Raw genomic sequence first — 72,089 nt, forward strand, 5'->3', positions numbered from 1 at the left:
CATTCCAGCTCCCTGATATCACTGCTTTTAGGAAAAGAAATTTCAATAATAAATCAGCAGGAGCATATCTATAAATTCAGCAGAAGAGACAGATTAGAGAACCTTGGTACCAGTTCAATTTTCCAGTCATATTCAACTACATGTTTCTACCAGGACAGGGAAGGGATATTGAAAATGGTTTCATTAAGAGTCTGTGTTTATGTATTTAAATAGTGCAGTTTTTCAGAAGGCACAGTCCAATAGTGGCAGCCAGCCAGTGATCGTTTGTTAAAACTGTTCAAGGGTTTGAGAGCAACAATCATTTATCTGAAGGAAGATTGCAAACTGCATTTTTATACTTCTCCAGGCTCCTAATGGCGTGGAAATAGAGAGTTTCACTTTTGCTCCATCCAAGGTATATAATAGCATTAATGATCACCTTCATTGCTTTGTTACATCTGCTTCTACCGGTGTTCAACTAATACCTCCTGACCAAGAACAGCAATTCCAGGCAAAAGTAGATTTACTAAGTGCTTTCACTATCAGACAGGTATATTTTGGTTATATTCATAAAATATTCAAAATGAAACCACAATATCTGCTAAAGTCTTAGGAAGATAGTTTATGAAAATATTTGCATGATAACATCAAGAAAATACTCATGACTGAGAGGTTGTTTGCAGGGAGTGATGCTGCCAGATGTAAGTGGACTGTGTATTGAAGGAAAGTGATTCCCCTGCTAATAAAACCAGTTATGTTGTGAAGTCCCAGAGCAGAGAAGAAATCACCAAACCTGAAGTCTCTTAAAGGAATATGCTTGGAAAACAAAAATTAAAAAGAAAAAAAAAAAAGCTTTGCTTTGGGTAAAATTTTATATTCTTGAAGTCTAAAACACACATCATCTTTTTTATACACACACAGATAACACTTATATATTGATCAGCTGGTGGTGCAAGTAACTTCCTGTAAATCAGGCAGCCAAGCACTTGTTATTAGGTAACTTGAGCATTTTAAAAAAACTAACTCAATCCATAATTTTAGTAATCTGAATAAAAAAACTTGCAGGCTATTTCCATCAGAAGGGGAAGATGAAGTTGTGGTCTCTGGATGCAAACAGCTCTTGATCTACAGTAGCACTGTGAGCAATGCAGAGAGGTGGCATTTGGGGCCAGAAATGGAAAGCTCTGCTACTTCCAAGGTTGGATTTTTTATATGCCACTAACACATTTCTGCAGGAGCCAAATTCAGCTTTATCCCACGTCACAAATCCTGCTGTCATAATTCCTACATCAGCCATATCTCCTCTATTTTTGTTGAGACTTAACTGAGTGCATTGAAAGGTCAAGGAATTTTCACCTCTAAGTGAGATATGGATTCTTGGTGGTAAAAGGGAAAAAGAGCTTAACGAGGAAAAAACCTTGCTAAGTAAGCTAAAATAAAAACCTCATTCTCTTCTGAATTAGATTAATTGATGAGATTATATTTGCAAAGGTAAGTACTGGGGCTAGGACCTGTTCTTTAATCTTCCAGAAGAATGTGATGAGTGGGTGTTAATTACCATTCTACAAGCTTCCTTCTCCTTGTAAGAGCTTGATAAGTAGAATGTTAACATTTGTTTCCCACTTATACTTTATTGTCTGCCCAGTTTCTCTGTTCTTCATTTTTTGTGATAATTTTTGAACTGCCATATTTTAGAAAAGAGAAATCTGAATGCGTTTCTCTTGTTGCCGGACAGCAGCTGAGATCAAGGCCAATATTTATTTCAGCATTATTTTATCTTATGAAATTAAATGGAACTGTATTGATAAATCTTTTTTTGATGTTACTACTTCAATTTTCAGAATTAAAATGCCTTCTTTAGTTCATATGTAGTCAATTTTTGTCACAAAAAAAAATCGGGCTGAATAAGAGAGCATACAGATAATATAGTTTTCAGCTCAACAAGGGACAAACCTCAGCTTCACAGTTTGGACCTGTTGCCAAACATCAGTGAAGAAATAGGAAAAAACTGTTTTCCCCAGACAGTGGTACTTCACCAACATAAGAGTAAACACACACGCACATGCAGCATTAGTTATCATTTTACATTTTTCAAATGTGGATAAAGTATTTAACTACAAAGTTTAATACAGATTTTTATCATCCCTTAACCAACTTTATTTCCAAATATTTACACTTAGTGAAATGCAGGGACAAAGTAATAAAATAGAATCAAATGCAAAATAGATTTAAGGTCCAGCTGGATTTCTGATGTATAAAATTATTCCACATTACAATCTCTTTTATTTTTATATTGACTAAAAAGAACAAAAAAAGCTGGGATTCATAGAGAGAATTACTTTTACTCAAGGAGAGAATGATTTCTAGAGTTGGATGCAGAAACTATTATGGACAATATAATTGGCATCCCATGCTAGAGGGGTTGGAGCCTGACGAACTTAAATGTCTCTTCCAACACAAGCCACTCTGTGATTTTATGACATAAGGATTTCAATAGCAAAGTCTTAAAGGTAAATAGACACCTAATGATAGGTTCTTGAATTTTTTGAATCATTGACTCTCTGATTTAAACCAAAACGAAGTGTTTAAATAAAAATTAGGCATTTAAATCAAAATGAGGCATTTAAATGAGCATCAGGTATACAGGATTTGATTTGTGAAACAATCTGTGCATCACCAAAGCAGAGCAGGATCCAGTCCCACTCAGGTGCAGCTGACAGCAAGGAGAGACTCCCAACCAGGGATATCCTGCTCCCCCTGCCCTTGCCTCCATCCTGCAGTCAAGAGTCCTTTCCTACATCCATCCCAGGGGGAGTAAAATCTGCTCCTGCTCTGTGGTGGGTGCCTTGCAGCGGCTCCCATTTTCAGGAAGACCTAGGAGAGGCTACTCTTAAAAGGGCTGGAGTGGAGTCAAAATGAATAATAGCTTGTGCAGCCTCCAAGCACTGCTGGAGCCACTGAGTATTAACAAACAGAATTAACATTTACAGGTTAAAGATCTGTTTGGTTGGTGGTTATTTTTCAGCATTAAACATAATTTACAGCTGGCTGATTTATGGGCATGGAGTCATTTAAGATATTAAACAGTACCAAGTAGCTGTTTCATAGCTGCTGAGCTGCTTCAAGTCCACCCAGCTCCTGTGTCATCCCTCTTAAACAAAGGGACCATTAATAAACTGCTCTGTGTAGAACAAGAAAGGACTGAGCACTGCAGCCTCATTTCAGAGGTAATAGACTTCCTAATGAGCAAATGCCACTGCAATAGTTTTAGGCTATTATTTTTAGTAATGTATGTGCCTTGCTATAGCTCTGCATGTGGTAAGCCCAGCTCAAGGAAAACATTCCATGGTTATTCACATCACAGTCCGTTTTGTGATATTTTTCTGTAAAGAGATCCAGACAAAAGCTTCCACAGGACCATGTGCTGAGGTCACAGCCAGTTATTATTTAAGAAAATATTGTTGAAATCAATGAGAACTGGTGTAGGAGTGGGAGGAGGGACCGTAGCAGTAGTCTCTCAGGGTTTCATTCCATATCTGTCTTTAAAAGAAAGATACAACTCACACTCTCTCTTAGCTCTTTGTGTGTTGCTTGAGTGGAATGATTTGGAGGGGGCAGGGAGAGAAAGAGATGCTTATATCAGGTTTGCTCATAAACCCAAAATTTTGGCAGACAGTATAGAGAACTTTGAAATTACTAAATATTTCAGGGCAATGTGGGGTAAGTACTGAGTGAACTTTAAAACACCTCCTGAGATCTGCAGGAGGATTTATGGTAGCTATTTGAAACCAAACTAAATATAGAGATTTCACATCATTCCAATCCCAAGTTAGACTATGCTGGCAGTTCAGGCTGGGTTCTCCTTTGAGCTTTCAGTTTTGTTTGAATCTGAAACTCAAAGTAAAACTCGGGAGATGCAAACATATCCAGACAGTTTCCCCCTGAAGTGCTAGCTGACTGGTGAACCAAAAACCAGTTGAACTCCAGTCTATTTAAAATCCAGCAGGGAAACACTTGGCTAAGGAGAACATTTTATTCCCTTACATACATAAAAGGTAGATAAAATGGTAGTACAGCACCAACCACACAAGAGCATATTTAGAGGACAATGAGAAAGTCTCTGCTCCATAAAATACATTTTGATAGAGTATGTCACATCAGCTCCTTGAACATCTGTACGAGCTGTGACTTCACCTGTGCACTGCTTGGGAAAAAAAGAACATGTCCAGAACCACTGCACTGTCCACCTCCCTTCCTTGTTCCTCTCCAAGATAACTCACTTTGAAAGAAATTTTGGGTGAAGGGCTTGATGACCATCTTCCTCCTGCTCTTGGCTGCCAGACCCATGACTTCCACAGTGACAGCTCAGCAATAGCAGAGACAAAAATGCTGCAACACTGCCAAAGGTCTCCTTAGAGAACAAAAATAATGTTTATAATGGAAGCCTTTCACAGGAAACTGGGAAGAGGGAACTTGAAACAAGGATGATTTCCTTGTATGGCAGGTAAGAGGAGGGGGCTCTCACCGCAGGCACGCAGAGTTAATGAGAATTAACCATGGGCAGCACAGTACTGGACTATACAAGACAGATTACGATTGGGAAGAGGGAAAGGACAGTCAAGAGCCCGTCTCACACTAGATAGAACATCTGGCCAGTGACTGTTCCATTCAGGCAAATTACCAGGTGGGTGTTCAGTGTGATTTACCATTTACAGGCTCTGCTTTGCTGCACACATACAGAATATTCACTTCTGAGCACTGACTCCTGGTGTCCTTTGCTCTGCCACCATGGTCCTGCTGGTCCCCCGAAGCAGTAGCTCCTCTAACAAAGGCTTCACATCACCCAGAAGTACTCAGATGCATTAAACAGCTAAAAAAAGTTCATTTTGTGATGTAAAGAGCTGCAGCTATAGAAATGGGCAATTTCACAGTCACCCAGAAGCAAAGAAAGGGCAGAGGAAAAAGTGACAGTAAGAGCTGGGATGAGCTAACTGAAAAAAAAGGAATATTGTGTCTCCAAAGGGAGGCAGCAGTACAATGACCATGTCAAGAGAAGGGACAGGGATGGGCAGTGTGGGATTTCTGTCAGTAATAATCAAATAATTGAATTGTTTGAGCTCAGCTTATATATTCTTGTCACTCTTCAGCCATCAGTGTAACAGAGAGGATCACACCGTTGAAACCACCTAGTCCTCCACCACCAGGTCTCAGATGGAACCTGTCTTCAGGGCTACAGCTGGAACTGCACTTCTGATGAAGGGCCTTCAGCTTAAGAACTGTTACAAGGCAAAATTCATTACTATCATAATTACCATTCCTATGTTAACAGATGGGCAGATGAGATTGTGAGAGTGTTATTTGCTCAAGGTCACACAGGAAATCTATGGCAGAACCCTGGTTTGAACACAAGTCCCCAGAGGCCAAACCAAATGCTTTAAGCTCAAAGCCATTCTTTTTTCCTCAAACAGCCCAGCTGGCACTTCATTTACAGAGTGCAGCAGGTAAGGACTGACATTCTGAGTGCTTTCAGTTGATATTATCAGCATATAGCAACAAAGATGTGCAATGGAGTGCTGGCAGCCAAAGGGATAAGTGATGATTGTAAGAGAAACTGTTTGTGTTTCTAGCCATCTGTTGGCAAATAACCCAAATTATTATTAGTTTTAGGAGTGCTGATTCTGCCATAGCTGTATTTCTGGGGTAGGGGAGTTCTCCTCTAGTAGTGGATGGCTGAGAAAAGTATTTGCTTCTGGGAGAAAACTGAAACACAAAACTTCATAAACTTCTAACTCAACCTACTGATAAAATCCAAGGGCTTTACACTCACAAGTTTCTTATTAAACATAACCATAAGATCTGGATAATAAAAAATATTACAGTGCATTAAGAGAGCAAAGGTGCAGGTGACATACACAGGATCTTAGCATGCGAAGCTTTTGCTTTCTAAGTTTTAAATCTCTCCTGCTGCAATTACTGCAAAAGAAAAACAGCTTTCATAAGCAGCATTCCTTTCTCTCCACACACAAGGTGCCTTGCTCTGTCTGACCCTCACACAAACAACAGTTTAATTCCTACCTAACCAAAGTGCCTGAGTATCCGAGCAGTGTAACAGGTACCAGCTGTGTCTCCTTATGTGCTCTGGGAAAACAACAACAGCTGCAGGAGAAGACCAGAGCACGGAGGGACTGCTGCTCAGGACACACAGGGCACAGTACCGAAGGCTCTATTGTCAGGCACACAGTGTCTTTCTCACTTGCAGCAAAAGAAGGCAGAGCAGAAGGCAGCTCCTCTCCAGAGGAGCAGGGCAGCAGTGAGGACAGTCTGTGGGGCTATCCCTACTGCTGAGTTTGGGTAGGAACTTGTAAAACAAAACTTAAAGACTAACTTTTTCTTCAGCTATCATAGGTGTCCTCTGTGGAATTAGCTGAGCATTCCCTCACACTTACATAAACTCTGCAGTCCTTTCCTGCCACTAGACAAAGGTATCCTTGACATCACACACATCTGTGAAGTTAGTGGAAAACAAATTACATATTCTGATTTATTGTCTGCTTTGGCTCAAACCAACAGGACTATGCATTAAGGGGGGAAATAACCTCCATGCTCTCTGTATATTTATAACCTTGTCATTTAAACATTTGGCAGCCTTTCAGCTGCTCCATATGGTCATTGTATTAAGCTTTACCATAAAAGGAACTAAGAAGCATAGTGGAAAGAAAGCTGATATTGTATGACTTAAAAGTCTGGCAGTAAAAATAATAATCAAGGAAAATTTTCAATAATGGTCATTTGTGGTACCTCAGGAACTTCAAAGGCCTTGTAATGAAACACTCATCCTTAAACACTGCTGGCAGACTGTCCTTATACAAGATGACTTAGAATACACACATCAAAGCTACTGTTAACCTTGTGCTTTACATAAATAGACTTTTTTTTTTGGAAGGTGACATCAGAAGGAGACAAAATTAGAATTTAGAAACTGGAAAAATTCTACACTGTTTGAGGGGTAGTATAAAATAGCAAAGAAATAAAGTCTTCTGGAAGAAAGTTTGGAAATGGGCCTGATAATTTACACTTATCAGAGTATTATGACATGGCTAGAAACAAACTAAATTTGACAACATCATACATGCACTGTTGTACTTCTGTACACATTTGCAATTGTATCAGCACCTGGCTGCAGATGGGAGGCCTCTTCTCCCAGGCTGCTATCCTTAGGCAGAATTCAAAGCAAAGCTAAGACAAATATGAAGGAAAAATAAACTCAGTTCAATCTCTCACCCTTAAGTTTGTATCAGCTTTGCAGGTTTAGAAGTATGTGGTTGTTATTTAGGAGCTGAGTCTTTGTGCTTTGAGATACAAAATATTCTCTTTACCATTAGCTAATTCTGATTTTTTTGTGTGTCACAAGGGTTTCTCTTGAAATCCAGCAATGGACCAGAGGCAGTTGAAACAACTCCCACAGCAGCATCTCCTCATAGCCCCATGGGACTTCCTGAGAACTGGGGGGCCCTCCTCTGTGGAGAACAAATCACAATTGTTTCCCCTACAAACCTTCCTACTTTCAAATTCGAATCAAAAGTACCCCAGTTATTGAACACCATCTGTGATTCCATGCAATGGAAATAATCTGTTGCCTCTTTGGAGAAACTGAGCCTGGAGTGCGACCCCAACACTGCTCACATGGCAAACGATTTGTACAGTAACTTCAACTGGGGGTGGATAGAGAGAAGGTATAATTTAATTAATAAAATGAAAATCTAAAACTCTTCTGAACTCAGGACTTTTTCCTCCTTGTGAACTCTCCAAAATGTACCACATTATTTTCTATTATTACCCAGACTGTAAGTGAAGAGTTGAAATACCGAGCTGACCTGCCACCTGGGACAGAGCTATCCAAATTCTTATACTCGATATCCAATCATTTCCTATTTCCTTGCCCTCTTGCTTGTGTCACTTGATGATCCTTTCCCCTGTACAGCTCGTCCCACATTGCAAAAGCACACAATGTAACTGAGCAGTTTTCCAAATGTAATATTTATACCATAGTCATATTTAGACAAGATCACCAGGAAACAGTCAATCAACCACCACTCACAGTCAGAGGAGAATTCACATTTTACATTAATAATAATAAAATTCTGAAGATTAATATCTACAGCAGTGGAGGGTAAATCAATAAAACTCGTGGCATATTGCAAAATCCTGTAAGCTAAGACATCCAGAAGCAGCTCTCCAGTGACTCAAGAAAATTCCAGTTCCCTTGCCATCTTCTGCCCTAGTCTATGCTTTTTAATATTAATTTCCTTGGGTGAAATGTCTAATTATCCTTCAGTATAATCTGTGCAATTCTTTTGGCTCATTCAGTGGCATGTTAACTGCAGTGATCCTTTGTGAGAAATTTCTGAATTATTAAATGATATATATGTAAAAAAAGAAATTCCCAATGGAATTCATCTGGTCTCTATTAGTCAAATAATTCATAATTTTGTTGACATTTGCACATATTTTTCCAGTGTGATTATGGGATAGTATTTAATGAACAAACTACTTTTGATTAGCAAATTAGCACCATCATCTCCTGATCATAAAATAAACCTCAAATCTACCATTCCCTATTTAGGAATCCTCAGGTAAATGTCACTGCAAGACTTTATTGTGTGATGTGTTAGAGAGTCATAGAATGTTTTGAGTTGGAAGGGACCTCCAAAGGTCATTCAGTTCAACCCCCCACCATGGGCAGGGACACCTTCCACGAGACCAGGTTGCTCAGTCTTTGATCACAAAACGTGAATAGATATTGGTGCATGTGGACATGACTCATTATTTCAAGGGAAATACTTTAAAATTAAACCAAATCCAATTTATCCCAACTTAAAACCCCAGAGCAGCAGATAAAGCAGAACTGACTGATCAGAAATATTATTAATACTTATGCATGATTCATTTTTCTTTGCCATGTCAAAACACTTTGGAGTCAATTGTTGTTTTAAATACTTGTATATTCTGAAATTCAAAGTAACTTGTCAATGAAACATGAAATTTGTCAGTACTCTCATTATCTCTGTGCTCAAAAAATTCATAAATACGTAAATACACCTTCTTGATTTTAAATGTTTATCATACTTGCTTTTTTTTGAGAATGATTTGATAGTACATTAATAATGAAAGGTAGAAAATAATCAGGATCTAAGTAAAAATGCTTAATTCAGGAGACAAACACACAAACCAGTTTTAGTAATTAATAGAAAGTCAATATCTTATCACATTATCACTGAGAGTTGCTGTCTTTCTCAACTGGCTCCAGGAAATATTTAAAAGAGATAATACACAAAATAATTCATGAGTTTGTGCTTTTTATAAAGACATGAGAATGTGACTGCATTTTCAAACTGTGCTGCCATTTGTTTTGTGGAATTAGTATGAACACTTTCCAAAAGTTGCTGTTTTTCGAACCAATGCCCTGTTCTTAATTTAAAAAAGTAATACTGAGCTACATCAGGGACAACTTTATATACATCCCTTTGATTACCTGGTATGTGGACACATTTGTATGTCATTCATAAAATCCCAAAATGTATCCAGCTTCTGCCTAAATTTTGTTGCGGGACTTTTTCATTATGGACAATCTCTGGTTGATGTATTTGACAAAACGGAGTAGGAATTGAACTGTTCCTGTGGAAAAATACAGCAACGAATAGCTTTCATAGTGCTCTTTGCACTAAATTTACTGCTGTGAAATCAGTTTACAGGGCATAATTTTGGTCATGGGTGGAACTCTACATGAGATACAAAACATGTTATTGTAGCAAGATGCAAAGTGTGATTTCCTTTCCCAAATTCTATCTTGAAATATCTGAGAAGTGACACCTACCTACAGGTATTTATATCTCCCAAACATCAGAAGTAAACATTAAAATAATATATCAACTTGTACCAGACAGCCTAAATTCTACACTCAGAAAAGTACAAAATCTTACTGCATCTGCTCCTGTGAATGATTGTTTTGGAGTGGGAGAACTCAAACTGATAAAATAAGCTGTTTATGACCACAAAGATGGAATTACGGGCATAAAACTCACTTTTAACACACCTTATAGTAAAAAAGCAAAGCTGTCACATAATGACGCGAACAGATGAGAAGGGCCACGTTGCATGTGGCATGTCTGGGCAGGTTTGGATCTCCTGAATGTGCCCACACAGCCACACCCCCCGTGCTCACAAACTGCTCTTGCCCTTCAGGCACCCCCATTTCCTCCCCACACAGCTTGGTTTGGTCTGAAAATATCTTCCAACCAGCAATGCCCATCAGTGTAAAAATGCCCATCAGCAATGCCCATCAGCTGTGAAATCCAACAGGGTTATAAAACAGAAAGACTGAGAGAGCTTTCTTTCAAAAACTGTAGTGACCATGTTTGACTATCAGTGGAAAGAAACACTGTAAAATGCATGTCTTCATTAAAAGACAATTATAAGCTGAAGATGCTGGATACACCCTTTATGCACCCCTTTAGAACCAGCAAATCTCTCTATATTGACAGGACAGAAGACTTTTCTCTGCAAGGGAAGTGAGTGTTAAAAGTGCTTGACTTTCCCACTACACAACCTGGACAAAAATAGCTTTTCCCTTGAGTTACGTCCCTGCTAATGTGGAAGTGCAACTAGAGGTTGCTAGAGTGGGGAGAAAATATTCCACCACTCATTTGTCAGCATGGCTTTGCCTTCTGTAAACAAAGATGTGGTGTCTCCTCACTCGATTATGCTGCAAAGTATTCACTAACACCTGCAGACCTTATACAAGAAACCTCTAAATTTGAAGCTGATACAGTTTAATGAGTAACACAAAATCTGAGTGCAGATCACTCTTGTACATCAGCCTCAGAACAGTAAAATTTATTCTCATAAATGAAATGTAAATGAGTGATAAATTTCCTAGAAGACTTTGAAAAAGCATTTGGGTGGTGTGAATATTCTGGGTTTTTCTATAACACTTTAAGAAAGTATTATTCATTCAAATGCCAGAGTTAAGTACCACACTCTAATTTGAATTGGAGTGGTAAAATGGACAAATGCTGGACAGTCCCAGTGCTGTGACTGCTGTGACACCACAGGCAGAGCAGAGCAGACGGTGACTGTTGTCTCTGTGATGCCTCTGCCAGCGTGCACAAACAAAATGGATGAATCTCTCCTGCTGTCTCCTCTTCCTCAAACTGGATTCACAGCAATGGCACCTGTTAGTATCTGCTTCTAAATGAACCTTATTTCTTGTGTAGTTGTTGATAACTTAAATTGCCTCTTACCCACGAGCTCTTAAATGCAATCAATATCTACTAACACCACAGACTGTTAATCAGAGAGGGGTGACATATTCTTATTTGACCTTTATCAGCAAACCCTCTTAGTGATGACACTTTACTGCTTAACCACCATTTTTTTCCAACATTATTCATCTTTGGAGAAACTGCAAGCTGAGGGAAATCAATGACATAAAGGACAGAATTTCATCCTTGAGCTCTGGATTCAGGATTGAGGATTATGCAATACAGGGCTGCAACAACTGCAGGTTTATAAGCAGTGAAACTACATTTATGTTTTTACCCAACACATCCATTGACATAGGAGCAGGTATTTCTGGTCATTCATGCCCCCATGAGGGTGGGGAGGCCCTGGCACAGGTTGCCCAGAGAACCTGTGGCTGCCCCATCCCTGGAAGTGTCCAAGGCCAGGTTGGACGGGGCTTGGAGCAACCTGAGCTGGTGGAAGGTGTCCCTGCCCATGGCAGGGGATGGGATGATATTTAAGGTCTCTTCCAACCCAAACCATTCCATGATTCTCTGATTCTCGAACTTTTGACTGACCCTTATTCCTATAACTTCAGTGTACTTCCTAAAGGCTGTCCTGACATTTATACACTTTCCACACAATTTTCTCCAACAGAAAATAAAAATGCATAGACATCCAAGAGTAGAATTTGACCATGTTTTACACAGTCTTTACATATGTAAAAAATTGTCTGTGCCTTTTATAAACACAAGAACAAAACCGCAGAATGTGATTCTACAATTGAAGTATAAGAATTTCTTTAACATTTGTCTAATTTAAAAATGATGCCATTTCAAAGTATAAGTATTTTGTAGATTCAGGGTCCAATTATTTCAGAAACAGTGTGAAATTCAGCAGTTGGGACGCATTGCTCTGCAAAGTTGTGTTTTATTCTCCATGTATAAAAGCCATAATAGGTGTACTTTCCCCTTACTTGATGATTTCAGTGTTACTGGTTGACAGAACTCCTTTGTTTTATTTATTATAATATAGCAAGTCTAAACAACATCCTACAGCTAAAGATTTATTACCTTGAATTACACTGAACAGCTGAGTATAAAACAATACGCTATATCTTACCATCCCTTACGGCCAATGTTTATATTCCAATAAAGTCTGTTCTTTAATTTTCATAGAGTTACAAAGTTGCTTCAGAACTGTAATACTTCTACTCTTTGTCTGTTGCTGGAGCAGACAGAAATATGCCCATGCAGGGTAAAGATGTTTTTTTTAATCTGAAATGAATTAATGAAATCTGAGCATCAAATTATCCCTTCATAGAGTCATAGAATGGCCTGGATTGGAAGAGATCTTAAAATTCATATCATTCCACCCCCTGACATGGGCAGGGACACCTTCCATTAGCCCAGGTTGCTCCAAGCCCCCTCCAACCTGGCCTTGGACACTTCCAGGGATCCAGGGGCAGCCACAGCTTCTCTGGGCAACCTGGGCCAGGGCCTCAACACCCTCACAGCCAGAATTCCTTCCCAGTATCCCATCTAACCCTGCCCTCTGTCCGTGGGAAGCCATTCCCCCTGTCCTGTCACTCCAGCCCTTGTCAATAGTCTCTCTCCATCTTTCCCGTAGCCCCTTCAGGCCCTGCAAGGCCACAATCAGGTCACCCCAAAGCTTCTCCAGGCTGAACAATCTCAACTCTCCCAGCCTTTCCTCCCAGCAGAGCTGCTCCATCCCTCTGATCATCTTGGTGCCTCCTCTGGGCTCAATCCAACACCTCCATGTCCTTCCTGTGCACTTCACCATGTTCTCTCAGGAACAGATTTATGACCCGAAAAAGAAGAAAATTAACCAATTCAAGAAAGAATCATACATATTGTTTGCAATTAATATTGCAAACAATATTAATTGTGCATATTCATCATATTCATATCATAATCATGCATATTCGCAAACAGCTTATACCCAATTTTGTAATGATTCACACGCTCTGCAGCTTTGCTACTGTACAAATTTACTGTTCTTCACTTCCAGTATAGCTGGAATACATTTGACTCAAATTTCATAATTTTCCAGGTCTTTAAGAAATTTTGACCTCGTTGGCAGCTCTTCTTCTTGCAAACAGCTAATTTCACCAGCTTCATGTCTTCATTAGAAGAGCAAAAACTTCCTGAGTGCTGATTGTGTCCCCCCCAGAGCAATTCGTGCTGCTGTGCCAGTGACATCCCTGCTGTTTGCACAGAGCCTTCTCAAAACTGCCACAGCTGACGGGCTGGAACAGCACCATTCGGAGCAGGAACACTCTGCACTGCCACGGCTGGGAGAGAAGAGGTTAAGTTGAGGAAATTCCAGTCTCCATCGATTCCTCGAGGACACCTGCAAGCTGCTGTGGCAGGGAGGTGTCTGCTGAATGTGCACCAGACCCTGCTCACTCTGCTGAGGGAGCCTTTGCAGCAGGTACTCATTGGTTACTACTCCGTGGCCTCAGGGACAGCTTGGACTGAGCACATTTGCACACCTCAAATCCTCCTCAGTTGGCCACCACTCAATTCATTAAAGCATGACGATTAAATTACCTGGTGTCCAATATGACGTGAATTTTACAGCAGTATCTCACGTTATGCTACGAGTTCTCTTTATTTCCACATTGAAACTCTCAAGATAATCACAGGGGAAAAATAACCAACCATATAAACAAATATTATCTTTTATAAGCATGAATGGATTGCATCCCTAAAGCTGAATTACTGTGCATCTTATTCTGGATTATTTTATGCAATTACTTCTTTGATTACCAGTGTGATAACGTTGAGGTGAGCTTTCAACCTTTCAAAATTAGACCTTTATACACAAATATATTTTGGAGAATAGTAAATGATTTAATAGTCCACACATAACAGTAGCAGTAAAAATTGTAGCAGTCCTATAATTGAGATAATGGAGAATCTGATGGAAAGACAAGATAACAAAGGAGAAATGATGCTGGAAAAATTGCTTTGCTTTGGGTCCAAATGGCAAAAGTAGCTTGAGAAGCTCAGGATTTCATGTGTAGTTAGTCTCAAAAATGAAAGATTAGAATATAATAAAAAGACATTATGTAGTACATGGTTAAAAGAAATGAAAAAAGACAGAAATATTCCACCTATACCATCATTCTTTAAAATTACTGCTATCAGGAGGCTTTCACAATTTTGGAAAACTTCCTTAAGGAACTGTTCTTCTCAAGAAGAAAAGAGACTTAAAGGGCACAATGTCCTTCATCTGGTGAGAGTAATTTGAAAGCTTATTGAGCATGCAAAAATATAAAATAGAGATGCCTGATTAGAGATGACAAATTGGATGCTGGATAACAATAATAAAATTTACTGTGGACAATATTCAACAGAGTAAATCTCTACAGTTTTCATATTAAAATGTAAAAACTCCTTTCATAACTTCTCTTAAAGTGTCCAGTTTTCTTTATCACTTTATCTTTTTTTATACAGAGGATCAGAGTTTTATAGTACTGAGGGTCAGATCTTTCTCTCTTTTCATAAATAATGCTATTATTCTGAAGAGACATTAAAAAGCAAATATACCACAAATGAGCCAATGCAAAGGCCAGTTTGGAATATTGTTTTATTTCCCTTCTGCTGAACAGTCTGAAGTTGCTTTTTGCTATCACCCAACCTTTCAGAGGTTTGACTTCAATTTGCAAACCATATAATGTCTGCTGAAAAAATAATCATCTGTGTGTTTGCTGGAGGGGCAGAGGACAAGGGAGAGATGGGAGGCATTTGCCAGGGATGGTGTCGATATTAATGGTTTGTGGTCAAACCATTAATCTGCATCCCCAATGGCATCAGCTTCCCCGAAATAAAAGCGATAAAATTTAGCGCCCATGTGAAATGATGTTGTGTTTGAGCTGCAGATGGCTGCTCCACGGCCTGAGTATGCAGATCAGCTGCTGCTCTGATCCCAGTGCTGTAGGAGGACTGGAGCAACACTCCACAGGTTACCAGGGACTATTTAACTCTGCACTTGCTGCCACTGGAACTCTGCCTGGGACCTCTGCAAATAAAGATGTTGTTCCTCAAACTCTTCCAAGCTGTCCATGCTCCCCAGACACTGTTCCACAGTGCTGGTTTGACCGGGCCCGTAAGTTTCAGCTCCCCCGGGATGTTTCCCCATTCCAGGAACAACCTGCAGTTCCTCCTATGTGTGATGACAGCAAAAAGTGCTTTCAGGGTAATACCCTTCTAACCTGAGATAACAAGAACTAACACACAGTGCAAGTTGTTCCGTGGACTTCAGGTCTCATATGGCATAAAAATGTCAGAAAGCCCTTCCTCTGCAGCTACAGTTATGCAACAATCTTACTGTGCCACCTGCTCCAGCTTGGCAAGTGTCCTGTGCTTTCTGGGGCCTGTTCTCTGTTCTTCCCGAGGGCAGCAGAGGCATCACCCCCGCGCCGTGTCACGTGTGGCTGGCAGTGCAGCGTGGGCTCTGCTCACAGCAGCAGGGCTGTCACGTTGCACTGGCGGATGGTGAAACAACAGAGTGTGAACACAACACCATCTGATGTGACCCCAGCTTTAAAGAAGTGGATCATTCTGAAAACAGCAGGAGGAAGTAAGAAATTACCCATAAAACACCACTATTTGCTGCTACCTGAAGGTTGAAGTACTGCCTGTAATGGGTATTAGTTTGCCAGAAGCACCCCTGGTTAAACACTGCAGAAACTATTGGACTACTCTTAAATCATACTCATGATCTAAACAAGCAAAAACATTCCAAGACACTTCCACATACATCAATTGAAATATTTGGCTTTTTTTCAGATATTTATTTAAACAGGCATGAAAAGGAAAAACACACAACTCCACTCTCTCACTACTGAATAAACACATTGTCTGAATTTTAAAGGTAAAGTACCTATTGTGCCTTTGGGATAATCCTATGGGATAGATGTGCTCCTTGACTCATAAACCAGGATGCATCACAGTGAAGAGTCATTTTATGGACACTGAGGTGATTCTGAGCAAAAGAAGTCAAGGTTATAATGTTGAGTATTTTTTGTGAATGAAGTCAAGCTGAGACTTTCACTCATAAACTTCACAGGCTGGTGCAGGTTATAACTGTGCTAACTCCTGCACAAGAGAACTTTATTTTGCTATTCGTGGACTAAAAATCTTACTGAAGTGCTACATGGAGTGACATTGCTCATTATCTCACCTGTTTTTACGAGTAATGAAGTAAAATTATAAAAAGCAAGTAGAAAAATACTATGCAACAAGTAAAGAAAAAAAAGCAGATGTTTTATCCACTTTTCCTTGACTCTGACCCTGCTCTAATAAACTCCCTGACTATGGTGCACGTTGCCCAGAGCTGTGGAGATGTGGCACACAGGTGTTGGATCTGCTGTGTGAGCAGTCACACGTCTTTTGTAGACATCATCCTCTGCTGCTTCGCAGTGAGGTGTTTTCAAGCCCGCTGGCACAAATGACCAAAATAAATCCTCATCCAAATCACTGGCAGCGGCAGAGGCAGTGCTGGCTCGTCCATCCTCCAAGCAAAGCAGTAAGTTTGGGTTCCCTATGGGAATCATAGGCAGCTCGTTTGGGCTGGTGCTGTTGGAGCAATGGAAACACAGTATCTGCTCATCCAGCAAGTGATTCCCAGAGCTCTCGGAGCACAGGAGAGGCTTAGGAAAAAAAGGTTTCTTAAAATTCTGTGGTTTAAAATTGCTCTCTTCACCAAGTCATGTCAAACAGAGAGACCTCAACAAACGAGGGGGCTGAGGAATCACTAACCATAGGAAGTTTAACTAAGATAAATGCTGGATTCTGCCCCTGGGATGGGGCAACCCCGGATGGACGGACAGACTGGGAATGAAAGGCTGGAGAGCAGAGCCGGGAAAGGGCCTGGGGGTCCTGGTGGTGCCAGTTGTCCCTAAGTCAGCAGTGCCCTGGCAGCCAGGAGGGACATCCCTGTCCTGGGGCACCAGGGAGGGGATCGTCCCACTCTGCTCTGCCCTGGGGCAGCCTCACCTCAACATTGGGGCAGTTTGGGGGGTCACAATGGAGGGAAGATCTAAAACTGTTGGAGAACATGCAAAGGAAGGACATGAGGATGGTGAAGGACCTAGAGGGGCCACACAAGGAGTGACTGAGGTCACCTGGCTTGTTCAGCTGGAGCAGAGGAGACTGAGGTCAGAGCTCAGCAGGGGCTGCAGCTTCTCCCGAGGGGCAGCTCCACCTCTGCTCTGGGGGGACCAGGGACAGCAGCCAGGGAATGGCTGGAGCTGTGTCAGGGCAGGCTCAGGTTGGATCTCAGCCAAAGGTTCTTCCCCCAGAGGCTGGCTGGGCACTGACCAGGCTCCCCAGGGCAGTGGGCACAGCCCCAAGGCTGCCAGAGCTCAAGGTTCTTGTGAGTCCCTTCCTGCTCAGCATATTCTATGATTCTACTGTACCAAAATAGTACCTTCATTCAGGAATATTCTGTGACAAGGTGTTCATTAGCAAACAACAATTTTGTAAACTGCAGTATAAAGCTTCCCAGAGCTGCAGTGACCCCAAGAGCATCACTGATTACATGGTTCAAGCACTTTTAGTGATACAGGGCATCCTTTAAAGCAGTTAAGAATTTGGAGATGTCCTTTACTGAAAATCTGAAAATCACTTTGGTCCCACCATGATTGTTTCAAAGTCCTGCTACCAACGATGGACTGGAAATAACAGTGATGCTGTTAACATATTTCATTACATCTGCAGGTTTTTTGTTAAACCACATTAAGCAAATAAACCTGGGTAAAAGTCTCTTCAGTCTATAAGGGGCTGTATGCTTTTTATGTAAAATTTGTGTAATAAGATTCTTTGCTTTAATTACATTTTTCAAAATGCATCAATAGAATGGATGGTGTTTTGCATTCAGCATCATATAGGTATGTATGAAATACCTTTTTGTCCTTTTTATTTACTTATGCAGAATGCAAAAGAACACAAATACCCCACAGTCTTACTTTGATTTAATACCTTGAAACAAGGAAACTGGCCAATAGTATTCAATAAGGGACATCAGCTGGAGATTTTCTGGTCTAGCATACACAATTCAATGGAGAAAAACCACCCAAAACTAAACCAAACAAAGCAGTTTCAAAGCTGTTGGTTTGTTTTCTTTTTCCCAGCTACATTAAATACTCTAAAATTTGGAGCTTAGAATCGTGGAATCGTAGAATGCTCTGGTTGGAAGGACCTTAAAGATCCTCCAGAGCCACCCTCTGCAATGGGCAGGGACACCTTCCACTAGCCCAGGTCGCTCCAAACCCTGTCCAACCTGGCCTTGGACACTTCCAGGGATCCAGGGGCAGCCACAGCTTCTCTGGGAAACCTGTGCCATTTACACTGTTCACTTAAATATGGATCTCATCACAAGGGTTAATGACCACCTGAAGTTTGGAAAAAATGCTTCTATTTTCTCTGAACTGGAAACCCACTCTGAAAATCGTACTGGGAAACCATTTATAAACACTATTCCAAATACTGAGCTTAAATTTATTAACATTGTAAACAGTAGAAAACACACAAAATGCAGCCTGAACATGACAAGCAATTAAAGTGGCTACTTCTGAGTAATATCATGGAATCATTAAGGTTGAAAAAGCCCTTCAAGATCACCACATCCAACCTTTGATTGAATATCACAATGCCCACTAACCCATAACCCAATCTGCCATTATGGTTTTCAAAATAGTGCTTTAAACCATTAAGAAGGAAGAGCTCTTAAATATGTTCATTATTCTAATCTGAAATAAATAGAAAACTTCCTTAAAAATAAATTAGTATATTAATTAAAATTATAATATTAATAATTTAATTAAAATTGCTAATAATTGTTCTACAAGAAAAGCTACCATTTTTGAGTAAAACAAAAGGTAGTTAAACAAAGTGAGGATTTATTCTTTCTGTTACTGCCATAGAGGATAAACTTAGAAACTTTACTTCAGCTTCCATGCTAGTTGTATTTCAAACCCAGCTAATTCAGGTAAACAACACTGTCTACTTTGGTTTATGTTCTGGGCATTTATGTCTTCTCCTTCAAAAATAGATATTACATAATCACAAAAATTAAATTTGTTTTTCCTGTCAGTATTTACCCCTGTGGGAGGCTGTAGTATAAGAGTCTCTTTATCATTTCATGTTCACCTGAATTACTGTGACTTACTGCCTCTCAATAAAAATAGTTTGGATGTCCACAGTACCATGAAGATGCAGCCACAATTTCTCATGGACATGTCAGAAAGACAACTTTCCACTAGAAATGAAAGAGCCTGCAGGGAAATAATAGGGAATAGAACTGAATTTTACACTAAAGTGTTCTTGCTGTGCCTGGGTTTCCCCTTCACGCTCAGAGGTGACCACATAGCCTTCCCCTTAGATGGATCTTAGGCATATGTTGTATGTCTACGATCTTTAGATTTGTGACACAGAATTCCTGTGCAGATGCTGGGCTGAGACAGAGGTTAATAAAAAAGGAAAACACTGCTTGAAAACAGATGTTTGGATTTTGAAGCACAAATATAGCTGACGCAGATAAACCCAGATTTCACCAAGTCTAAGGGATAAGAGACGAACATTCCTCCTTTAATCTCATTTGGTTTGCTCACTAGTATTCAGATAAGATAAAAGGATAAAAGATCAAGGTCCTATCTTTGAACGATTTATCAGTGGTTTTTAATTTCCTCCTAAAACACTTGGAGCATCTGTGAATCCGATAGAAGGCAAACCTCACCTATAATAGGGATTCTAGGATTTACTACCAATGGCTTGTTTGAAAAATAAGGTGGCTGGCAAGAGTTATGTGTAGAGTTGAGTTTTAATAGCTTTTCATGGAAATCATACCAACTAATTAGAACCTGCTAGCATATATAGTCATCTCCAAAGTTAGGGGCATGGCATGGCTCATATACAAGAATGGGTTACAGCCATCAAGACAAAATCTTGTTTCAAGTAGTCACTGATTTTCCATGATATGGGAGAAAAGTAATGTGAAAAAGGGAATAATTACCAATTAAAATGATAATTAATAAAGATTATGTCAATGTTCTTATCACTCCCCAGCACATAGGCCTTTTTTGCCACTTGCTAAAGCTAAAAAAAATTAACAGCAATGATGGGATATGCAAGTGAACATCTTATTTTATCAATACTAATAAGTTTTCAGGATTATCAACACTGACCTTAAAAATAAGTAAAGAGACACTTTGACACCATCCACAATTCCTACAGCTCTGTCCAAATGGAATGAGATTTGGGCAACTACCTCACTGAAGGGGCATAAGCAGTGGTTTGCTCGTGGTGTGCAGGACAACTGAAACAAAAGTGAGTTTCCAAAATACTGATGACATGAGGTTTCAGCAAATGAGGGAGGAGGAGCTGATTTCTCTCCTGCTCACTTTCAAGTAGCACCTTCACAGATTTATTTTTAATTTGCAACATATAGTTTGAAAAATTATTATGCAGAAAACTACAGAATGTCAAATTCATAATCTGGGACATTGATAGATATAGACTAGGAATTACCACTCTGTGTCCTATGGGGATGCTTAGGGATTGTGTTTTTATACTTTCAGCAAAGTGCAAAAACTGGAGGACACTGAAGTGAGCAGAAGACGCTGAGGTGGGATCAAGTGCTGTGTGAGTAGTGTTACTGTGCAGTTTGCCATTATTATAGAAACCCCCAAGAAATAAGGATAATTAACCATTCGAGGCAGTGTATGAATTAACACCTGGGCCACCGCTGCATGCATATAGTACATAGTACAGAATAACTATTGTAAGAGAGAACACTCCTCCAACTCCACAAATCCTAGAAGATCAATAAAAGAGAATTTTCAGTACTCTCTACACTGCAATGGTGTTTTATGGAAAGAAAACAGAAGGACTTTGAGGGAGGCCAATGTAGATATTTCTTATGGATACACTCCATAAGTTATGAGAAAAATACGGAAGCTTAGAAGTTCAGTCAAGACTGAATTTTGTGGTTCCTTTATTACAACAATTACATTGCCCCAACTTCTGTGCCACCTGTGAAAACTACACAGGAAATAGAGTGGCTGCTTGGAGGTCACGATGGTTTGGAGCTGGGGATCCTCTCCCAGTGAGAGCTGCTGGGCACGAGTCAGTTTGCTCTTCCTCTGGTTCTGGTGTGGACTCCTTTCTTGTGAGAGTCTACAGAAAGACACACCGGAAAACCATAATTTACTTTGCTAGACAAATGAGAGGTAAATCCCCTGACACTGGTATGGAGCAGATAACAGTGAGTCACATCTGTGCAGTGAGCTACTGCAGGGATTTTGTACAGAGCAGGGTCCTGGTTTTCTGTAAGAATTCACAAGCTCTTATTCCCCGTATTTGCTTTTAATCATAGTCATAGAATGGTCAATGTTGGAAAAGATCTCTAAGATCACCCAGTCCAACTGTCAACCCAGTACCACCACCATGTTCACCACTAAACCATGTCCTCAAGTGCCATGAAAGTTCCTTGAACAGTTCCGCCACTTCCTGGGCAGCCTGTTCCCATCCTCGACAATATTTTTGGTGAAGAACTTTTCCTAATATCTAATCTAAACCTCCCTGATGCAACTTGAGGCCACTTCCTCTTGTCCTGTCAAGGTGGAAGTAAGATGATAAATATGAAATCAGTGTCTAACCTAAAATCTTAATAATCCTTCTCTGTGTGAGGTCTGACTGCAAACCATCAATAACATCTAGTTGGTGCTGAGTGAACTGCCAAGCCCAAGTCAGGAGCTGCCTTTTAGTGGGTTTTGCAGCCCAAATGGTTGGACTTGATGATCTTATAGATCTTTTCCAATCCTTAGGATTCTATGATTCTAAAAGCTGGAGTATCCATTCTCATCTATGCTCTGTTCAGTCAGGGATCATCAACTGAAAAGCCTGAAGTTAGGCTTCCCTTTGCCACTTCACTGGTGTCATAATCTGGTTTTTATCTGCATTATTTATTTAGGTGCTTCTTGCCAGCATTTCTTATCTATCAAGGGCAGGTTTCTTATATCACACTCCAAATACCAAAGTAAGTCACCCTTTAGAAACCTCAGGGTTTCAGGAGCACGCACAGGCTTTTTTTCTTCTTAACTTCCTACAGAAAATGGAAAGGGAAATGTATAATAAAAATGTATAAGATACTGTTCAGCCCAAAACGAAGTAGGGACAAACCCAGAAAAAATGGCTGATCCAACAAAAAGCAGAGGATGCCAACAGCCCCCTAATGCTGCCCTGCTTCAGCCAGAGCTGCTGCCAGCAGAGCCCTCAGACAGCCCCAGCAATGCACGGGGTTGTTTACTTTGGATGTTTCTCTGAATAACCTGCTTGTAATTAGGCACTTTTTGTGGATATCACATTTCCCTGTCACTGGCCTTTTTTTCCTCTTTTCAGGTTTTCTTTTAAATATTCCATATGATTTAACAAGGCAGCACCTTCTTCTTTTATAGCCAAATTAGGTGTTAGAAATTAATCACCCACAGCAGGCCTCCCACTTGTCGATACTTTGACCAGAAACCTCAGTTCTTATAGGTGTGATATGAAATCCAGGGAGGATTTTGAAGATGTGCAGTTCTCTCCTGTGTGCTGCTCTGAATTTTATTCCCATTTGTATTGCTCTAAAGAAGTCTCATGACATATTTATTGAGAATAAACAGGAATGTGTGGTTGAGCAACCTCATGCACAGGTTATATTTCCACAGGTAGCTCCATTTCATTTGCTGCCTGGCCGGAAAAACATCTCATAAAGGCCAACACTGAGGAGAACTGACATGTTTTGTTGTGTCACACTCATCCAACACGTGTTTTGAGGTTAAATCAATAAAAGACAGATCTGCAATCTCTCATATATGATTATATTTGATTTACTACTCATGAACTATTAAACTGTGAGAATAAGTACACAATCCTTCTAATCATAACAGTTCTTTCAGAATAACAACTATATAGTGAAACCACACTGCTTCAAATTAATAAACATAAGCATTTGCTTTACATAACTTGTTATTTAATGTACTGTGTACAAGGAGAATATCCTGTTTAGTGTTTTGCTCATATATCATAAGGAGAAATAGCAAATACATATCATTCCCATACCAACTTGCATCTAAACCTGTAATTTGTAAACCCAGGAATCCTCAGTATATGTTTCACCAATCCCATAACACAACCCACAGAGAATTTTTAAAATGGAATTAATTACACACTTTAATGTAAATTACAAATGGAATGAAATACAAGCCATACATTCATATGCAAGATATTACATTACATTAAAGTTCTAATTCAAAGAATGGCCTAAAAATCTATAATAAATCTGGCAAGTCATTCTTTTCTAATATGGATTTTCCACGTTAATTTTTAATATTCATGTCTCTTTTTTAATATTCATGTCTCTTTTTAGAAGAAACTTAATGAGGCATATTACCTAAGTGTAGCTTTTGATGTGACATCTCCTTCAAACTGTGATTCATCAAACAGTGTACAAATATATATTTTTTTTCTGAAGTATTTTAAGAACAAAACCCTGAACTGAGTATTTCTCATTAAAATAGTGAAAAAAAATAGAAGTGTTCTTGATTTCAGAGGTAAAATAGAAAGAATAATATTGCTGGAATTATGTTTCAATATTGCTGCTTTGCATATGATGAGCAGCATAAAGGATATTTTAGAGAAAATGGGTTGAAATCACAAATGGAACATGCCAGACAGCCAAGGTCAAAAGTGTCTTGACAAATATTGAGTTTAACCAAGGCTATGACAGACAGTCAGGTTTAGCCAGATTCAGCATAAAGTATTACAAAAATCACTTTTACACTAGAAATTAATTGCAAACTTACAATTAAGAGTTTCCTGGTTTTGCTTTTCTTTGTGGTTTCATGTCTGGATCCAAACTTTCATTATATAGTAATACTTTGAGTGATAACATTACTTATTTTGATTTCCACCTTGAACATTAATGGGACAAACCATACTGGAAACTGAAATCAGCCTCAAGCTCATAAAAAAATTTAATAAACCTTCAACTAACTGTCAAAGTTGGTCCTAGTTTAAAGTTTCCTATTGTAATCCCTGTCTGACATTAATCTAAATCTTTTAATTACTTGCTCTGTTAATAGCAGCTTACAGGCTCAGAGCAGTGGACTATACACTCCAGTATGCAATGCTGTGACTTCCTAAATTAGAAAGCAATCCTCCGATCTGCATGAAATTAAATTTATTTTTTAATGAAACTTTAACCAAAATACTTCATCAGGGATCTCAGACACTTGCATTTCTCTATCTACTCCAACATTTCTCTTCATCTCATAGCAAAAACACATTTGCTAAACTGCTCATTATCTGACCTGTATCACCTGAGATGTTGGGTATCTCCTTTCTGCCTTATGCAAGTCAAAATTACAGTTCTTCCCTCAGTAATCCTCATAAATCTGCACTTTGCTACTTATGTTTTCTGCTTCTTCTAATTTCAAAATCAGATCTGCCTCCAGCTTCAGTTCCTCTCATTTAATTTTTTCCTTTGTATATTTTCTTGGTAGATGGAGTCAGCTCCATGAAATTGGTTAATTCTGTTCCTCTAAGTTTCTCTCTGATATAGCTAATATAAAACCATTGAAATATAGGGGACATTTTATTCTACTCCTCTTCTTTCATATCTAGACTGAAAATATCAGGATTTATTGCATGTTGCCAGACACATTTTAGATGCTACTGTAAAACAAAATGATTAATTGATTCAGCAAAATGACTTTGTGCAACATTTTCAAACCACAGAATCACAGAATATCCTCAGTTGGAAGGGATCCATAGGGACCATCCAGTCCAATCCCTGGCCCTGCACAGATACCCCAACAATCCAACTCTGTCCCTGAGAGCATTGTCCTCCTGGAGCTCTGGCAGCCTTGGGGCTGTGCCCACTGCCCTGGGGAGCCTGGGCAGTGCCCAACCAGCCTCTGGGGGAAGAACCTTTGGCTGAGATCCAACCTGAGCCTGCCCTGACACAGCTCCAGCTGCTCCCCTGGTGAGGAGCTGCAGCCCCCTTGAGCTCTGCCCTCTGTCTCCTCCCACTGAACACACCCAGTGCCCTCAGCTCTCCCCCCCCCCCGGGTGAACAAGGACTAAGAAAAGCATTGAAAACCAACCAAAATACTGTATATTGCCTGTGCATGTGCACACAGACAGTTCACACCTAGAAAAGCCCAGACAACTGAATATCCTCGTATGACAGGCTTCCAAGAAATGCTGCTACGTGACAGGGATAACAGTCCGATCCACGTTTCTCCAAGACAGGAATCACCTGGCCATTCTGAGCATTTTCAGGGACATGCATTCCCAGCCCAACAAGATTACTGGGGAGGAAGCAACACTGTGATGCAGATAGAATAGATTTCCCTGTTGATAGCTGAGCTGGCTGATATTTCCTAGCAGTGATCAATTTTAATGTAGGAAAATACATGGCCTGTGGAAACAAAATATGAAGCAGAAGCCTGAATGACCACTGTTCCAAAATCAGCCTCTTGTTCCTTCAGCAGTGTTTGATACACAGTTTGTGTTCATGTTAACTTCCCTTAGGTGAGCTGATAAATCATATTCATCATTGCCATCACTGTCCAATGATGTAAAACCAGGCATGTGGAAAGGGGAGACGACAGACAGGGAGGAAAATGGGGATGCAAGTAAAAGGTCATGCTTCCAGAAAAGCCTTTGCCTTCTCAAGGGAATCAGTATACAATCATTTTACCATAAGGTTAAATAGTTACTAATAATTGCTAAACCATCACCCTTCTCCCCCGCAGTGTACAGTTGCCTGGAAAAGGTCACCAACCCTCAAATAGAGCTGCAAAACGGAATTTGTCAGCCCCCTTCCCTGCTGAATTCGTCAATCCACTTCTCCTGCACTAGCCAGCAGCTGAATTTCTATTTTTGCTGGCGCTGGGTTCGGCTCCTTCGCAGAGCAGGGTGAGCCAGCCCGGGGCCAGCCCTGGAGCAGAGCAGGATGAGCACTGGGCAGCAGGGACCTGGCAACCACCGCTGCTCCCAGTCCATCAGACTTGGTCCTGTTTCCCAAAATATAGGACTGCAACACCACAGAACATTTCAAACACACAGGGAGTCCTATTTTGTGCTGCAATGACTGTAATAAATGACAGACTGACTTTCAGAGGAGACTGAGTGAATTTGGAGTGAAAACCCCTCAGCTCCCAAGCCTGGTTTACATGTGCAGGAATCTAACATTCCTCAGGCATTAACATGCCTAACTCAGAGCTCATTCTTTCATAATTCAACTGCACAGTTACATTGCTGCTAATAAGCAGTTTACTGGTCTTAAAAAATGGCTGTTAACATTGCAGTAATATATGTTATTAAAGTCATAAATATTCCATTTACAATGCTTATGTCTCACCAAAGTTTAAGGCTGTTTCAAAGATCAGATGTCTCATTCTTCAGTCTGCTTTTTCAGCAGAGGGATTTTGGTGGAAAGTTCTGTTTCTGCTTCAAGCAGAAACTTTATTGTTGTTGGAGTTTGATACAATGATGAAGGAAAAGAACTCACAGATGCTGACTGCAAAACTGTAGCTGAAAGTAAAAAGCTTTCCCTCTTTCTCTTTGGGAAGTTTTTCTTCACTTGTCTAATTCTGGGAATTTATGAAAATAAAATTTAAAAAAGAAGGAGAGCACACAAGTTTCAGCTGTACATTGAGTGAAATTTTTCCTGTCCAGAATTGATCAGGGACTTCAGAAAACAGGGCAACCATGAGCATAACAACATTTCTTTCCGAACACAACACACTGATATCCCTTAATACAGATGTAGTAATGGAGCATTAGAGTGCCCAGGATGGGTGAGGCTTGGATTCAGCCCCTTCTTAAGGGAACTGAAATGTGTGTTGCAATACACACATGGGAGCAAGCCTTTGGAAAGGAAATTAATGCATAATTAGGTGAGCAGTAATCCCCTGGTAAAAGGGGTGACACCTCGTAAAAGTGTGAGGGAGAAGCAACCATAGCCCTGTACCGCCACTTACACCCTTAAAGAAAGTGGAAGTTGTCACTGCTTTCAGGGAAAAGCTCTGGTTTATGGGACTGTGGCATCTGATTGCCAAAAATTCTTATTTAAATCTGTCCCTTATTGAAAGATAAGTTGGAAAACCAGGGTTTTTTTAAATTCAGTTTTACTTACAGTATGAGATCATCATAGCCTGTTCAGACATCTCAAGTTTGAAATGCTGTTGCTCTGCAAAAGCACAATGCACCTACCTAAAAAGTTTAAAAAGTAAAATTAAATAACTGAGTATTGCCAGCATGTGAAGATTGAACCAATTTTAAAAGTATTCAGGACTGAAATTGCTAAATTCCTATTCAGACACTTCTGGATCTGATTTTAATATCTACACAATAGCAGAAATAGCATAATTTATGGAGCACACCACTAAAGATGGGGAAAATGATGTGGCAAACACCCAAATGCTGATCATTTAATCTGGGGCAATGTATTGCAGTTACCAAATGCAGGTCACTCAGCTGTGGTGTGTATTTCAGTCACATTAGAAGACTGTGAGTTCATAGTTTCTAATTTTTAAAGTAGATCACAGCTGCCACATCATTAAGACCTTACAATTATATCTGAAAAATAAATTGTATTATTAATAGGATGGTTATGGCCTGTGAGTATTAGATATTGTTGTTTGTGATTTGCACTTAAAGAGGGATTTTAATCAAGTTTACCATTCTCAAAAAGTCTGGTTTGCATTTAAATAAGCATGCTTAAAAATGGATCTGTTTTGCTCAATTATACAATGCCTCATTCTGGGGCCTCGAAATAATTTATTATACAGGCTCTGTGAGCAAGGAAGATGTATTGCATTGTACTTAATCTTATCAAGTTTCTGCTGATTTTTGATGACAATGTCTGTTTATCATAATTATTGGGAGTTGTCTGGGTTAATAAAACTTGAAAAACTATGTGGGAATTAAACCAGTGTGGAATGTTAAACCCACTGCTTGTGTAAGGCTCTCTGATACCAGCTGTCCTTCATGGGTCTATGACATCACTTGTTTCAGAGAATAATGGAATGGTTTGGGCTGGAAAGGACCTTAAAGCCCATCTCATTCCAGCCCCTGCCATGGGCAGGGACACCTTCCACTAGCCCAGGTTGCTCCAAACCCTGTCCAACCTGGCCTTGGACACTTCCAGGGATGGGGCAGCCACAGTTTCTCTGGGAAACCTGGGCCAGGGCCTCAACACCCTCACAGGGAGGAATCCCTTCCCAGTATCCCATCTACCCCTGCCCTCTGTCCGTGGGAAGCCATTCCCCCTGTCCTGTCACTCCAGCCCTTGTCAAGAGTCTTTCTCCATCTTTCTTCCAGGCCCCTTCAGGCCCTGCAAGGCCACAATCAGATCACCCCAAAGCTTCTCTTCTCCAGGCTGAACAATTCCAACTCTCTCAGCCTTTAGAACCATAATTAGCTTGTGCACTGTAAGTATCTATAACCACTTTCTGTACTGGTTCCATACCATGCTATGATTTTTAAGAGATGCTTCCTACTGGAAGTGCATTCAGTAGGAAATTATTTCTAAAACTGGCAACCAAAAAACTTTCAAAAGGTAAATCTTAATTTAATACACCTTTCAGAGGATGCAAAATACAACTATCTGTTTTTATGTAGAAAGAATTTAAAGCACTCATTATATTATTACACCAAGGGTCTTTTGTGACCTGAAATAAAAGCCCATGTTTGCCTCATTCTTTGACACAAAACCATATTGATTTGTCTTAGAATTAAATCTGTAGGCCCCTGGTGGTCTAGTGGTTAGGATGCGAAGCTCTCACTGCCGCGGCCTGGGTTCGATTCCCGGTCAGGGAACTCCTCTGAGCAGATGGAGCTCGTCAACCCTGTAAGGCCATCCATCTAAGAGAAGGTCACTCTAAACAAACCTACAACCTGAGGACCTCACTGCCACTGTCCAAGCTCGCTCGGCCCCGGCAGATGAACCTCAGGATTAAAGGGTGGGCTCAGTTCAGCGCACACCGTGTCTCACCTAAAAAATCCACTGCGCAGGCTCGAAGGGTAAAGACCTTTCCCAAAATCTTCGTTCGGGAAGACTGGCCATGATGATGTGAAATCTGTAGGCAGGGAGCAGGTTTTCACTCCAACAGCAGGTCAATGACACCCCAAAGTAACAAGAATGCCCACAAAACTATGGCACAGTGGACAAAACATACTGTGAATATTTCAGCAGAAACAATAAAGACACTGCATGTTTTCTCTTGGAATAAGGATCATATTCCTGACCAGGCTGAAGTCCTGCTTCTCTCATTAGTGAGGCTAAAAAGGTCAGGATTCCCTCTTTTGGGCTCTGGCTGTGATTATTTTGGGTCTGTTCTCACGCCATTCTCAGTTATTCATTTATCAATAACAGCCTAGCTCACCCTCAGAGCTGTGGGATGAGCACGAACTCCCAGGACAAGGCCCTGAGCTGGGCAGCAGCAGCCCCAGTGGAAGTGCAACACTATTTCTGCTGCAAGAACAACTCTGGAGTTAAAGAAGTGAAGAGACCAAACCAACATTAAGTAAGTTCATCCTACAGCAAATAAACCACAGAATGACAAGAGTTAGTGTTGTTCTGTTCCACAGTTCAATATAATGGAAGTGTTTGTTGCTCAAAGCAGGACTTTATTGATGTTTACAGATAGACTTTATGGTTAATTTGTCACCCTGAGAGTCTCAATGTGTCTGTCTCAGTTTCTGCTCAGGAATACCTGGACCATACACAGCCTATTTTCGTACCAAGGAGAAGGAAAAAAAATACAGTCTTAAATTCCTGTATCAAAGCAACTTTAACTTGTTAAGATAATTGTCTTGTAAAGATTGATCTAGTCATGTCAAGATAATGAGGTTTTTATGGTCCTGAAGAAGATTTAATCTAATTTTTGGAGGGATTCTGATCTCACTGTTGCTGCTTTATCACTTTTAATCTCAATACTTTTATTTGAATTTGCTCTGCAAAATTCAATATACTTTTAGTTGACAGCTGAAAAAATAGAATAGTCTTTTTACACTAAGTTTTCCTGTGTCGCAACTGTGTTTTAAATCTTGTTATCATTACTCTGAACGAATTCAATTATGGAGTTGTTTTGCTACTTTAGACAGACAATACCCAGTATAATTTCTCCAACACAATAAAAGTACCTCTTAAAGAAAAAGTAGTAACCTGATTTGGAACAGAAAGTGGCTGCTAATGGTGTCTTTAATTATTTGGTAGAGGATCATTTGTGAGAAAAGGTTTTGTGTTATTCTTTAATAGAATATATTTGTGGTTATATGGGTTCAGTTTTGTAACAGTATGAGGGCAAAATAAAGTTTGTATTAAAAAAAATAAATGGCTAAACATTGTCTTCCTCAAGTCTCAGGTTTAATAAAACCTTTTTCTTTTTTTTGAATTCCTTAAGGCAAAATGGAAACTTACCACAATTTTGGTAGGTAAATATTTCATAAACCTTTGTTTGTTTCCACTGATCACCATGTTTTAGGCGCGCAAATTTGGTGGGGAGGAAAAAGAACAACACCATAGAGCTGAACTGAAATGAGAATAAAATCACTACATCAATTAAACCCAGTTTGGGGCAAAGTGTCTGTCCACAGCAACTTGTATCTTCTCCCCCATAAACAGGGAAAACTACTTAGTCTATTTTTCTTCTGAGATTGTGTTATTTGTTGCATTTTCTTTCTGGCTCTATCCTCTTTGATTATTTTTGGTTCTTAATCTTATTACTTCACACTTCTGTACAACTGAGCTGAATAAGCTACTTATCCAGACTCTAAGCTGAATCTATCCAGATCATTTTGAATTTATTTGCTCTGTTCCTCTGTATTTACTTTATCCTCCTTTCCCTTTTCTATATCATCAGCAAATTTAGGTCAGTAATTTATAAAATAAACAAAAATGGCCCTAATGATGCACTTTCTGAATTTCCTTTTAACTCCTTCCTGAACTGTTTTTTAATTTGTAATATTTGCTCCTTCAACCAAAAGTAATTCCTTCAAAATTCATATGCCTTTCTGTAGGAGAATGCTTGCCTTATTTGTAGATCAAACACTTCTAAAATCTATTTTAAAATAAGCCCTACATTTGTCTCTTTTTCATCAGCTGCATCTGTATTGCCATATTCTTCAGAAGGAAGACAAAGCCAGTAGTCACAGAGTGCAGCATCCTAAGCCCAGCTCCAACAGGGGTCTCTTTTTGGTCTGGGCAAATCACTTCACCTCCCTTGCCACTCTCCTGGGAGAGGAATTCCCAATGCTGGGATTGTTTTTCACTAAGCACTTGCAAGGTTCTACAGACATGGTTAATGTGTCATGCAGAATCACAATCTCTGTAGTCATCAGCCTTCAGATGCATTTGTTCACATTGTTTTGTTTCCTGATGGCTCCATGCATTCCCATTTTTTGGTCATCGATATCCCTGGCTTGCTCCTTCTTCAATACAACATTCTGCCCTAGGTGATAGGTAGTGAGCCAGTGGAGAGATGCTGTCATTTGGCTCGCTGTGACACATTTCAGAACACTCTTTGTGGAACTCTTGGGCACTTCCAAAGATTCAAATGATTTTATGCAAATATATTTCCAGCGTAACTCTCAAAATACACCAAAATACTGGTTTTAAACCAATTTTATTTTCAGTTCAGAAAGTATTTTTATCTATACCAGCGTTCTGAGTTCTGCCTTCTAATATGGGAGTTAGCACCGAATGCAAGAAGTTTTCTGTGTGAGCAAACACCCATCAGAGGACCAGGGGTGCAGTTTCCAAAGAGAATTTGGAAGACATTTCTTCCCTTCAGTGCTCTGTGCTGAGAGTATGGACAGTCCCAAACACCAGTTTTTCTTTTTTTGTGTGTCAGACTCCTTGTAAGACAGCCTTGTACTGCTCATCATGTGAAGCCTCCAGACAGTAGAGGTTGTTTTTGAGAGTGAATCAGAGTGAATCATATGTGGGGCCGCAGAGCTTTTTAGCACAGAAACTTTCAATCAGTCAATAGTTGGTGGCTTATTTATGAGCTTTCCTGTGTGCCTGCATGCCGGATAAGCAAGACAGAAGGAGTGCTCTACTGAGGATTGTTTTTGCAACCAAAGTTTGTTCTTAAGGGAAGACTAGTGTCCCCTAATTTGTACCTCCTGGAGAGTAACAGTGTGACACTTGGCTTACTCACAGACAGTCCTGGATGTGCCACAGAATCACAGAGTGGTTTGGATTGGGAGGGACAGTAAGATACATCCAGTCCGACTCCCTGCCATGGGCAGGGACACCTTCCACTAGCCCAGGTTGATCCAAGCCCCGTCCAACCTGGCCTTGGACACTTCCAGGGATCCAGGGGCAGCCACAGCTTCTCTGGGCAAACTGGACCAGGGCCTCCCCATCCTCTCAGGGAATAATTTCTTCCTGATATCTAACCTAAACTTCTCCTTGTCCTGTCACTCCAGTTCCTGATGAACAGTCCCTCTCCACTTTCCCTGCAGGCCCCTGCAGACCCTGGAAGGTGCTGTGAAGTCTCCACACAACCTTCTCTTCTCCAGGCTGAACAGCCCCAGCTCTCCCAGCCTGTCTCCATAGGGAAGGTGCTCCAGTCCCTTTATCAACTTGGTGGCCTCCTCTGGACTTGCTCCCACAGTTCCATGTCCCTCCAGAGTCCCTCACTGGCACTGCAGAGGGGTAATGTCCACACCAGGGAGCGTGGCTGGCACTTTGTCTTGCTCTCCCAAAGGGAAGCATTAAATGCTGGTGGCTGCCATGCTCGGTGCATGGCAAGTCATCACGCTCTCCTGCACAGAGTGATAGCTGGAACCATCCCATATTCCTGGGCAGGAGCAAGGCAGTGGCTGGTCCCTTTGACCTCTACCACATGGGTCCTCAATAGGTCCATTACTTGCCAATAATTCCATATATCCAACTCTCCATTACAATTCAATAAAGGCTAATTGAAAGCTGTTCCAGACAAACCCATGCTAGGTGGCCTTATACAGGGAGCAGGATTAAAACAAGATGTAAACCAGGGCTGCAAACAGAGGCAAATCTGACTGCTCAGTGAGAAAGGACATGCAACTACAGCTAGAGAATTCCCTGGAGCAACTTGGCAGTGCTCCCCATTTACTGTATTTATATGTCTAACCCCTGGGTTTTCAGCAAAATGCGATTCAGCAGCAGCACAGGCTACACATTCATGGAGGTGTTAGCAAGAGCCTGCCTCCTTGGTCCCATTCTTTTTAATTATAGCAATATTCCCCTTTTGCCTTTTCTTGTGTGAAGGTCATCCAGGTACTTCTTGTGGATTACTGGTACTTTCAGATGGTGGGAGCTTTCACAGGTGTGTGTGGCACGTGTGAAAATACAATAATCCCAACATTCCTGAATGCTCTAGTTCCAAGTGCTTTCAGTAGTCTTCAAGATTAGTTGCTTATGTGCTGAGGGGTATTTTTATTTGAATGTGTTGGAAGATACTGTGGAAAACAGAAGCATTGATGAAGATTAACTGGAAAATAGAGCTGAGTTTGTGCAGCAACTCAGAAGTTGCTGAATCTCCTTGGTGCTGGTTTACACAACCAGAGCAGCAACTCCCCTCCACTGCAAACTCAGCCACGCTGCTTTCTGCAGAGCAGCTGGGGGGGGGTCACAGTCCTTCCTTGACCTGTTGCAAAATCATGTTTTCCTTTTCCCTGAAAAATGATGTCTCAGTGTCTCTCCAGAAGCATCCATGCACATTTTAGGAGGTAGAGCAGATCCTGGATGTGGGAAGCTTGTCACACAAGTGCTGGGAGATGGCTGGGTACAGTTTATCTTAAAGTGAAGGAAGTAAGAAAGGGACTTCCAATGCTTAAAAAGCACAGAGACTTCTGTCACAACAAACCCCGGGAGCTGCTTGTGCTGAAAGCACATTCCCCGCCTTGGTTTCCCCCTCAGCCTGAGCCCTTATGGGAGCTGTCATTGATGGTCCATCCCTGCAGACCCTCAGTGCCCCTCAGCCTTCCCCAGATGCCCAGTGCTGCCTGTGGGACATTCCCAGAAGCAGCTGAAAGATACTCTAAGTCTCCTCTCCTGTCTTTTCAGGCACTGATTGGAATGGCAACAGAGGAATGTGCCAGCCTTGATAACTTGGCTTCTGGGCACAGCATATCCATCAGAAACCGAGAGATTACAGGGGAAAAGTGGGGGGAAAACACCATTATTGGTGAGTAGTAGGTGTTTCTAGTTGTTCCATGTTCGTAAAAATGTGTTTGCCATGGTGGGATCTCCACAGCTTGATTACTCTCCTGTTAAAGTTATTTGTTCTTTCTTCATTAAAAATAAGTTACAAAGTTTGAAGTTCAAAGAAAAGCCAGAGAATACAAACTTTCTCCTTGAAAAATATTGTGATAAATTCTCATATCTTTTGAAGGCATTTTTGACATTAAAATACAAATAATAATTGATTCATATTTTTTCCTGAAACTTTTAAAAAATATTTTACAGATTTTTTCCAGAATAATTTAAAAATATTACCTTTACCAATACTCTTAAAAATTATAGTCAAAAGCAAAACTGTCTGTATTTTGAGTTTCTGAAATGCCAGCAGAAATGTTTCCATAAGGATGTCAGTAGCTCTGTAGGATAATGGAGTTATCAAAAGGGACCCACAGGGATCAGCAAAGCTCATCTCACTGAGAAACAAGACACTTCCAGCTGTTCCTCATGATTCCAGATTTTCTTATGCAGACTTTTCTTTTTCTAAAGCCTTCTGATGTTTGCAGAGTTACAACTGAGAATCCAACATTTCTTAATATCAAGAAGAAGGTTTAATGCAAAGGAAACATAAAGTAAAATAAAAAAGAAGTGCAGAGGTATAAAATGCCAGAAAGCAGAGTCTTTTAGCATCTTATATAGATTTATTTTCTTATATACCTAGTATCTTATATAGTCTTATGTAAGTATCTGGGAGTGGGCAGAGGCTGGAGCAGGCTCTGCTCGGGGGGCCCAGCAATGGCACAGGAGGAACGGGCAGGAACTGATGCCCAGGAAGTTCCCCCTGGACAGGAGGAAGAACTTCTTTGCTGGGCAGTGACCCAGCCCTGAACGGGCTGCCCAGGGAGGGGCTGGAGTCTCCTCTCTGGGGATATTCCAGACCCCTCTGGACACAACCCTGTGCCCTGTACTCTGGGCTGGCCCTGCTGGAGCAGGGAGGTGGGACCAGTGACCCACTGTGGTCCCTTCCAGCCTGAACTATTCTGTGATCCTATTTTGAAAGCGACTATTTTGAAAGCTCACTGAGTGCTCTCCTCAAATCTTTAACAGGATGAAAAGAGAAGGTCTTGTGATCCAGAGTTCAGCTTTCCCAGTCTGAGCAGTTGTGCTGTGTAGTGTCTAATATAAAATCAGGTGCACCCAGAGGCTCTGTCCCAGGGCAATGCTCAGAAAAAGGAGATGTGCAGAAGGGACCATAACTGCTGCCATTAACACAGGTCCCAGCTTTAGCAGCCCCACACTCCAAACAGATGAAGGAGAGGAACTGCTGGCCAAAGCCCCAAAAAATTCACTGATCACTTTAGACAACACTAAGCCAAATTTCTCCAAACTTTTGGGCCTCACAAACTGAAACCAAAGGGATTAGTTTGGCTGTAACATGTTTTTGCTCTTGAGCACATCTTGCCGACACCCTCTGACCCAGCACAACCAGAGGACTCAGCTCTTCTCAGAGGATTTGGCCATACTCTGCCTTTGGCCAGAGCAAAGTGTCTCAGGACAGTCCAGAAGTAATTGATTACTAATTTTAATTGTTTCTATTTAACACAATATAAATCTCTGTACAGAATTAATATACCGGCCAAACCCAAAGTGGATTTTGAAAAGAAAGCTCCAGGACTCCCATTAATTGGATGATGAACAGCTTCCAATATTAGAGGACAAATAGCAGCTCTGAGCTTGCTACGCCACTGGAACAGCACCAGAGATTAGAGGCAGCATCCTGCCCTTCTGAAAGCAGGAATATTTTGTCATACTGTCATCAGATACAATTTCTGATGTATAGTTAAATAACCTTTACTTTCATCCCCCCAGTGTAAAAGATGAAAATCTTTTAAAAGTGAGAATCCCAAAGAAATGTAAATACAGTGTATTCACTACTGACATTTCAAAAGATTTTGCCCCACCAGTGGAGACAGCTATTCTCTATTATCAGGTTTCCTGTCAGTCACGTTGATTAAAGTTGATAAATACTGCAAGCCACTTGGGGTAGGCTAAAGGACACAAAAGAGAAATGTGACTTATTTGAAAAGGACCATATTTCTTGGGAAATGAAAAGCAGATCACATTTGCCTGCATTTCTCAACTCCAAGAAGAGCAAATTCCCCTATTTAAATTTCTGTTTTTTCTCCATTTTCCTAGAAGTGATACATAGAAACTGTAATTAATGTAGTAGTGCTCTGCAAGGACAGAGCAACCGAAAAGTTAGCCCAGTTTCTCTGCAATCACACACTATTTTGTTTTAACTTGGCAATAAATGACAATTCACTAGATCAGCTGCTGAAATTTGGGGTCTGGTAATAGCTACATCCTGATGGAAGATGAGTCCAATTGTATTAGGGACACTGGGATCCTGCTTTTTGTCAGGTCAAAAAGCAAACTGCTTTTGAAAGCATGCCATATACTTTCTATGAATATTTAATATCCAAAAGACAGAAGATCAGTTTGATATCATTCATAGGGTCCAATCAGTTATAAAGATTCTTCTGATTGCTAATGCATATGCATTATTTTTAGGCCTCTAAAAATCTCTAGCAGAAGTGGGTATTAATTTCAGAATTAATGTTAGAGAAGTATTGATTTCTGTTTGCCGTCAATGCAAGGGAAAAGCACAACAATTCCACAAAATCAGCTGTGGAGAAAAAAAGCTGACTTTTATTCCCTTTAATATGAACAAGCAAAAAATGTTGAGAAAAATATTGAAAAACTGGGGGGGAAAAAAAAGGGAATCCAGGAATATTTAGTCAGTTCTGACCTTCTATTAGACATCAGTGGAGATACACTGACGCAGTGGAGCATGGGAATGTCCGGGAGCAAGAACTTTAAATCACAGAATATTTTAAATGAAAACTTCTTTCCTTATCTTGTCAAATTTTCCAGGAGAATACTTTTCTAACTTGATTGAATACTGTAATTACAGCAGTAGAAAGAACAAGATGGTAGAATCCAAGCTGGATTTCTCAGGGGGAAAAAATTCAAGCTTTAAAGTTACTCAAAGTTATTGTATGAAAGAAGGAATGAAACTCCAGGTAATTGAATTAAATTTTCTATTTAGGAAAAAAAAATCTTATTTTTATAATAAATGATTAATTAAATTCACTCTGTGGTTATAAAAGTATGTGATGACCCACATATTTTTGGCTAACATGAAATCTACTGCCAGCAGAACGTATTGATTTAAACATGCAAGGGTTTTTAAAAAGGCCTGCAGAGCCTTAAAACTCAAAAATTATGTGGGTTTGGAAATTCTGAGCTAAGCCCAGTTTGCATCAGTATTTTAAGAACACCATGCATTTACCTTTCGGAGCTTATTGTTTAGCTTTACATTTCCAACAGCAGCTGGAGTGGTTGAACATGTAATGCCATAAAACTACAAGAAATTTCTGACAAACCATAAAAGAAAGAAATCCAGTCCCACCCCTGAATTCCTTTGGCACGAAGCTGAGGGAGTTTTATAATGAAATTCTTTTTAAAGTGCACAGGGTGCCAAAAGGAACGTGCCTATTTAAGAATCTGTCAGTCTACCACCGCAGAAATCTGGCTGAGAAAACTAGTGTACCTTTTACAGCAATTTTAATACAGCTACCTTGGGTCTACTTATCTGTTCAGATGCTTATCCATCGTAAAATCACACTGCACAGAATCAGATTCAAACCCTAATGAGAACGCTACATATGTGGCTAACTATGCCACTATAATTAATTTAGTCGGAAAATGATTCTATGTTAACAGAGGGAAAGACTTTTTTAGAAATCCTGGCATTTTCCTTTAGGCTTTAAAGAGTTCTCAATAAAAAAACACAATATGATCACAGAACCACAGAATCATTAAGGCTGGAAAAAACTTTCCAGCCCAAGGAGTCAACCTTGTGCCTGATTCCCCCCTTGTCCCCCAGCCCAGAGCACTCAGTGCCACGGCCAGGCCTTCCTTGGACACCTCCAGGGATGGGCACTCCAAACCTCCCTGGGCAGCCCCTGCCAAGGCCTGACCACCCTTTCCAGCAAGAAATTCCTCCTCATGTCCAACCCGACCCTCCCGTGGCACAGCTGGAGGCCGTTCCCTCTCCTCCTGTCCCTTATTCCCTGGGAGCAGAGCCCGACTCCCCCCGGCTCCCCCCTCCTGTCAGGGGGTTGCAGAGCCAGAAGGTCCCCCCTGAGCCTCCTTTTCTGCAGGCTGAGCCCCCCCAGCTCCCTCAGCTGCTCCTGCTGCTCCAGCCCCTTCCCAGCTCCGTTCCCTTCTCTGGACTCACTCCCCGTCTCTGGACTCACACCCTTCAATTTGTTGTGAGGGGCCCAAAACTGGACACAGCCCTTGAGGGGGCTCAGCAGTGCCCCACACAGAGGGACAATCACTGTTCTGGTCCTTCTGGTCACATTATTTTTTGATCCAGGCCAGGTGCCACTGGCCTTCCTGCCCACCTGGGCAATGCTGCAATGATGCAGCAATGAAAACATGATCGAGATTGCATTTCAAACAGACTTCTCTGTTCCCTTTTCAAAATAATTAGACTTTTTAGGGTTTTTCATATCATAATTTAGGTCATGAGTTGCAACAAGAAATACCTGCTTACTATCATGAACTGAAAATGATGATAGACATCTTGCAGGTTTTCGATGAGGCAAAGGGTGATGACCCCATTACTCCTTCAATCAGTAGAAGCCATGGCAGGAGAAGAACTTACTGCAAGTTATTTGAGCCTAGATTATTGCATAGCTTTAGTATAAACTAGTGGGACTACTAGCAATTGCAGCAAGATTTCCTATAAGCAAGCTTGTTTCTAGCAGAAACTGGTGTCTTACATAGCTCTTGATCCTTTATTGTTTATTTGGCAAATACCCTGTATATAAAAACATAGAGGATTTTTTTTCTAAATTGGAATACAGAAAAAAAAGAATGCAGAGAATTTCAGTTCTGCAAGCCAGTAGCCTTCCAAAATAGCTTGAAAAATCCAGATCATAGAAGCAACTTGAAGAGCACCTTGAGTGCTCAGAAGCAATTACGACAGTGATAACTGTGGATGAAATGAAGCAAAATGTGAAAAATTTATCTTCATGTACACTTTTCTACATAAGAGAATGGCTTCCATTTATCTTACTTCTTTCTCTGTTAGACTGATTAGTTAACTGGCTTCAGAAGCAAAATATGACTGAGCTGACAAATTGTTCCCTTTGACTTTTGCACAGTCCGAGTGTAAATACCAAATCTAACATTTAATCATTTAAAACAGCAGATCTGGCTACAAGTTGAGATGTGAATATATTAACCCAAATGTGCTGTAAGTACATAGAAAGGAGTTAGTTTTACCTTTTACATATACTTTTAAAGGCGTTATGAAGATAAACAGGTACCAGCAACCTAATTTTATCCTGTGTATGACCCTACTGAATTCAAACACAGGGGAAAAAATGGAATCCATTTATTGTTTAATTCATCCCAAAATGCAGGGATTTCAGGGATAAAAAAAGAAAACCACTCAGTGCAGGGTATAGGACGTGAAAACACAGGCCCAAGCCCTACTCACCTTCACCTTCATTAAACAAAATTACTTATCTGGATTTTTAAAATACTTGACCAATCATCACCTGCCTCTATTTTTAAAACAATCTCTTTGAGGACTGCATGTGTACATCCATTAATCATACCTTTGGAGACAGGAGTTCAAATAAATCCTGATTATGTCAACAGAAAAATTGCCTCACGACAATACCTGGCAAGTAGTGGCTGCATCACTTAAAATAGGAATCATTAAAAAGAAATCATCAGAGTTTGCCCAAGATGGGGCTATAGGGGTGTATGTAATTTATTATTACTTTAATGGCAGTCTAATGTGTTTAATTTTGAGACATCTAAAAAGACCTCATCAGTTGAACTTTTAGCTCTTAGAAATTCAGATTTTTCACACATACTCTCAGGTACACATACTCTCAGGTACACACACAAAGATGTTCAAAATCCTTTCTGCCTTTTGAAGATCTTTACCCTCTCTCCTAAATTATGATATAGTTATATGGGCTGCTACGTTTCATTTTTGGCATGTGTTTCAGGTACAGAATTATGTATCATTTTACACATCTAAATATTTTTAGTCAGGTTTTATAAAAATTTTCAGCCTTCTCACAGAGCAATTGAACATCGGAGATGAACAGCTCCTTCCACACACAGCCTTTGGCAGCTGTGAATCCTTAGGTTTGTCATTGTCTGTAATTCCAGAAGTTTTCTAATACTCCAAACCATATTTGGGTGAATTTCAGGGTAGATATTCTTAGCATACACTCTATATGTCCTGATACTTGGTGATATCATTATTAATCACTCCTAACATCTGTGCTACCGAAGAGTTAAACCTTCTCAGTCTCTATTCCTGGCTTGCTAAGAATCTTTCAGAAAGAAGTAACGTAAAAAAAGGTTGCAACCCTATTCCTTCAATCCCTCATGCATTGTCAAAAGAGCTATTAAAAATCGGTTATAGAAGTCTACAGGCTACCCTGGAATGCTCCGGAGCTATGCCTTCAATTTAACTTACAAAGGATACGTTCCGGTCTGATTGCTCCAACCTGTGCTTTTCTGTATCATAAACTGAAAATTCTGTTTCTGTTTTAGACATTTTAATCTCAACTCCCCCACGAGCAGTGGAAACTGGGCTGACCGTACAGATATTTTCCAGGTCTGTATTAATTTCCTTCCACAGTATCTTGCTTGTCCAACTGCTTCTCTTCTTGATCTCTTGCTATTTTCGTTCACTGAAATTCTTTTCCCTGACATTTCCAGTTTCTATAATCTGATATTAAAAAAACCCAACAGTCAGACCTGTCTCATGCCCCCTCGTACAGTCTGATTTTTAATACCTGTGTGCAGAGCTCTGACTTCCAAAGCTGTTCAGAGGGAAACTCTTCCAGAGGGAGCAGGTCCAGCAGCTGCCCCTCTAGCCTGGGGAGCAGGAGGCTGGAGCTTCATTCCAGTTGATCTACCCTGCAAGCCACTGCTATAAAATGATTCTGTGCCCTCCTGACCCTGTGTGCCTGGCTCCAGGATCTTTTTTTGTGAATCTTTAGCGACCTACATGATGTACTTTTTTCCCTTTCCACCCAGGGTTTGTACGTCGTCGAGCACGGAAAGCCCGTGACCCAGCAGGGTATTCCTGGGCTGCAGCACTGAGGGATCTGTGGCATAAACAGAGAGATACTTTTGTTCTGGAAACAAGCAGAGCCTTTGCCATCTTCACATAATTCAGAATGTTTTTAACAAATAACATCTAGTGAAAAAATTTGTACAGCATTACCTCTGGAATGAGTTCCAAAGAAAGCCATTTCAATAAATACACATGTATACTTGTTCAAGAGGTTTTTCCCCCTTCCTCACCTTTTTTTTTTCTATTTTAATAAATGCTTCCTTTTATGCAGATCAATTCTTTTTTTCTAGAGCTGACAACACAAGGTAAGAAAGTTAATTTGACAGCAAAGAAATGCATAGGGCCATGGATTCAGGCTCCTGCCCTGCCAGGCACCACCACGGCCCCACTGCAGAGGGAAACGGGCTGTCCATGCCTGAGAGGCTGCTGGGCTGGAGACTCCCAGTGGCACCCACAACATGCTGTGAGGAGATGGCAAAAAAACCACAGATGGTGTGGGCAAAAAGCAATCAAATTCCATTTTCCCCTTCCTATTTCCCTGTGCAGAAGTTCTGGGTTTGCCAGCAGCAATATTGATTAAGCCTGACATACTAAACTAAACACACATCAGATTCCTAGATCCTCTGTTTCCATCCTGAAATGTGGGCACTTCCATTCACATACAGATCTCAAACTTCCCCAAGAGCTGAACAAGCTCAATTCTCTTAAAAACAAGATCACTCTGACAGTCAGAGCCTGGTGGCCTAAGTGAAAATGTAAGTTTAAGCACAATGTCTTTCCACATATTTATATTTTATACATTCAGGTTTATATCTGGAAGGGTATTTATACTGCTGACACCATTTGAATAACTTCTAATCCTCACTTTATACACTCAACTGATTCAGTAAATAGCCTGGCTGGTTATAGAATAAGGGTTCTGTTTATTAGACTTTTCTGATGACGGACTTTAATTCAGTCAAGAACTGGATTCAGGTCACACCCAAAAGCTTTAACACTAAATTATCCTACCCATAATGTGAAGATGTTGAATGAAATTTAAAGGACTACCAAAAGAGTATTACACATTTGAGAGACTAATGGAGAAAAAGGTCAGTCAAAGTAAAAATTTTGCATTTTGTAGGAAGTTTTGATATTTAAAAAGAAAAAAAGAATTCCTCCACCGCAACATATGCACCAATCTTTATAAATACAACCAATGAGGAAAATCCATTCGTTCTAAATTTTATATCAAAATGTCAATACCATCATAGCCACAACAGATTAAGGATTTTTAATTGTTTTACAAAAATCTGTGCACTTTTTACTCCCTAAATCTAGTTTTATATACAAAAATTTGTGCTGCTATGAAACAATTTTATACTTACATTGTGAATACAAAAGAATTTCAAATTAAAACAAAATACGTATTTAGCAATGAATCTTTTTTGAAATGAGATGCTTCAAAGTTACATTTTTCAGTAATTTTTTATTTCTGTCAGCATTTTATAAATTGTTTTCTTGCTTAAATTGTTACTGTAATTATTTAGAGATTCTTCAGGAAATTCTTAGTAAAGTATTATTTTGACAAGCATGGGCAGTAAAAAAGGTGTTCTGATCAGCTTCCCTGAAGACGACTTTCAAAAGGGTTTTTTAGTAGACTAGGAAATGTTTCACAGGGAAAAATCTTCACAGAAGAAATATATCTTTTTGAAAGTACACTTAGACTGTAAAATGGTACCCTGGGGCAAAAAGCAGGAGTTGCAACACTTATGAGGAGCATTCAACAGTTGGACCAGGAAACAAAATACCCTGAAATACCAGAATGATGGAAACCACATTGCTCTCCCCTAGCCAATCTCCTTTTTCATGATGGATTGTTTTCCTTGTATGTATATTTTTTTTGCAATCAACTAAATCTGATTTCAAACTTCACCATGGGAATTACATATGCAGTGAAATCATGCGAAGGACAAAGAAGATAAATGACCAACTGCTTTAATTCCACCTGCACCTAAATAAATATGTAGGTGCACATTTAAACTTCAGATGGAAACAACTCCTAATGCTTGGAGCGTGGTAAAGCACAGCTTTAGTGATTTTTAAACATGTCTAAAATCTTCTAAAAGTTTAAATCTGTAAAGCTCTCCAGCTTCAGGTAGTGGAATTTTAAAAGAAAAAGACATGGTATTGTTTGAATTTCATTTGACATGTAATTTGGGCTATAATTTAAGATATCAGGCTCTAATTTTCTGCAAGAACCACCACATAGGCCTGACACAATATGTCACCTGAGGAAAAAGCGATAAAGAATTAGGGCTTTTCAAATATTTGGTCATATTTCTTTATAAATATCAGAAATAGTAAGAAAATATTTTCCAGCCCACAGCTCTTTGTTTGACATTTTCCACAAGGAATATGTTATATTTTAGATCAATACAGCTGGAATATACCTTGATAATGATATGACCTGAGAGCTTTCTCTTACTCACCCAGGTTTATCTTTAATGGGCATCCGAGATCATAGAAATTTTATGATACAATGCAATAGATAATCAAACCCAGTGAAATTACCAGTGTTAGAAATTAACTCCACCTTTATAGCAGAGACTCTGGAGGTAAAAATATTAAGCCAAAGGCCATGTAATGGAGAGATATAAGTTTCACATGCACTGAAACTGCGTATGAATAATATCTTTAATATACTCTTATATTCATCTAAACTGAGAGCAAATAAACTAATACATTTTCTAAAGAGGCTTAACATATTAATTTTCTTGAGAATGCTAAATTTATCTTTAACTGTTTTCTCCAAGTATACTCATTTATGTGATTTGGAAAAAAAAAAAAGAGCAATTTTCCAATCAGCTTTCAGAGCCTTTTTGTGGTCCCAAGCCAAGAAAGGCAAGGCAGGATACTTTCCTGCTCTTTTCCCAAAGGAGAAAAGAATATGAGGTATATTAATGTATAATGTACATAATGAACTCTCTAAATGTGAATATATTTGTCAAGACCTGGAAAGTCAATGTTGGAAGGAAGCCATTTGCTGTGATAAATGGTGGTATCAGGAATGTGTAGGAATTAACAAAGCAGCAGAAAGCTTTAACTTTAGAAAGTTTTACATTGCCCTGCACCTTTCCTGAGTCAGTAAAACGCATCAGCTTCACAGCTTAAACCCACCTGAACCCCATCCTCTCTTTATAAAAGTACATCCACTTCCATGATTTTGGGGTCTGAGGAAAACCTTTTCCTAAAAAATTTCCTCTGCAGCTTCCTGGGGGAACCTGAGGTTCCCTCCACAGCTCTTCCATCAACAGCCCTCCAGTTTTTCCCCAGTGCAAGTCTCCAAATGAAGCCTTTTCCTTGTTCCCATGAAGAATAGGAAAAAACAAAACAAAACAAAACAAAAAAACCCCAAGCAAACAAACAAAAAAAACCCCACAACCTCCCCTCCCACAAAATAACCCCAAACAGAAAAAAGACACAAGTATCTACAAACTTCAATTCTAGGAGGACCGTGGTCCAAAGCAACAAGCAAAGCATGGAAAACTTTAGCACCACTTCTTTCTACTGCTAAAAAAAATGAAACAGAATGGAGTGTTGTGGAAAATAGGACTAAATTTACCTGTAAACAACTTCATCTGAAGTGTTCTGTAGTCATCCAAATTTACATGGCATGTCCCAGAGGAGAGATGGAGTTTTTGTGTAGGTCAGTGTTGCCGTGGAATTTAAGTGCTGAAAAAATCTCCCGGAGCAGTTAATTAGGGGTGAGATAACAAAGGGTTTATTTGCCAAGGCTAAGATGTTACAAGACGCACGCCGGCCGTGCCTGAGAGGTTACATTTTATAACACCATCCATCCAATTCCAGATGTGTCCACCCTGTGGCCTTTACTCTGGTCCGTCCCGGGTCCACCCCCTTGAAATGGGTCTGGGGTGCATTTCGGGACTCCCCCCCTTCATCCCATCTTTGTCTTCATCAGAGCACAAAGGGTACATAGTTACCTAATTTTTGACTGTGTTCTGTGGTTTAGGCCCTGATATGCTGTTCTGCCAACAATCTAGGCCTTGCCTTGACAAAAGACTAAACATTTCTACTGGTTTCAGGAGTAGGATTGATATGGGGAGCATAGAATGGCATAAGAGGGTTAAGGAATGTGTAAACAAGGGTGCTGCGGAGGAAAGGGATAAGGGAGGAACGGACAAAGGAGGGAGGGTTGCTGCTTTTAAAATCTACTTATAAAACTTATAAGGCTTACCAATAGTAGAAAAATAAAAAACCATTAGGGGCTTAAGGCATCATCAGACTTGTTTAAGACCTCAGCAGTCATAGCACAGCAGAGAGTTCTCTAGATCCTGGACTATGCTGGAATTAACTATATTAAATCAAAGCTGATCAGTAACAGAAAAAGTTAAGGATTAATGGGGAACATGCAGGAAAGTAAAGTAGAAGAAGAACATTAAGACTGAAAATAGAGTTAGCTCAACTCCAACTTGAAGAATGTTAAACTATAAATATGTTATTCTATATATTATGAATTCCAGCTTAAATAGGAAACAACATTCAGGAAGACTGGTCTTTACTCTATTATATTTCCTTTAAAGTGTAAGAGAAAAATGACGGTTAGTTTGACAGAATCCCAGAATCCCAGATTGGATCAGGCTGGAAGGGACCACAGTGGGTCACTGGTCCCACCTCCCTGCTCCAGCAGGGCCAGCCCAGAGCACAGGGCACAGGATTGTGTCCAGAGGGGTCTGGAATATCCCCAGGGAGGAGACTCCAGCCCCTCCCTGGGCAGCCTGTTCAGGGCTGGGTCACTGCCCAGCAAAGAAGTTCTTCCTCCTGTCCAGGGGGAACTTCCTGGGCATCAGTTCCTGCCCGTTCCTCCTGTGCCATTGCTGGGCCCCCCGAGCAGAGCCTGCTCCAGCCTCTGCCCCCTCCCTGCAGATACTTTTATATTTATATTAGAAAAAAATATTATAAACTTGTAAGTTTAAACTTACAAACCAATATTAGTTTAAAAATCCTTAAACATAAATTTAGGGTAGTTTACTTAATTGCATGCAATTAGGCAAATTAATGAACTGTAGCTGTGAAGAAATACAAGCAGTTTTCTAAACTCTTGTTTGAGGAACAATAATCTCTGTGTGCAGAAGGACCCCCCGAGCAGGGGGCACATGGGCATTGTGTCTGCTCACAGTTCAGCAAGGACAGGAGCCACAGCCTGGCCTTCAAGCACAGGACAAGAGCTGCACAGGAGGGCTTTGCTGCCATTTACAGCACATCCAAGGTCACAGAGCCGCTTGGAAGAAGCTCAAGGTCATGCCAAGACCTCACTGGAGATGGCTTTAGTCATAGTGCTGTCTGCAAAACAGGCACAGAGAGTTCTGAGGAGGCAGCACAATGAACCAATATTTGAAGGAATTCTGGGATCACCCTGCTGAGGTGCTCACGTTGTGAGGACCTGACCTGTGAGCAGCAGAAGGATCAGCCAGAAGGACCTCAGGTTTGCAGAGACTCACAGGAGGAGGACTGAAGTCCTTCCTAAGCATTTGGTTCTTCTCAGTAGCAGCTGAACACACTGTTGACACAGCACCAAGGTTAATAATTCCTGCTTTTTACAAGTACTTCCACTGGTAACCTTCTACCTCTTCTTTCCCCATTCTGGCAGTAAAATAGAACACAGATGGAACAAAGAGTGATACAAGCTAATTTTAGTTTTAAGTGGGCATTTTCCCACATCCTTCAGAATATCTAGTATTCAATAGCCAAGCAAATATGGAATACATTTTTCAGATTAATGAAAGCCTGTCTCTCTAATGAATCAATTTGATAACTCTCAGGAAGATAGAATTATGCTTTGCTTTCTTAGGTGAAAAGATGGACAATATCAATGTCTTGAAAAAAAAGTTCAACATTAATCAGACAACATGGTCGTCTACTTGAGAGGAGCTCAAAAGGACAGAAAGCAGAACTTTTCAGAAATTTTCTTATCTATGCAGTCCCCTGCAAAAACTGTGTTTTCAAATGAAAATTAATATAAGATGATCAAATATTTTTACATACATAAAATCACGGTGAATGGCCAAGAGGATTTTATTCATGTAATAGAATGACTTTTTGTCTCCCATGTTGAAACTGTGCTCTAAAATAGGAACTGTGTTCACAAAAAAAAACCAGTTTGGGCTCCATATATAAAATTATTTTGTATTTTGACTCCATATATAGGAATTATTTTGTAGCTGTGTGCCTATTTTTGCTTATATAAAAAAGTCACACCAAATAACCAAATTTGGAGCTCAAGAAATTTGATGCACCTTTTAAAGCAACATAAACTTTAGCAACTTTTTTTTCTCAAACATATGCAGTTCAGTGACTAAAAAGAAAACTATCCTTAGGAATGACATGATGCCATAGTCAAAATCTTGACACTGGGGAAAACAAATGCCTATAGAAAAAGATCCAGCCCTGATCAAGTATTTCACAGCCGAGCCTGTTAATGGTTTTTTATAAAGAGTAAGCACATCTGTTGCACATTAAAAGAAAATTAGTCATCCACAATCCTGGTAACTCAAGCAAACCAACAACAGTTTTGATCACTTCTTTAGTTTGCTTAAAGCATTGTATGAGTAAGCACACGCTGAGCTGCTCACCCGCAGCAAACCCGGGCCCTGGGCTGTGGGGCTGCACAAATAACCAACACACCACACTGGCCACAGGGTTCTCCAAGCACAACAGGATCATCTCGGAGCATCAAGACTTAGAAAATTTGTTTTGATTGCTTTTATCAACTGGAATTGAAAAGTTAATCCCAAATTAGTTAATTTTGGTGATGATAACAAAATTTCCAAAGAAATTTATTTCAACCGGCCAAAAAAAGAAAGTCATCATTTAACTGTTCTCTGTGCTGGAGTCAAAATACGTTTCTCAGTTTTTAATAAAATGTGCACTTGGTCATAAGCATCTACTCCTTGTTTATTACTGCCTGGCAGCGTGAGGGCCATTAATTTAGTGCCTGTGTGCAATCAGTGTGTGTGATACACAACATCATTGTATTTTAAGCATGATATTGTCTATATCTCAAGTTTATTCCTTCAAGAGTGTGCAATTATGGAGTATGATTAAATTACTTTGTAATTTATTAGAGGACTTAGAAAGCCAACAAGCATTGAAAAGATATTATTCTAGCATTCTTTCATAGTGAGCTGTGCATTTTCTCCCAGTGCAAATCCATATGTACACATCAAACATTTTTTCTATGTAAAAAAGTATTTTCATTGAGATGAATATTATTAATACTAAAATGCCATTACAGATTATTTATTTCTATGAAATATAATCGACACTGAACCAAAACTCCCAGGACTCTTCTCCGTTACTGTCCTGTTTAAAGCACTGTGTCAAGAGATTCTGATGAACAGAACTTTCTTATCACTGTTGGCAGACTTTCATTCCCAGCACAAGATAGGAAAAGAGGAGCTGTATCATGTTTCAAACCATGGTTTATACAAACTCACTCCCCTAATTCTACTTATTCTATTACCAAGTAAAAAAGTGAAGAGACTGTAAATAAATCTGAATTGTGCTATTCTGATCTCTCTACTCAGGTTTTTAAAAAGAAAATACAATAACAAATGAAGTATTAATTTGTGTTCCTTTGCAATTTCTGCTTTGCTCCAATTCATCTACATAAACATAAACTAGCATTTAGAGATAAATCCTACAGGTCTTTATACCCCCACACTGTGTAAGAGATCTAATTAATGTGAACACCCTTTGTCAGCCAAGAACTGCAGCTTCCCCCAAACCAGGAGTATTCTGTTCAGCACAGGTTTCGTATTCTCACAAGCAAGAATATCTGCTTTTTTTCTTGAAAAATATAACAATTTTAAGAGGAAATAAGAGCAATAATAGAGAAAAAAAAGAAGTGTAATGTGTTTAAATGAGAACTAGACAGCCTTCATTTCCTCAGGGTAAAACTTTCTAAAGGTTAAATTTCCTTCCTTAAATAAGTAAAGTGTTAGTCCTGTCTGATGCTGAAGGATTTCAACAGATGCATGAGATAGAGGCTCATCTTTTGTCAAAAGCGAAAGGGTTCATCCATGTAATTATTGACTTCAGGAAGCCTCCAACCAGATGGAAAACTTCAAGTATATATTATTGATCCACTTTTCTGCTCAAGCAGGAACATAAATACTTGCCTAATTATTTTGAATTATGTCTGTAAAAAGACAAACAAGATGCAGAGACAGACTGACAGTGCAAGGCCATGTTTTCTATATCTGGACAACTCAAATACCACCATCTGTTGCTTTCCCTAAAACAATCCAAAGTAATAAAGACACCCTGCCTATTCTGATTATGTGTGAGTCATATTTTGAGGAAACATCAGAGAAATGTGGGCAGCAGCAAAGTGTCAGCTATAATGAGTCTTCCCTGTAACAACTTCTTTCAAAGTGAAAATGAAACTCATTCACAAGTTTTTTAAACTCAGGGATACAAATATACAGAGACCAAGAGGTTAATTATACTTGTAGTCATCCTTCAAACAGAACTAGTTCAAATTAGTCCAAATAACATGTTTTAACGAAAATGTTTCTTCTAATATAATTTTATATTTTAGCTCACACTTTCCAAAGTATATAAATATTTGGAGTTTTTACATAATTTTTCAAACCAAGACATTTTTTATGCAATCATTTTGATAGAGTGGGTTTCTGGTTTATTCTCCTACCTTGTTTGTATACCGTATCTAGAGATTAAACACTAGCTTTGTCATGGGTAACAGCTGCAGATATATCAGTGGAAGTTGTCTTGAACTCAGACCAAACCCATAAATATGAAGTACACACAGTCTTTCAGTGTCCCAGAAAGCTATTTTCTCAGTCCAGTTTTTCCAGCATTACTTGTTCATATTAAACAATATTCCAGGCTTTTGTCTTTTGTTCCAGTGTGAATTCTTTCACCAGATTGAGAAACATCCTGGAAGTGCAGAAGATAAAAGGCAGGAGTTCAGAGCAGTTGAACTGGAGCTGGACAGGACTACAAGTACCTCACTGTGTCCTGCTTCTGCATAAACTCTTGATTTTATAAACCTACCAGACCTACTGCTCTGTCTTCCCTTTTGGCTGTGGAACAGGAAGAAATCCACAATCATTCACATCTTTTTCTCATTTCAGAGTAGAGAATGTAGAGTCCATCACTTTGAATTTACTAATTCATTCACTGCAGATGGCTTTGGCTTTCTCCATTGTCATTTGTCTGCTTCTTCCTCCTTTTTCATCCCTCCTGCTGATTTTCTCTATTTCAAAGAGGACACACATGCTTGAGTCTCTTGAAGCTGTGTCTGTATCCACTGTGAATCACAGAAGCCGTCCTCCTACCAAATATACTGCAAATTTTAATTCAATAAGCTAAAAGATTGACTAAATGTGCAGAATATATTTTTTACCAGCGAAATATTTGAAGATTATGATGATATAATGTTGTCTCTATAAACTGCTCCTTGCCAGAAGTATAAATGAAAGCTAAACTCACTTTAGTTAAACTACTTAATTTGGACATTCGAAAAATATAAATGATTAAATATTAGTATGTGCACTTCGAGGGGCCTCTTAGGGATGTTACAGTTCCCAAGTTTCCTTCTTGTTCTGTCTAAAATAGGATTTAGGGGTTTTTAATAGAATTTAGATGGGTTTAAAATCTCCATATGAGTTGTACTTTTACTGATTTATTGCATGAATTTCCTGTTGAATTTTCATGTGACACTTGATCTCCTCTGAGGGACCTGTTGAGTTCTGATTGGATAATGAAAATTTCCAATGGAGATTAAACACAAATGAGTATGAAATTGATTTATTGTAATAAGTGAAATTGAGGTCTGAGGTCCTGCTTTTCTTTTCTCCTCCAGCCAACCCAAGACTGTCAGACGAAGGGATTTTTTTGGTAACAGTTTGCCAACAAAGAAAATTAAGAGCACATTTCTCAATTATACATTGGAAATTAGATATTTTTCCAAACCTGTCTGACTTCATGTGCACGAGAGGGCTGTTGGAATGGTTTAACACAGTTATAATTACTTCATCGTGGAGCCAGCATATTGTCTTACATAATTTCCTCAGAATTCAAACTCATTATCAATTTAATGGAGGGAATGGGAAACAGTCCTTGTCTTGTGTTCACATCTTCACCTTGGAGTATTAATTCTAAGCATGTTGTGCAGTACACAGCTGTAAATGGAGCTGATTGACTGCAGGAGGGGATGATTTGGTATCACTGACATATTCAGCCTCACTGGCATACAGAGACAGGTTCATCCACAAAACCCCAGCCCAATTCTGAAGCAATTCCAAAGGATCTGTGGTCTCCACAGTGCTCCTTGATTCACACACAAAAGCTGGCTCTGCAGACGCTGAGCTCCTGTGCAGACAAAACCACTTCTCCTGCCTGGATTTATGAGTCACAGAAAATTAGGGAATTGTGATTTGCCCAAAGAGCAATTACGAACAGAGAATCACTGTCAGCCCTACCATGCACTCCCAGCTGGTGAGAGATCCCTCCCAGAATGGCAGAGACACCCAGTGCCTACATGAGGCCGTTTCTTAACCCGAGGGAATGGCCTGAAGTTGTATCAGGGCAGGTTTGGATCAGATATTAGAAAAAGTCTGAACTTGATGGTCCTTGTGGGTGCCTCCCAACTCAGCATATCCTGTGATTCTGTGGTTCTTGATCCCACAACAAAGGCTGAAAAAATAATCTTTCCTGAGTACATCCATTGCACCACTAATGCAGACACACGTGCACAGAGTTCTGCACTGAAACAGCAGCTGGAATTTGTGCCTCTGAACCTCACGATATATTTTCTAAAATATTTGAAAGACCATACCTTTGTCAGGGAAATCTAACCAGAAGTTCCATCAATTTCATGGCATTCACCACGCACTTTACTGTTAGCTGAAGTGAATTAACAATATGAAACATTAATAATGGGAATGGCTGGGCTTCCACCCTGTGCTGTTGGAAGGGAGCCTGAAAGAAAGATGGAGAGAGATTGTGGTCCAAGGGCCTGGAGTGACAGGACAAGAGGGAATGGCTTCAAACTGACAGAGAGTAGGGTTAGTCTTGATATTGGGAAGAAATTCTTCTCTGTGAGGGTGGGGAGGCCCTGGCAAGAAAAGCAAAAGAAAGAAGATACAACTTGCATGGAGATCCAGCTTATGAGATATGCATTTGATTTTGCCCATTTATTTTTTCCTTTGGTTTAATTGTGTTAACTTGATCATTAATAGGCCACTGTCAGGTAAAATGGCAAAGAACCTCCAGATCCCATCCATCCAAATGCTGTCTATGTAAATTGTGAACGACTGCATAAGGATCACAACGTAAACTGGCTTTTCTGAAAAATAACCTGACCCATTTATCACTGCAGTTAACTCCCTTGTCTGTTATTTTAACGAAAAAAAATGCTGTTTATTGAGTTTCAAACAGCAGCTACATCAGTGGGCACAATATTTATGCCTCTTGCAACAACATCCTGCAATTAATGCTTTAATTTCTAAATGCAAAAGGCTTGTATAGAAAGAGAGATGAGAATGTGAGTAAAAAACCCCGCAGAATACACCCCTTGATCTCCTGAGTGGATTTTAAAAGGGTTTCAGATTCCCTCTCAGAACATCCCCCAAAGTTAGGCCAGAAGAAGTCAAAGTAATTTAGATCCAATCTCTTCTCAAAAATGAAATGAGCAGAAGTTTTATTAAAAGGAAATGAAGAGGAAATTGAACTTTCATATTTCATGGTGCAATTGTGATGACAGAAAACAATATTCATCAATACAAAGTTTGGAAGGTAGTTATTTATATATCTATACTGCTCTACTGTGGGAGTTTTTCACAGTGGAAGGCAGGTAATTTTTAAAAGTATAATGGTGGTGTAGTGGAATTACCTGTTGGCTACTCCACAAAAGATCTGAATATAAAACTTTTCCTGTTCTTAAGATCAAGATGCAGAAAAATTAATTGAAATGTGCACTTTGTGGGGAATTTTGACTGGAGAGGCTTATGGGTAATGCAAATTTCACCTGCATAAAGGAGCACAGTCCTGTATCTCTGTGACACGGAAAACTAAATCCCTTGAACTGAAATCAAAGGGCTGAGGAAGATTGGAAATGTAATGGAAATGTCATCATTCTGCCCAGCAGAACAGCCAGAAGGAAAAGGAGAAAACACGCAACCAGGGACTGGTGTGCATCATGTGTCACCACAGAGGAAAATTAGAGATTTATGTTTAGGCCTAAACGGGACCAGTTCCGCAGTTCATCCAAGGGAAGGGACAGCAATGGCTTGAGGAGGCACCTCTTGTTCAGGGGCTGCTCCTTATGAGTTTTGAACTCCTCTGCCTGAGCAGAGAGTTAAGGCACCTGCCACTTACACACCTCTTCAGGAAACCACAGTGAAAGGTCGTTCTTGGACACTGTAGTGGATGTTTGGGCACAGCTTTTCAGAAACATCCAATAATTTTGATCCCTGCCACTGCAGGCCACTTACTGAAGCAATACTTAACTGCAGTATGTCAAGGGAGGTGACTATGGAAAAGTGGCCTGGATGACTCAATCTGGGCCTCTTCGAAGCCAACATCAGAAAAGATTGGCATCCTACAGGTCAATGCAAGCTACAATTTTTTCCTCTTACTGCAATGTAGCACAGCCTAAAAATGTTCTTGTATGACAAGCGAAAGGAATGAAATTGCGTTCTCACACTTTCTGCAATGGAAATGTAGGTAAAGCACTCAGCTTAAAAAAAATTAAATAAAGTTTCCTAGTGTGGAAAGAGGTTCAAAGCTAAACCCTTTCCATAGCCTTATGCTAAAATTGTGCCTAAGAAAATTAGTCAAAACATTACCTAACAAGAGAAGAGAGAAATCTACTCTGAATCACATAATTCAACAAAAAATAAGGTACACATCTATAATATCATTACAGGTGACAGAGAAAAAGAAAAATCTATATGTAATCAAGACTTACCATTACAAACTGATGATCTTAAAACTTCAGTTTTAAGTGTCTACCTTGAAACTCTTCTTTCTATTTATCAGAAAATTTTTCAAATACATGAAATACTTTTAATATGTCTGTGTTGAAAGGAAGTAACTCTCTACTTTAAAGCTGTTCCAGATCATACAATAGACTGTGGTACATGAGAGTCAATGGTAAATGGTGGCAAGAAAGAATTGAATTTTTAGGCACTTTTTGGTTTATAAAAATATAGAAAAAAATGATACATGATGTCATTAGCATTGCTTGAGAGAACTGTGGGTTAATTACACCTATGAGCACTATGAGAAAGTTGGAAATAAGAGCATCACCTGTCACACTGATTTGTCTGCTTAGCAGTTGTTTTTTGACAAGTGGAGGACATTAAGAATTACATAAAAAACTAACATTAAAACAAGACTTGCAAAGTAAGCCGTGCAGGCAGATGAGATTGTGATGGCAGCTGAAAATGACCAGACTGGCACCAATTAATAAAAATATAACAAAAAACAAGTGACAGGGAACTGAGCATGCAGAAGCAGAAGTGCTTCTAGAGCAAATTATTTTTCAACTAGTGAAAAGAGCAAGAATAGATTTTCCAGGTCTTTCAAATACAGAAGAACCTTGTGTGTAGCATATTCAGACATTTAAAAAACAGCAGGTGGTATCGGTCAATGTAGTTTTCTCAAAATGTTCCAGAATTTTGACATATTGCTCTTTACTATCACCGTGAACACAGCCAGCTTATTATATTTCTCAAAAATGATTTCTATCCACCTGCAAACATCCTACTCCCCCTGTGTTTATTTAGCAATGATGCACATCATCTTCCCATTGAATCTTTAAGAAGTATTATCTTTCTTGGACTGAGGCATAGGATGGAAGTTAAAGAGATGTAGGAATTGTGACCAGAGTGAAGATAACTGAGTGATACACGTTTGTCCTGTGGTGGTTGGACAGTGAACAAATTCATAGTGATCACATAGGCTGTGAAATGGCAGGACTCTTTCCTAAGTCACTTTTGCATGCAAAGCTTCCAGAATAATCAGACATATACACTCAGAATCAGAAAGGAAAAATAAAAATATACTATAAACAAAGATTTAATCGCTCCCCACAACATGGACAAAGAGGCCACATTCTGAACTCTCTTAACAGGAAATTAATTCCAAGCATGAGGAATGTCTCTTACATCTCAGTCACTGTTTTTCTGTTTGTAAATTATGAGGTGTTCACTACTCTCTGGGGATTGAGCTTTTAATCACACAAATGTCCATTATAAATCCTCTGTTTACTTAGTAGTATAATAGGTGAACTCACAGCATCTTTGTGCTACAATAGATCTGCAGGCTCAGACAGAATGCTCATGATTGCCTTCTAAATTCTGTCAAGGTCATTCTACAGGATTTCATGCTACATAACATCCTTTCTCAGTCCATTTCACACTGAGAAAAGATCATGATAAACATCGATTTTTCCCTGCTGGTATACCTGAATTCCGCTACATCACCCCACCATGTGCACACTTGATACATCATCTTTTAGTCATTTGATTCTAAGATACTGTGGAGAAACAGAAAACTCAAAAAACAAATATGTTAAGAAAAAAAAAAAGGAGCCACATTTGGTATGATTATTTGAAGACTAGACAGGAAAAATGAGAAGAAATGGATGTTTCTTCCAGTGGGAAAAGCATTACTGGAAGTAAATAAAATGCACACAAAATCACGCTTCAAATTGCTGAAGATTTTAAATGGTAAAACAAATAGCCAAATTTAGATGGAATGTTTGTTTGACATATTTCTATTAGCAAATGTTCTTCACGAATTATTCAGCATCAAAAGAAAAGACATGAACGCCTGCAAGAGCACAGAGTCCCAGCCCTGGATGTGGTTCCTCAAGCATTCTGGCACGAAAGGAGCACGGAAGGTGTTAATAATACTTCTCTCAAGAGAAAGAGATAGGATTCCAGCAAGAAATATTCACAGGCACAGACAAAAATTAGCTGCTTGATTTCTACTGAATCTTATTGCCTCAGGTGACTCATTATCTCAATGACTTCCTGTCTATGCAGAGATTTAAGATTAATGGATTAAATTCCCTAAATTCTTGGTGAATTTATTAGCTAATAAGATACTGCTGCTTGCCATTTGATTAAAAATTGTAAAGAGTTCACTTTATCCTTTTATAAAGACCAGAATTATCTTCTTTTAGTCCAAAGACCCATTTCCTGCCTTGGGAATAACAGGGACAAAGCCAGTTCCCCAGCAGACAGCCTCTCATGCTCCATAGAAGTGCTTGTGACTTATCCAGTTCCTTTCCCTAAGGGTTACGAAAAGTTTGGGTTTACTTCTCCTTTTCTACCTAGAAATCTTGTTTGGGCAGTATTTAAAGCCCTCAAAGCAGTCAAGATGCAGAGAATGATTTTCATGGGCAGCAGGTAACATTCATATCCCACTACTCCCAGCTGCCCTGTGTACTGCACTGTGCTGCCCCTCTCTACCTGAACAATTAATATAATGGCTGCTAATCAATAAAGATGGATCCAGTTTGTAAAAATGTGCCTTGTTTGTAGTAGATGTCCTTTGACCTCTACCTCAAGACACAGCTGTGCTCAAACAACAGTCCTATCATGTGGGAAATAACTCAGCTCCCAATGTGTTCTCCTAATGTGCTGCTGTCATTCCTCATAAAAAAGCAATTTTTTTGTATCATAGAATCAGGAAATTGAAGAATATCCTCAGGTCAAAAGTACCCACAGTGACCACCCAGTTCAACTCCTGGCCCTGAAAGACACCCCAACAATCCCGCCCTGTCCCTGAGAGCGTTGTCCAAATGCTCCTGGAGCTCTGGCAGCCTTGGGGCTGTGCCCACTGCCCTGGGGAGCCTGGTCAGTGCCCAACCAGCCTCTGGGGGAAGAACCTTTGGCTGAGATCCAACCTGAGCCTGCCCTGACACAGCTCCAGCCATTCCCTGGCTGCTGTCCCTGCTCAAACAGAGCAGAGATGGAGCTGCCCCTCGGGAGGAGCTGCAGCCCCTGCTGAGCTCTGACCTCAGTCTCCTCTGCTCCAGCTGGACAGACCAAGTGCCCTCAGACACCCCCTTTATGGCCCCTCCAGACCTTTCACCATCTTCATGTCCCTCCTTGGGACACTCTTTAAATGCTTTATATCTTTTTTATATTGTGACCCCCCAAACTGCCCCAATGTTGAGGTGAGGCCGCCCCAGGGCACAGCAGAGTGGGACAATCCCCTCCCTGGTGCCCCAGGACAGGGATGTCCCTCCTGGCTGCCAGGGCACTGCTGACTCAGGGACAACTGGCACCACCAGGACCCCCAGGGCCCTTTCCCAGCTCTGCTCTCCAGCCTTTCATTCCCAGTCTGTCAACCCATCCGGGGTTGCCCCATCCCAGGGGCAGAATCCAGCACTTCCCCTTGTTGAACTTCCCATGGTTGGGGATTCCCAGTCCCTGATCTCTGCAGGGTCTCCTTGGCCTTGGGGGAATCAACAGCTCCTCTCAAATTTGTATCATCAGTAAACTGACTTTGTATCCCTTCAGGCTGTAAAAATAATTTGGTCAAAATGAAATTGTTGCACTTCCCATGGGACTACATTGGAATTGTGCTTTATTCCTCACACTCCTCTTACACACTGAGCATTACTCAGTCTTTGCCATACCCAAGTAAAACCTACACAAGACCCATTTATGGGATATCCTTCTATGTCAGGGAAGACACTTTCCTGCTCACCACCCCGGCACCCAACCCTTCCACAGTGCATTTCGTAGCTTCGACGACAACTTCATCATGTTTAGAAGCAATCAACAGGTTTAGGTAAACCCTTTTTAGAACCCATTTATGCTTTCAGGCTCCACAGTCTCTTATGGCAATAAATTTTGCAACTTAACAAGATGCTGGGAAAAAGGTAGTTCCTTTTATCTGCTTTAAGCCAAAAGCTGTATTTTGGATAGTCTAGAGCTTTTCTGTCTTTAAATGACAGATTATCAACAGCTTTAGAATATATCAGAAAAGCAGCATTTTACCCAAATGAAAGGACTGAATTAAATTCTTTGGGGACTAACAAACGGCAATTCCAGCACCCAGAGCAAACATTTGACTCTAAAACTTACATTTTCTCCCCTTCAGCACAGGGGTGTGCTCTGAATAAAAAGTGATGTATTTTCTATTGATTTCCACAGCCAAAACATTCTTTTTTAAGGAGTTCTCAGTCAAAGTCAGCACAGCAGAGCAGACAGATCTGGGCCTGGGAGATCACAAGGCTATACAACGACAGTGTGGAATCATAACTCTGCCAGTCACACGCTAAAATCCAGCTCAGCCTATTGCAGGATTCAGAGAGCCAAAGTCTGGGAGCTCCAGGTGCTGCTGACAACTACACCCAGTGGGTGACATCTGCAAAGAACACAGGTGCACTCCAGTGCAACACCACGAATTTGACTTCAGCAACCCCAGCTGATCCATGTCTTCCCCTGCCTGGATCACCCAGAAACCTCTACATAGCCACAGTAGTTTCAATATTATAAAGAAAAGCTTACGAAAAAAAGAAATTATTTTGCTTTGAACCATCTTCTCCAGAGTGTTGTTTTTCACATAATGGCAGCAGAGGTTCAATAGAGGGAAAATTTACATTTACAGGATGACAAGGACTAACAAGCTTTGCCCACTTGAGGATCCAGATGCCTCAGGCATCCAGTTTCAAAAGCATGAATGTTTGAGTTAAAGCTATGACTGAAAAAAAACGGGACCACCCAAATGGACCAAGATAAAAGAATCCCTGTATATTTAGAATCATGCAATGGTTTGGGTTGGAAGGCACCTTAAAGCCCATCCCATTCCACCCCCTGCCATGGGCAGGGACATCTTCCACTAGCCCAGGTTGCTCCAAGGCCCTCTCCAACCTGGCCTTGGACACTCCCAGGGATGGGGCAGCCACAGCTTCTCTGGACAACCTGTGCCAGGGCCTCCCCACCCTCACAGAGAACAATTTCTTCCCAATATCCACTCTAAATCTTCTCTGCCAGTGTGAAGTAATTCCCCTTGCGTAACACTCCAGTCCCCGATGAACAGTCCCTCTCCAGCTTCCCTGAAGGCCCCTTCAGACTCTGGAAGGTGCTGTGAGGACTCCACACAACCTTCTCCTCTCCAGGCTGAACAGCCCCAATGCTGAACAGCCCCAATGCTCTCAGCCTGTCAAAAATTATTTTGGAAACCCAAAGTGATTTCAATCTAGTAACTAATGGGATCCATTATGTTCTTTACTGGGAATATTTTTTAGAGTCCTGTTAAAGTTAAAGCATTTCCAGGACTAAGTGATTAGAGATCACAGCTGAGGGACAAATGCTATCCCTGATAGTGTATAGCATGAAGGATGTACTTTAGAGTTATTTCCCTGGCATTTTTTGTTGTCCTTGGTTTTGGTCTTGGAAGGGAGGGATATTTTGCAAGTGCAGCAATCTGATTAGGTCTTCTGAGTCCTGTCAGCTTCCTTGAGCTGGAATTACAGCAGAGATTTCTATTCCTGTGGAAAATGAAGAGAAGCATAATAAATGTACAGAGAAATCTCTACTGAGCACGTTAATCTACCTTCCAAGTCAGTATCAGAAATAGAATTCCAATGTAGCAGAGATACATGACCTATCCTACACTAAAATTCAGTGTCAGAATAGGTATCTTTTGAGATACAGTCCTGAATACACAAACAAACAGACACCACTATTCTGCTTAGAGCCTGAGCTTTCATTCCTCATCCTATCAAATCTCCCATGCAGTCAATTGTGTTAATCTGATTTACACCTTGGCACTACAACTATTGCACACAGAGCCCACCAAATAGTCCAGTTTCTTCCCTGAATAAAAACAGCTTTGTGCAAGATATCCCTAGAGCAACTCAAACCATTCATGAAGGAATTTGTGCTGTGGGTCCTGTGCTATCACACAGGCACATCACTGGCACTGGGGTGAAGGGCAAGGGGGATTAAACCCAATTACTCCCTCACAATAAAGATATATGAAGCGGAAGTGCTACAAACTGTGGATGACAGACCCTCACTTGGCAATGGGAAAACATAATTTTCTCTCCACCCAGGAATGCATCCACAAGCTGAAAAGGATCCTGCTTGAGCTGGAGGACAAAGAGTGACTGCTGAAAAGTGGAATACAACCATCTTTGAGGGGTACAGCTAAAGCAGCAGGTCCTGGGATCCTTTCAAAGGGGCTGGGAAGAGATAATGCAATAGGTAAGGAGAGAGAGGTGTTAACTGACACATCAATTCACATTCTGCTGCTATGCAATTTGCCCCCAGATTTGAAAAAGGGCTTCTTGGAAGTGCACCTTCCAGAGACTCAATTTTATGCACTGAAGGGCAAAGCAGCTGGCCTCAGAAGGCCTGTAAAGGTGGGGTCTGCAAAATTAGACCCTGTCCTAACAACTTTAGCTTAGTTAAACCCCTGAAGCTCTGAAAGTTCTAAGGGCTAAAAAAAATTTGAATGGTTCCCAGGAGGATTATTTCAACGAATAGCAAGTAATAAGATCACCAGCCCCAGGAAAATTCAGTAAGTTTCTTGTGTTCAGAGACTTAACAGGCCCCTGTACAGAGCACACGAAGAATAGGATGTAATTTTCTAAACCTACAGTTAAATTCAAAGTTAAAACTTGACAACATTAAAAACCATGAAGCAGCTCGTGGTAAGATTTCCAACTTCATACCTTGCAAAGAAGCAGATATCACTCTAAATGACTCTGAGAAAGGAAGCAAAAATGTACTTCTGAAGGCCATTCTTAGCCATGAACAGATGTAACACCCCCACATCCCCTGGTGATTTCTGCCAAGTGTCTGGAAGACAAGAGATCCAAACCATTTCCATGTAACTCTGGTGACGTTCGAGTACTTGCAGAAAATACATCAATGCCTTGAGCAATTATTTCCCATTCTCAGTGCAATCTCTGTTCCAGTCTAAGTCTAATCTCTGTTCCAGCCTCCTACAATGACTGGTTTCCCAAGTGCTCACCAGAGCACACTCTACCATTTGAAACACTTATTTCTCTCAGTTATTTCTTGCCTTAGAGTTAAATATCTGTGGCTTTCTTTCTACAGAGCCCAGTTCAAAATGCAGATCACAGTGATTCTATGACAACAGGAGAATGAGCACTGTTAGTAATACAGCTCTGCTTACATGTTGGAACATGTTCTCTGGCCTCAACATGAGCATGGATAGACACCATCATGGGTGCAACAACGTGTGTGATACAATACCCACTGAAGCAGCTGTAATCAGCCATCAGTGTTATCATTCCTGCACCAAACAGTTTTGCAGGGCTGCAGTGAAGAGATTTCTGCAACTGGCCAAGTTTTTTCTCATTTCCCAAGGAAGGAAGGTGCAAGAAAAGAAATTTTATCTATATTGGTGGTTCCAACAGCATAAAGTGTGAGGATATTGAAGTCAGGCAACAAGATACAGCACTGAAATGTCCAGCTGTAAAATTCAGCTCCAGTGATGGTCTGGGTTTATAGCAACGCCCAGGACTGTGGGGCAGCAGTGGAGATGTACAGCCCATTTGGATCGTTGCTTATTTTATTTCTCAGAGTTAAGAGAATTGTAACATTGTATAAATGACACCTCTTTGGCTCTTAAATCACTTTGCTGTCTGTAATGGCTGTAATAAATGTTTCCTATTGCAGTGCTACGGAAATGGTTTCTCCATTTGGCATGGCACTCACTGCCCTGTGATTCATGGCACACCAGTTATTTATTTGCAGAGGCTTGAAGGCAAATGTGCTATACGAGAATAGTTCTTTCATGTAAAGCATTAAATTAAAAGCTCACCCTCAGGACTTTGACTGCCAATAGCAGTAAATGAATGCCCAAGATAACACAGGATCTGTTACTATTTAGAAAGATGCCATTTGATATTCAACTTTTTTATATTACAGCAGATTTCCAAGCCTGTCCCCCTTCTTTCAGTACTATAGTCTGTACCCTTCCCGTGCAGGTTTGCATAGGTGTGGGGAATAGCACTCACCTTATTGTACTGAATAGCACTCACCTTATAGTACTGCTATCCCACACAGTGCATGGAGCTCAGCTGAACACTGAGCTCAAGACTAAGATTCCAATGTCTAGGCTGCCTTGCTCATCCTCTAGTTTGAGGACTACACCAGCTCTGGAATCTTTTTCTCCCAGGAATGACTCAGGACTTGACAGATTGTGGCAGATGGTTCAGAAGCATCACCTGAACTGTAAGACTTCCCATCCCAGATGATGATATTCTGATATTCTGCTCCACCCAAGTTATGTCAGAGCCAAGATCCGCCCCAAATGTTCTTAGCTCATGAGTCACAGCAGAAGTAGCACATCTATTCCCATCTTACAGAGTCCAAATCATTTCTCCATCACTGTGGTTTTGTACAATTTAGGTAGGAAAAAATGTTTATCTAGAGGTGCCAGCAAGTAGAATCCAATACTGCGAAAAGAACTGATATATATATATATATATATATATATATATATATATATATATATATATATATATATATATATATATATATAAACAAAAAGTCCCAAACAACCCAAACCCTGTAGCCAACCTTTCAGATCATTACAGAACAGCATAAATCAGGGCTTTTCTTTTTCCTCTCAGGTTAGGATAAAACTGTTAAAATAAACAGTTATAATGTTAAGAAGACTATTTGATAGAACAAATATATTCCAAAGATCACAAAACTCTCTTCATTTTTTGTTCTTTGAAAACTACTTTTCAGGCTATAGAATTTAAAAAAAAAATCCAACCAACCAAAAATAAAACCCAACACTCTAAAACATAAAAGTAACCAATATGTTTTTATAATTTCATTCATTATATTACTTATTTGTTAAAAAAAACCCTACTGTAGATACATTGTACAACAACATATTTATAAACTCAATCATCTGCTCTTGTTATCATCCAACATTTATCACCTGGTAGGACTCAGGCCCTCCAGGTGTGATTCTGAAGCAATAAAGGTATAATAACAGGGAACATGAAACATTAACACAATGCCATTATCTTCCAAAGCCTGTCAGCTGAAAAAAATAAATACGATTTTTTTTTTCCTTGCAAGGAGCTGAAACAAAAATACAAAAGTTTTCAAGTTTCTGTTCAGAAAGAAATGACTGCAGAAATTTCAGCTCTTTCAATTTGCTCCATATTTGAAATAAATCTACTGAATGTCAAAACAAGACTGTTTTTGAGACATGGCTGTGTTGGTGCAGATGTTATAGAAGTTTTCTACTGTCAACTGGATGTTTGACTACACTTGGAAATAGAGTAAAAATCCGACCTTAGCTAAGGAAAAAAACCACCAAAACCCAACTACTGCAGACCTCTAGCCTCTCTAATCTCATTTTTTGGTCGGTTCTAATAATTCAGTGAGCAAGGCAACCTGAGAAATATTTGAAGAAAGGGGACAATTCTTGGAAAGGCCAAGTTGTAAAACTCCCTGGAAGAGGACCACATTCCAATCTTTGGGGAATTATTTCTTGTCCTAGTAGAAGATCAGCCAACAGAGATAAATGGAGGCAAACACAACATTTGTTCAGCCTGAGGACTGAAATGAAGTCTCAATATTTAAATTTAACAGCAACAGCGTGTTCCTAGACTCCTTATCCCAGGTCTAGTGATGCACCAAGGGCTGATCCACAGGGATACGGAGTCCTGGGACACACTGGTGTAGGGCAGTGGGTACCACACACTAGGGTTTGTGGAGGAGGAGGTGGGGGCACTCAGGAATAATCCCAGAACCACAAAGAGAAGAGAGAAGAGGAAACTGTAGAAATGTTGGGTCTCCTAGGTCTGACACCAATGTGGCCAAAGACAGAGCACCCCCAGCTCCCAGTGACAGGGACAGAGAGAGGGTGGCACTGCAGGACAATGGGGGTGAGAAACCAGGCAAACCCGCCAGGAGCACAGAGGAGAAAGCAGCCAGAGACAGTGATCCTGGGGATCAGGAGTCTGGAAACTCCTCCACTGCCAGTAGGGAAAGGTCTAAAGAGCAGCAGGGTTGGCCTCGCAGGGGGTTCACTGCTCTCACAGATGAACTCACGCTGAGCTTGGGGGTGGATTTCACAACTGAACCCTAAATAAATTGTTGTTTAGCCACTGTTGGAGGGCACAGTTAAATGGAACAAAACACTAGCACAGCAACCAAATGCAAATTCCAATGTTTACCATGGAAAAGTTATTAAAGCCATAATTTCAGTCATCTCAGAACAAGAGCAATTCGGGAGGCAACACCTTGGAAACGGGCAGAAGGAACATAAAGGTGATATATATTCCCCAACAGGAAGTCCTCATTTACATAATATTCTAAATATTAACTAAAATGTGACTCCTATAACAAGAATAGTTCCTGAACTTTGATTAATAGCCTTTTTTTATTCTTCAAAATGCATTTTGACTCCTTTGTTTCAAATTTGAGGAAATTGAATTATTTTGTTTTAGTTTGTCAGGACATAAAACATAGGAAACATACCATTACTTAGAATATTTTGCCTCTCCATTTATTTTCAGAAGGGATGGAAAGGTGCTGATAATATTCAGAATAGCTTAGGGTAAGATTAGGTTTAAATCTGCATCAGGGTTTGATTTCAGTAACACAATAATTCCTCAAGCAGTTCCCACACAGATATTTCAAAATTACCACTCACTGGTAATCACATTACCTAAATCCATATCTAATAACATTTCTACTGCAAATAATGGAAAAATGAAGTTAGAAAGCAGTTGATCTTGTAGTACATCATCCAAATTGAATGTTGGAAATCCTGGGGCAAGTTTGGTATTCCAGCCAAATTCGGCCAGTTTCTGCAAATTTCTCTTTTGCAAATTGGCCATAAAACAGTTTTAGATTTAGGGTCCCAGCCAGACCCAGCCAGAGTGAAATTTAAGGACGAAAATCTAATACATGCTGTTTATAAGTCTTTTATTTATTTGTGTGTTGATCCTTTACATTTCTATGATCTCAGTGTGGCTGAAGAGACACAGAGTGGAGATTGTTCTGCCTGTCCATCACACAGGCCTGTGTTCCTCCTTCAGCCTCAGTTAAAACATGGTGCAGAATGAACACCTTTTTCCTCTCCCGGCACAAAGAGCAGGATAAAGACAACGAGGGCAGGAAAAGGAGGAGTGCTGGCAGGTTCAACTCTGCCAGTATTTTAGGAGAAAACCTTCATCCAATTTCCAGGTGTCAGTTTAGACAGCTCTGCTGATTCATCCCAGCATGGCAAGCAGATAGACCTTTGCTTCTGATTTTACTACAGGAGGTGCCTAGAATTATACTCCTGCTGTCTCTTGTAGGAGTGGGGGAGAAAACTAATCTCTTCAGGTGCATTAGAAGGTTAAATTAAAATTTAATTTGAAAAATTTTAGCAATGACATGGGGTCCTCATTGAAGAATCTGAAAACCACTTCCAAATGAGGGAGGGAGAAGGAAGTATGTAAGGGAAATTTCCTTCCTAGCAATTCCATCATATTAGATCCATTACATTGCTAAAAACCCCCTTCACCTTCTGCTCCAGCAATGGCAAAGTCAGGGTCTGCCTGAAATGGGCTCTTTGGTCTGAGGTGCTCTGAGCTGGCTGAGGAGGGGCGGGAGCACGGGGAGCAGTCAGGACTCAGGACAGCACAGCGGCTTGAGGGGCTGAAGGCTCAGCAGTGAATTTAATGACAGAGGGGACCAGGAGGCCCAATGCAGGTACCTGATAACAAGCCTAAAGCACTGAGCTTTTGCAGATTTCTTCTTTATATTTCCAAGAAAGCCTTTTAGCCTTTAACACTGATTTTTTATTTTATTTTATTTTATTATTTTATCTTGTTTTAACCAGAAGCCACCAGATGCAATCTTTTCTTCAAAACTCCATCTTTGCTTCCCTTCAAGAGAAATTGTGTTTGAGATAAATGAAACATGCTTATAAAATGTGGACAGTTATGGAATTTAAAAGCTCTCCAAATCCTCAGACTCCTTGTTCTATTTGTGCCTGATCCCAATAACTATCTCTATTTCATTTGCTTTTAATGTAGCATTTTTTAAAATAGATTTTAGTTAAAACTAGCTACTCTTATGACAGATTTTGTTAATTTAGAGCAAACGCCCCCATTTTCATTATGTATATTTATCACAATCACAAATAAATGAAATTTTATAAGAATTAAATAATTTTGGTCTTGACAATGTAAAATGCTTGCATATTCTTCTGGAAGTTTTGAATGATATCAGTCCTTCCCTTTATAATTCCATCAATTTCTCCAACTTAAAAAGAATTAATTATATATCTAAATCTATTTAAACTTTTTAAAAAAAAAACCACATAACTTTTGTTTTGATCCATCTTTGGTTTTGCCTTGATCTAATATTAAATATTATTTATTGGAATTTGGTTACTATTTTTAATTATTTTTCTTCCATAATTTCTTTTTCTTCTGAATCCTCCAAATTTATATTTGGAGATAATTTCTCACATGTTACTTGATGTATTCAATAGATCATGTTGATCAAACTTTGAAGTTACCTTATTTTTTTCCAAGAAAATCTTGTTCCATAAAAACATAACACTGTCTGAAACAAGAGAATTTCATTTTGATGATCCCTTCTAAAAGAATGTTCTCTATTTCACTCTATATTTGATTTCCACTATGTTTTGATGAGAAATAATAAAGTTAAATAAAAATTGAATTTTCTTTGTTCACCCAAGACAATTTATTCAAGGCTTTCCTTTGCAGACCCTCATTCCTTCATGATTGAGTTCCAGAAGAATCTTTCTAAACAGTTTCTGAAGCAGGGGACTCAAATCTCCTAATCTGGGGCATGGAATCATGGAGTCGCAGAACGGTTTGGGTTGGAAGGGACCTTAAGGACCATCCCATTTTACCTCCTGCCATGGGCAAGGACACCTTCCGCTACCCCAGGTTGTTCTAAGCCCCATCCAACCTGGCCTTGGACACTTCCAGGGATCCAGGGGCAGCCACAGGGTCCTCAAAATAATTCTTTTAAATGAGCTTAGAAGGTGAAATAATTGCCAAAGTCATTTGCTGATCCAAGTTATCTGGGAGGTGAGAAATGTTTAGTTTGTTCTTGTGCACACTGCTCTTGTCTATGGGAGAATTAGGCTCAAATCCTATATTTCCTACTAATGAGGAAAATACACTTAAAGAAGCACTGATGGAAAATGCAACCAGAGCTCCAGGATGAGCCTATTTTGTGCACACAGAATTTTTAGCCTGCAAATGAAGTCTGTCCATTGTGCTTTTTCCAGCAGTGGGAAAGTAAGTAAATATTTCTCACTGTGAATGAATCAATGTGAAGTGCACTTAAAACTAATTTTTAAATTAGTGGAGACCCAGCTTTGAGTACTGTAACAGCCCTTCTGCAGGGAATATCTGCAATAACAGAAAATGCACTATAAAGATGTTCCTACTTTAATTCTAATTCAACAATATTAACATGTCCCAAACAGTAAAAAAATTAAAATTTAATATTAAAGCCAACAGAAGTCTCACCAAGCATGATGAGATTTGAGTCACCAGAGCACTGAAAAAGATATTTCAGGCCCATCCTGACCCACTCCTCCCAAAAGAAACCAGAAAGCTTTTACACCTACATGCTCAGTTTCATAAAAATGAGAAAACCAGGACATTTTAGTATAAATTGGCTTATGCTTTGGAACAAGTTAGGTTCACTTTACTGCAGTGATGCACTATGATGAGAAATTCCACATAAAAGAGAGGTTTAATAATAGGAGATGTAGTTATCATGAAACGGTTATTAGTGAAGGAATGTGGCGAGTTGGTACATCAAAGGAGGCATCTGCCTTACTTCCCATTTGCAATTAAGGTCAAAGATATCAATTAAATTGGTAGAAAAAATTGTATCCTGACCAATGTCTTATTTTGATCACTTGGAGTCTAAATGACCCACTAAAATACAAATGATATCCTTACAGAAATGAAGAATACTGTAATGCTACCAGCCTGCTTACTTTTCTGAGTGATTATTGAGATGAATTCAAGTGCTAAAGTATTACCTCAGGTTCTTCACCTACCTGAGAATGGTTAGTCTGGCTTACCTGTCCCTGGCTCATCTTGGAGTACAGCTCTGCAGGTGAGATACAGATCATGGTCTGCCTCTTAGGATAGAACTAAAAGCAGAAATTAAAAAGTCCCAGTTGTTCCCTCACACATCTGTTGCTGCCTGAGCATGTGGGTGACAGGTCGAAAGACAAAGTGTTTGCTCCTTTCTTGTATTATACCTATTGTTTAAAAATCATTACTCCTTACCTTGAGATCTAGCAGGAAAAAAGTTCATAATCCAGGATTCAAATCCACATCCAGACTCTTCCTCTAGTCCTGTAAATGTAACTCATAAATAAGTTTACTTGCTTCCTTGGCAAATTCTGCATGAGCTTTTTCCCAATAATCCCACAATTGCCACATTCTCAGTCCTTGTGCTGTCAGGGGATAAGGGAGGGCATAGAAAAGTTCTGTGAGTGGAACTTCATCAGCCATTGCATTAATAAAGTGAGTCAGAGGAGAACTCTCGCTCTGTCTACCAGCACTGTGACTCCTGCAGGATTAACAGCAGCCAAATCCAATTGTTCAGCTCCTGATAATTGAAGGCAATCGAAGTGAGCCCACCTGGGGAGCTGCTCTGCCTCAGAGCCATCCCTGACACAGGACTGTGCTCTCAGCTGGCACATTCAGCCATCAGGACAACCCTTCTTCATCACAAAAACCTTCCACAGCGATAGCAACTGTTGATCTCACTTGATAAATACTTATTTTGCATAGTCCAGGAGAAAGTCTTTGTGATTATTCACACAATGCACTTTATTTTATTTATTTCATTAGAAGAGGTAGTAGTCTTATCTGAACAGCTGTTTCACGTAGGTGTTAATTAAAATCCAATACTTCTTGAGTAATACTAAGTTTCAACTACTTCCTTCACTGCATTACAAAGAGAGGAGGTTCTGATTGTTCATAAAAATCTGAATATAGCTATAAATCCAGATTATAGTTATATCCATATAGCTATGGCTAGAGCCCTCCCACTCCCAAATCTCTGAAGTAAAAACAAGAAACAAACTTTTAAGCTTTATATCCACAATTACTCTGAGATCCTCAATGGAAAAATTAACTCTTTGTATAGTATATTGCACATTTTACTTATAAGACAATTTTTCCAATAAAACTAGGAAAGAAATATTCCTGTTTAACAAAGAAGCCTCACAGGATGGTAAAGTCAAAATATCAGAGAATTTAACATTTACTGCAATTTCCCCTCCCACAAGAGCAGCAAAACTGAACATCTGAATATTGCAGGACAGAAAATAAAATCAGACTTTCTCATGGTCTGACCACTACCTCATTATAAACAATAAATAAGTATAATCAGCATATTTTATTGCCCGGTGTCCTATAAATCCAAACTCACTAGAAACTCCATGACCCTCTTCCTCAGTTTTCATTTTGCCACAGGCACAGCAGCAGGCAAGAGCCTATCCTGCTTTATCACAGGGTATGGATCTCTTTATTGCACAGATATTCAGCTCTGGGTTTCCCTCCCTCCTCTCTTTCCCAAGCCTTTGAGTGGATTAATTGGTCAAACTATGTTTGCCATGTTACCTCCCTTTTTGGGCACCTGCATTAATGTTAACTCTGAAAAAATCCATGTCCTCAGTAAAAAAGTATGCAGGAAAACAATATTAGGGTCATAACCCACCACACCAAGCACTAGGGACAGCAAGTTGCCTTATGATCAGGGGATGCTGGAAGACACTGCGGTTCGCTATCAGTGTAGAAAAATCTCAGTGCTGGCTAATATAAAATTCTCCAAATACTTGTCTTTTCACTTAGTCCAGGCCTCCTGAGAACAGGTATCCCCTTGATCTCAACAATCATACAAGTAAACTGAGTCAACAACTGGCCCTCGAATGCGAAACTGGTTTGTAAGCAACTCATTTCTCCAAGGGAAGCACCTGCAGAGTAAGGAACTAGCACAAAGAACTGCTGCTATTTCCATAGAGCACCCAAGGACTGTGCTCTCAACATTTTAATTCACATATGCAGCAATAGTTTGCCAAATCATTATGTTTTCACTAATTTGAAACCTTCATTTTCAAGTGCTTCAAATAGTATTAGGAGAAGGCTGCAAAGTGCACTGAATTTCAGTGTGACATCTGTTTCAGACTCCACACTTTCCACAGACTGTAGGGAAAACCTAAGGATCTGGCTCTTCAGTCCATGAAGAATGGTGCAAAGACACTTCCACACAGGTAGAAAACAAATGCACATTAATAAAACCTGATTTCTTTCTGCCTGAAACTAGGTGTGATACAGTTACCTTGCAGATGTTTGCAAAGATAAATAATGTCATAGGAAAACATTCCCACTTTGCCACAGGAGACTTGTCCAGAGTTCTCAGCAGGATTTTGTCTCGGGTTTTGAATGACAGAATATGTTATTTTTTCATGACATCATGAACAAGTAGACGTTTTCTTGCCCAAAGAAGGAACTGTCACATTACCTCAGCTCCAGTGGTATTTCAGTCCCTCCATTGCCTCATTCTCTGTGAACCTTTCCCATCTCTCTTGGGAACTTATTGTGTAATACAAAAATGATAATATGTTTATGACAAACATTTGGCTCACATGTAAATAGTTTTGAAGTTTATATTATTTAAAAGAGCACAATTAGGTTATTTGTTAATTCTAACCTTGCTCTTCCAGAGCCTGAGAGTATGAAATTCATTTCAATAGGACTCCAAAATAGTTTAATTTTTTTTTAACAGATTCCTGTAATAAAAAGAGTGATGATGACGATGATAATAAAAATAGTAATAATAACAGTTGTTGTTGTTGTTATTCCATCCATTATGGAATTAAGCTGACCCTGTGTTCAAGTCAGACAGGCTACTTGCAAATCAAGTCCTATAATATTAGTGGATGTAATTTCTAAGAAATAAATGAAATAGAGCCAGGTTCTCATTTCACCTCTCCTTTCCCTAAAGTGCATTTTGAGTTATGCAGTCAAAAGAGTCAGGTAGTGCTGGAAACAAGATCAAAATTCATAGAATTAGGAAAAAACATAATGGAGGCTGGACAGGACCTCAAGACAGACACTAATCCTCTGCTATTCCCCAGAACAGACCACAGTTATGTCTTTCCCAGCAGACAGTTTTCAACTGTGCTCCAAATTGTTCCTAAATTTGGAGACTTCATAATCCTCTCAGGCTTTTCCTTCCATTGTTAGAGCTCTAGAGCCATTAGTCCAGCCTAAGCCGTGCCTCTAAATGCCATTGTTCTTGTCCTCTCCATGATGGACGTGATGGAGTCACCAGCA

The 72,089-nt window shown here is 39.9% G+C and overlaps 2 long non-coding RNA genes across 2 annotated transcripts; one reads left to right on the plus strand and one right to left on the minus strand.

The window, feature by feature from the left end:
• Positions 1–21,286: 21,286 nt before the first annotated feature.
• On the minus strand, positions 21,287–28,337 carry LOC108505868. The gene is made up of 3 exons (XR_001877616.1): positions 28,293–28,337; positions 27,475–27,551; positions 21,287–21,464 (listed from the first exon to the last, which is right to left on the minus strand). It is a non-coding gene; the product is annotated as an uncharacterized LOC108505868 (long non-coding RNA).
• A 321-nt stretch (positions 28,338–28,658) lies between these two features.
• LOC108505867 lies at positions 28,659–30,847 on the plus strand. Its single transcript, XR_001877615.1, has 3 exons — positions 28,659–28,771; positions 29,716–29,866; positions 30,746–30,847. It is a non-coding gene; the product is annotated as an uncharacterized LOC108505867 (long non-coding RNA).
• Positions 30,848–72,089: the final 41,242 nt, after the last annotated feature.

This window comes from Lepidothrix coronata, unplaced genomic scaffold (genome assembly GCF_001604755.1).
Source record: "Lepidothrix coronata isolate B3197 unplaced genomic scaffold, Lepidothrix_coronata-1.0 Scaffold200, whole genome shotgun sequence".
NCBI lineage: Eukaryota > Metazoa > Chordata > Aves > Passeriformes > Pipridae > Lepidothrix > Lepidothrix coronata.